The sequence below is a fragment of the Microcaecilia unicolor genome, chromosome 3 (genome assembly GCF_901765095.1).
Source record: "Microcaecilia unicolor chromosome 3, aMicUni1.1, whole genome shotgun sequence".
NCBI classification, from domain to species: Eukaryota; Metazoa; Chordata; class Amphibia; order Gymnophiona; family Siphonopidae; genus Microcaecilia; species Microcaecilia unicolor.
Window position 1 is genome coordinate 320722295 of NC_044033.1, and position 72089 is coordinate 320794383.

General features: G+C 44.4%; 1 protein-coding gene across 1 annotated transcript; it reads left to right on the forward strand.

Moving 5' to 3' along the window:
• The first annotated feature begins 5739 nt into the window (after positions 1–5739).
• LOC115464676 (vomeronasal type-2 receptor 26-like) lies at positions 5740–58296 on the forward strand. Its single transcript, XM_030195037.1, has 4 exons — positions 5740–6015; positions 44153–44380; positions 49448–49574; positions 57239–58296. The coding sequence occupies exons 1-4, from the start codon at positions 5740–5742 to the stop codon at positions 58132–58134; spliced, it is 1527 nt and encodes a 508-aa protein (XP_030050897.1). The 3' UTR covers positions 58135–58296.
• Positions 58297–72089: the final 13793 nt, after the last annotated feature.

Below are 72089 nucleotides of genomic sequence, written 5' to 3' on the forward strand. Positions count from 1 at the left end.
ATAGACGGACGCTGCGGGGGGGGGGGGGGTGGCTACTGGAAACATGGGACATCTGTGGAGCCAGAAGTCTTTGGTCAAGGTGCAAAACGGGCCTCTGCAAACCTAACTACTACTACCCTACCCCATTGCCTTCCCTCCAAAAATCTCAGGTGCATCTCGCTCAGGCCTCTCCCTAGGGGTGCAATTTCTGAATCCAGAGGATTTCGGCAGGGAATTTCTGCTTCTCCTCCCTCACGGCGACGAAAGCTGCTAAAAAGTGTGAGTATGTGAAAACCAAAATCCTCCTTTAAATATTGGTGGTTATTATTCACGTTGAAGTTCTGTCCCCAATTCTTAAGAGAAATATTTTTCAGACCCCCTGTCTCCCCTGCCCCATGATTTTGGGGAAGGCAGAGTGTGAATGTAACCAGGGTTAAGAAAAAATAAAAATAAATGTTTTTACCTGGGTCTCTGGGGGGCTCAGGGGAGCCGCAGGGTCCGGGTGCGATTTTGTGGGGCAGTCTTTGGGGGCCGCAGTGAGCTGGTCTGTGGTTCCCCGCATGTTGGGCCATTTTTTTTGGGTCCGGCGATTTTCGGGGCCGATTTCGGGCCCATTTTTGGTGGTAGGGAGCGCTGCAGGGGGAGAGTGGCGCTCCCGAGAGATTTTTGGGGCCATCCGGTGCCTCCTCGGGAGGGAGAAGCGGCGTCGCTGTTTTTGAGCTCCCGGGGATGAGTTGGCAGGCCCCCGGGAGCGAGGAGGAGAGGGAGACGCGAGGGGAGTGCAGGAGGAGCAGAGCAGCTGTTTTCGGGGCCCCGGGAATGGGGGAAGAAGTGCCGTGGCAGGGCTGGCGCTTGCAGGCTTGTTCCTGCAATTTTCGGGTGGACCGGAGGGTTTGAGAGGCAGTTGTGTAAGGAGAAGACGCCGGGAGGAGCACCGGAGCAGCGCCGTCATTTTTTTTTATGGGGTAGCGAGCGGGGCCTGCCTGGCCAGAGGGAGGAGCGCGACAGGCGTGACGGGGGTGCGCGCACGCGCACGAACTGTTTTTTCGGCGGGAGCTCCGGCGAGGCCTACAAGCCTGGGCCTCGATTTTTACGCCGGAGCTCCAGAAGAATCGCGGTTTTTGGGGGCAAATTTTTCAAAACGCTCCGTTTTTTGCCCCAGGACGTCGGAGACCGGAACGGATGGAAGGCTTAATGTGAGGGGAAATTCTACATTAAGGTAAGGGGTCGTTTGGCCCGGAATTTTAATTGGTTGATTTTTAATTTGCATAAATTGGGTTTTTTATTTTTAAAAAATCAGGGGGTTGTCAGATTGGAAATATTTTTGCATATTTGGGATCGGGGTATTTTTCTTTATTTTTGTGGGGGGTTACATTTTGAATTTAATATTTTTTGGGGGTGTTCTGGTGTAGTGTGGGTTTTAAGGGGTTAATTACATTGTAAAATTTTAAATTCGACGTAGCAGGTAGAGGGGAAGGGTATTGAATTTTAGAGTGGGTTTTAAATTATTTTGGGATTTTTGAGGGGGGTTTAGGAGAGATAATTGCGGGCGGACTGTAAAAAGTGGTATTTTTAAATTTTAAAAGCAGGATTTAATAGGGAATGGGAAGTTTAATTGGTGTAGAAATTTTGGGGTGATTTGGATATAGTTTTATAGGGTTTTATTTAATTTTATTACTTTTCCATTAGTTTCTATGGGGTTAAAATGGGGATTTTGCACTGCTGGCCAGAATTCCGCTGGTCAGCAGTGGAGATTGGAATGTTGGTACTAGGCAGGGATTGGCTGGAAGGGTCTTGGAACGCAAGCCAAGGCTGGTTTTGGAACGCAAGCCAAGGCTGGTTACCAAGGCAACCGGGGAGTTGCAGTTGGTCAGAGTGAGATTGTTGGTCAGAGAGAGTGGAGGTGTTGTGGAGGTGCTGGTAGTGAGAGGAGGGTTTTAAGGGTAAAAGTTAGGATTTTGGGGAAAGTTTCTGGTGATTGATGGTAATGAAAGTAAAGTGTGTAAGTATGGTGTGATTTATAGTATAAGTTTTAAAATTTTGGTAGGTTTGTATGAACTGGGGTATAAGGTAGGAGTTAAGGGGAATTTGATAAGAGAGGGTTATTAGTGTATTTGTAGTAATAGCATAAGGAGTATTTGGGAAAGGGTTTAGGAATAAATTTAAAATTTAATTCAATAGAAGTAGAGTTATAGCTTAAGGGGTAGTGAGTTGACTAAGAGTTTGAATAAGTGTAATAAAGAATTGTGTGGGAGTGATTGTGTGAAAGGGACAATCAATCTTTCTCACCACTAGTTCATGGAAAAAAAAACCTAAAGATTAGATCTGGAAGATAGGGAATGTTTGGTTATTTTATTTTAAAGAAAAGTTGGCCACAGTTTTTGAACAAATCCTTTAGAGTTCCCGTACGAAATCAGGAAGAGAGGGTTTTGCTTCCTGTTCATTTGCTTAAAGGAAGGTTTAGGAGGAAGACTTCAAGAAAAATAAAGCATCTGCTGTCAACGGGCCCCCACGCAAGAAAGACGGCGACAGGAACGGAGAGTTAACCAAAGACAGCTAAGTGACATTTTGGGACATATAAAAAGAATATAAGTAAAGAGTGAAAGACTGATAGGAAAAAAAATATATAAAAACATACTTACCTTATTACCTTGATGGGAGAGGTGAGCTGCTTACAGTGCCCTGAGAAGAGGAAAGAAACAACAAAGAATCAAATTCAGGGAAATACACACAGAGAGAGAAAATACATAAATAATTGAGGTTGTTAAGGTTCTTTTTATACTTATCTGATATTGAGTATATCCTGACGTGAGTAAGAGATACCTAGAAGGGAAAAGAGATACAAAAGAAAGTAAGATAACACAGAAAAAGGGTTTATCTGCTCATTGTCTTAGAATAGGTCTTACTTTAATTGTGATAATATTTGTTACAGAAATTTCTGAAATTAAAGTTTACTTATTGTTTAAAAATCTTAATATTGTGTTGGTTCTGGTTAATTTAGAAAAGTATCCAATTTAGTTTATTTTTCCTCCCACATCTTTTTGAAAGGGTGGGACGAGGTTAGTATTCCTGCACCATCCCCTGAGCTCCGTGAGGTACCCAACATTAGCCACGACTACCAACAACAGGTGTTGGGTAAACCACCACAGATACAACGGAGCGCAGGAGGGTGGTGACATGAACATACTGGGAGGTCATGCAGGCTGCCTTGTTTTTCCATTTTCTCGGGGGGGGGGGGGGGGGGATGAGAGACAGAGCCTGCCAGTAGCGGCGATCTGAATTAGAGGGACTGCAGGGAGGGAGTGAGAGGGATAGAGGCTGCATCGGGGGGGGGGGGGAATGAGGGAGAGGGATAGACGCTGCATCAGGTGGGGGGAACGAGGGAGAGGGATAGACACTGCAATCGGGAGGGAAAGAGGAAGAGGGATAGATACTGCAATGGGAGAAACAAGGGAGAATTGCTGGACATGGGTGGATGGAGGGGAGGGAGGAGAATTGCTGGAGATGGATGGAGGAGGAGCAGGGGAGAATGGAGAGTTGCTGGACATGGATGGAGGGCAGGGCAGGGAAGAGGAGAATTGCTGGACATGGATGGATAAATGTTTAGTTTGGGTGAGTGCCCTTTATTAGTTAGTATATAAGAAGGTAAGAGAGTTTTTCACCTCATTTGCTTTTTCTCACCAATTGTGAGTTTTTTTGCTTCTGGGTTTTTTTTTCTCTTTGTCCTTCTCAGGAAACCAGTGATATTAACCTACTCCTGATACAACAAGGATAGTATAAATACTTTTGTATTTTTCCTGTTTGGAGATTTGAGGTTTCAATTGTTTGTAATATATTTTAAGTGGAGGTTTTTCCACAATTAAAGGGACACTCACAAACTAATTGTATATAGCAAACTCCTTGTAGAGAGTTAGAGTATTTCAATAGAGTTTGTTTTTCTCCTATTTAGTATTAGAGTGTTTCTTTAGAAGATTGGGGAATATGGCACAAAGCTGGAGCAGCGGGAAAAGGTTTTCTGAGGATAAAAAAATTTCTATATTACAAGCTCCCACCCTTTCCCAGTTAGGGTCGGATATAGGGTTTGAAACAGAATGGTCTCAAGTTCTGACAGAATTTAAAGAGTCAATTAGATTAGAATTACACAGTGCCACTCTGGTGGATTATTGTAAGAAAGAATTATTCCACGGGGACTACGAATGACAAGAGCCCCTAAACTGTTTCCTGATGATCTTGATTTTGTTACACAATGGAATAGTATTCTTAATCATTGTTCATTAGATCTAATGTTGTTATTAATTCAAACTATACAACTTAAATTGTCTCAGAATAAACCTAAGCTGGAGGAAAAGATAGAACAACTAAAATCTCTGGCAGATTATGCTAGACTTAGAGAAGATTTGACAACAAACTGGAAAAATTTAAGAGAGAGATCAAGACAACTAAAATCAAAAAAATTCAAAGGGATCAAAAGATTACAGTGAGGGGTATGTCTATAGCTGGCAAAAACCAGCGAATTTGGTTAAAATTGTGGACAAGGGAAAGCAGGTGGGCTTTCAGTTGTCATCTAATTCATCTAGTGGAGAGGAAGATAAAGAAGGAGAGGAAAACGGATGGGAACAACATCAAGGCATGTCCACCAGACGAACGAATCAGCGGGGACGAGGTGGTTGGAGATCCCGGAATCGAGGCAAAAACCAGATACAGAGGGAGAGACGACTCGCTGTGATTAATCTTTCAAACTATCGGCTTACCCCCATTGAAGAGCGAGTACTTGCACATGGGTTGTCTTTTGTCCCTACCTCCAAACATCTTCCTTTTCAGTTTCGGATGGAATTTGAAAAGTTCTTACGAGTTCTTCAACTTAAACTCTTTGTTTACAACACAGAAAACACCAGGGGAGCCTATACCGATTGTGTTGCTAAAAGTACCTGGATTCCTCCTGGACCGCCCAATGCCACGCTTATGATTTTAAACAACTGGTTTTGCAAGAAGTTCAACAACTAGAAGGTACACAGCATGGGGCAGAGCCAATATGTCCCAAGAAGAATTCCAGGCCTTGCAAACATTGAAATCAGAAAACTCGATAGTGATTAGAAAAGCAGATAAAGGGGGTGCTATAGTGGTCCTTAATAAATCTGAATACATGGCAGAAATCCAACATCAATTGGCAGATGAGAATACCTATTGTAAATTGTTAGAGGACCCTACTCCTCGTTTGATTGAACGGGTCCAGGAGGTTACAAAGGAAGCTTTACATTTTGGTTCCTTAGTAAAAAGGAAAGTCAATTTTTGTGTCCGGTTCATCCAGTGGTACCTATATTTTACCTGGTTCCTAAGATTCACAAAAGGCTTCAAGCTCCTCCAGGTAGACCTATTGTGTCCTCGAGGAATTCGCTGTTGGAGCGTGCCTGTAAGTATGTGGATTATTTTTTAAGCCCTTTGGTGCAAGAAATTCCAGCGTATATTAAAGACACTTTAATATACGCTGGAATTTCTTGCACCAAAGGGCTTAAAAAATAATCCACATACTTACAGGCACGCTCCAACAGTGAATTCCTCGAGGACACAATAGGTCTACCTGGAGGAGCTTGAAGCCTTTTGTGAATCTTAGGAACCATGTAAAATATAGGTACCACTGGATGAACCGGAACACACTTCACATTTTTACAGATTTTGAATGGATTGATGGTGAATGAATCGTGCCTATTAGTCACCTTGGATGTGTGCGCGTTATATACTTCCATTCCACAAAAAGAAGCCATGGAAGCTGTGAAGAAGGCACTGGATGATCGTCCTCGGCCTCATGTGGTCCCTACAGATTTTCTTATGCATCTTACAGAATTGGCTTTGTTTAACAATCATTTTATCTTTGATGATGAATTCTATCTTCAAATTTCTGGTATACCCATGGAGGCTTCGTTCGCCCCCTCTGTAGCAAACATCTTTATGGGACAGTTTGAGGAGAAGTATGTTTATAACAACACGAGGTTTGCCCAGGTGCAGTACTGGGGCCGCTACATTGATGATGTTTTCCTGGTATGGCAGGGCTCTAAGGATCAACTAGGGGATTTTGTACAAGATCTTAATAGTAGTCATGCAACTATTAAGTTTGAATGTAACTTTCATTTTAACCAGGTTAGTTTTTTGGATGTGTTAGTGAAGAAGGAATGTGGGATATTAGGAACAGAAGTTTTTGTTAAGCCCACGGATAGAAATTCCTTACTTAAATACGACAGCATGCACCCTTTTCATCTTAAACGCAGTCTTCCCTATTCGCATTTCCTCCGGTATCGCAGGATTTGCGATACTACTCAGAGGTACCAAGAACTGGCTGGGGGACTGCAAGATAAATTTAGAGAGAGGGGCTATCCAGACAAGCTGGTTAAAAAATCTTATAAACGAGCTTTGTATCAACATAGGGATTTACTTATCCAAGATAATTATCATACTGGGACTAAAAGCATGGATAAAGTTATTTCATGTGTGTTGAAATTCACAGATAGATCATCCCAAATTTCTGCTATATTAAGGAAACATTGGAATGTGATGCTTACCCAGGAAGCATTCCAGGATCATCATCTTATGTTATCTTTTGCTCGGAATCAAAATTTACAGGCTCAACTCAGTGTAGCTGATGTATGGTCGCATATAGTACAGCTTGAAGGATACCATCAGAAGTGTAGTCACTGTTCGATTTGTGACATTACAATTGAGAGTTCTGAGTTTAAATCTACGGAAGGGAAGACTTACAAATTGAGACACAGAACTACATGTGAATCTAAAAATGTGATTTATATTTTTCGGTGTCCGTGCAATTTGTTGTATGTAGGGCACACTACTCGTCAATTTAAAACTCGGGTCATTGAACATCGGCACTGTATTACAAATTCTAAGTTGGAAGCACCTATGACTCGCCATTGTGTGCAGGCTCAACATCATTTCAATCAGTTACAATGTATGGTCATTGACCAAGTTCTAATGGGTAAGAGAGGGGGGGGACGTTAATCAATTTTATGGCGTAAGGAACAACATTGGATCTATCTATTAAAATCGGTTATACCACAGGACTAAATAGAAACATTGAATGGAATGCTTACTACTGATGGTTTGTAAAAGCAGTTTCCCTTGTTTCTTAAGTTCTGATTAGATATGTAATTATGTAATGATGCAGTGACATCATCCTAAGAGTATAAGTAGATCTATACCTAATTTCCTGCTTCTGCTCCATCCTTGTTATGTTTCAACGACACAGATTCAGCTTTCATTGTAGCGGTGTTGAACTTTAGATGGATCTTTTGAAGCGCCCTTCCTGAAACAGCCATAAATTTGGCGAAACAAGGCGCTCTTGTTGAAGGGCTGACGTCCTTTATGCTTGGTGGAAGAATCGAAGGGCTGACGTCTTTCTTTTTTGTTTGAAAACATACTTGCAGGGCTCCGGAGCCCCTAGGAGGAGTGTCGGCTTTCAGCATCTACAGCAGCTCACAGGAACTCACAGTGTGTTGCAGCCCACAGCTGTTCATAGCAATTTACAGCAGCATCAGATACCATCAAGATTTGTGGACTAGAGAAGGTCTGCTTAATTAAAGCTAAGTACCAACTTTAGAGGGGCTAGTTTGCTGATTGACAGTAAAAGCCAGCATGAGGAAGTTTAATTCAATGCCTGTTTAATGAACTGTTAAGATTGCCGTGTCCTCCGATTGGGGTAGTTTTTCCGTAGGTAGCCTTTATTGCAGGTTTTGGGCTGGGATTGGTCTGTTATTGTTTAGTTGGGTGAGTGCCCCTTTATTAGTTAGTATATAAGAAGGTAAGAGAGTTTTTCACCTCATTTGCTTTTTCTCACCAATTGTGAGTTTTTTTGCTTCTGGGTTTTTTTTCTCTTTGTCCTTCTCAGGAAACCAGTGATATTAACCTACTCCTGATACAACAAGGATAGTATAAATACTTTTGTATTTTTCCTGTTTGGAGGTTTGAGGTTTCAATTGTTTGTAATATATTTTAAGTGGAGGTTTTTCCACAATTAAAGGGACACTCACAAACTAATTGTATATAGCAAACTCCTTGTAGAGAGTTAGAGTATTTCAATAGAGTTTGTTTTTCTCCTATTTAGTATTAGAGTGGCAGGGGAGAAAGGAAATTTGTTGGATATGGATGGAATGGAGGGCAGGGAAAAAGGAGAAATGTTGGAGAAGGATGGAGGGAAGGAATGATAAAGGAAAAATGCACACGGATGGAGTGGAAGGGAGAGAGGAGAAATGCTGGACTTGGATGGAGGGGAGGGAAGACAGAGGAAGTACATGCACATGGATGGAAGGGAGTGGAGTGAGGACAAATGCTGGATATGGATGGAGGGAAATTGCTAAATTTAAGGGCTGATTGGAACACTTTGAGGGCAGATGTTGAAACTTGAGAAGGGTAGGGATAGGGCTACAGATGGTAGACAGGATGCATAAGGGGACAGAAGAATGGTGGACATGGTGAGAAAAAAAATATCAAATGGAAAGAAGTCACTGCATAAAACAGAAGACACTGGGACCAAAGCTAATAGAAAACTAAATGATCAGACAGCAAAGGTAGAAAACATTTTTTTAATTCAGATTTTATTAATTGGAATATGTCAGCTTTTGGAAATGTGCATCTGTGATATTTTGCGTGCAAGTTTCAATTTTTCTAGTATTGCTGCATGTTGAGTCTGACTTCTTGAGGTAACTTTCCAGCTCAGTATTTTGCCTTCATATCTGTTGTGTCATGTGTTTTTCATGTGTGATCAAGATGCAGTATTCTGCTAGCGTGTAGTATTTGCAGCCCTTTTTTTTCACTAGGTTGTGTACTGGTGTTTTAGAGCCCGGTGTAATTATAGTGCTGCCTTTCCACGCATAAGGTTGTAACTCGGCCTGTCCTTGGAATTAGTGCTGTTATGGTTTGGTAAGGTTATGAGTGTGTTTTTGCACAAGTTTGTGTATAGTGTTTTGCAGTGGAGAGATTGTGTATTGGCCTTACTGAGGTGGCACAAAACATCAGAAAGGGTTTTAGAGCCTAAATCATGACACACTACCTCTTGAAGGATTCTACATATAGTCGTTCATAAAAGGAGCTCATTGTGAATACTATCCACCCTAAAAGGGTGTTTAGTGGCTCTACATGAGAATTGTGATATTATGATCCCTTGTTTCATATTGTTGACAGTCTGCATTTCCATATGGATGGTATATTGGTATATTAGGTCTGTCCAATGCAATATTTATGGTACAGTAAGGTTATGAGTGTGTTTTTGCACAAAGTTGTGCACAGTGTTTGCGTTGAGCGATTGTGGTTAGTATATGCTTTGAGCAATCACTTTATTCTTTGACATATGATACATATCTAATATCTAAATTTAATAAAAGATATTAATTGTGATTATTTTATTTTTACTTATTTTTTTTCTGTGTTGTCATACAATTATGGATGTAAGCCCCGCCCTGGCCCCACCCCTAACCCCGCCCCCTTTAGCCTCCCCAAACAGTTGGACCACTATGGCTTGGGTTCTGTTATGGGAATTCACCTTTGTTTCCAGGAAGTTTAACTCAAGCTATTTTATACTTTGGATTGTGTCATTCAGGATAATTAATAAGTTGCAGTGAGAATTTGTAACCAAATACTGCTGTACACACCACAGCTACAGGAAGTTACATAGACTGTGAGCTAACTTCTATTTCTGGGACCATCAATGGCACACATAGGGCAATGTCCCTGTGCTTGACTTCTGTTTTCTGATGCTGGTGCTACAGTGCTGACCTCAGGAAGCAGTGGGCTGGTTGAACAATAATACCCAGATGATCAAAAGCAAACGCCGGCGCTAGAGGCTGTTAGCACCGTACTAGCGCCGGGCGTTTGCTACCGCCCCATGATTAGAGCCCTCGAGCACGTGAAACAATGTGCTCGAGGGCTCTCTGCGCAAGTTGCCTACAAATGCATGCTAAACAGGGCATTAGGTATTCCTCCCCAATGATCAGTGGCCAGCGCGCCAAAATTTGGGTCGCTGGCTGTGGCAAACCCTAACGCCAGCTCCAAGCTGGTGTTAGGGTTTGCAGATCATTGGGGAGGAATGGTGAGCCCTGTCCAGCATGCAGTTGCATGCTGGCAGGCCCCGTTCCCCCCCAAAGCAAACCTGCCAACAAGGGGCTGGAGGTCTGGCGAACCTCCGGTCCCCCCGATGATCCCACCCCCCCCCCCAGGTTCAGGGAGGGCTGGAGACCCACCGGGTCTCCAGCCCCCCTGAAAATGGTCCCTGGTGGTCTAGTGATTCCCTTATATGGTCTGTAGCCCCACCCAGCGCATCCCAGGATGCACTGGGCAGAGCTCGGCACCACCATTTTGCGGCGGCGTCAAGCCAAGGAAGAAGAGGGAGGCAGGCTACCTCCCTCCTCCACTAAGGTAGGGGGGCCGGGAGGGGCTTGTCTTTAACGGTGGACCACAGGGATCGTCAGACAATGCTAGGGGGGGGGGGGAGTTGGGGTGGGCTGGAGGTCCGGCAGACCTCCAGCCCCCCCTGTCACTTACTGGGTGGGAGGGGTTTTGGCAGGCGGCCACTAGACCACCAGGAACCATTTTCGGGGGGTTTGGGGGGGGGCTGGAGACCCATTGGATCTCCAGCCCTCCCTGAACCTTGGGGGGTGGGATCGTAGGGGGGACCGGAGGTCCGTCGGACCTCCAGCTCCCGTTGCTTGGGGCAGGGGTAGTCAGGGCCTGGTGGTCCCATGGACCTCCAGCCCGTGTTTGACAGGTTTGGGCTTTTGACAGCCCAGACCTGTCAAAGAAGTGCGGGAGGATCGTGCTGAGCGCATGCTCAGGCACAATTTGCCCGCACTTCTACCCCATGATCAGAGATAATTGCGCTGCTTAAATTTGCATGCATTATCTCTGATCATCCGTGCGGTAAAGTCCCGCACTGTTCCAGCGCTATTTTTAGAGCACTGTTTGGAACAGCGCGGGACTTTTGATCATCTGCCCATGAGTGAGTAAGTAGGATGGGGAGATAAAAGGGAGACTAACAGGGTGGTGATAGTTGGATAAGGGGGGTAGAGATGGAACAATAATAGATGGTTGGGGTGGGGAGCGAGACAGGAGGGTGATGCAGATCCAGCAAGGCAATTGGTCTCGCAAATAAATGAGCAATTGATTAAGTGGTTCATCCGCAAGGAGAGGAAATTCATAGCTGGGGCCTTTAATTTCATTCAAATTATTAATGCATGTTAAGTGGGCAGTAATCCTTAAAGAGACGCATATCAAATATGGTGGTTATGTCAGGATAGATTTTTATAATATCATTTGTTATACCTCCATGAGGCTGCCAACTTCCATTTTCAGTACCTAAAGTAAGGTGCCTAAAAGGCCTATGTTAAGTCATATAATTTTTGTTGAGAGGTTGTGACAAATAAAGCCCTAACTGATTGATAGATGAACCTCTGAGTGGATTTCTTCTTGTGTCTTTCTCTTTGACCATATCCATTCCCTCTTATCCCAAATTTTAAAGAGAAGTTATATATTTTGGACCAGATTATATGGCATCAAACAAATTGGCAGTTTATACAATATGGATAGTGGGCCATTTCATGACTAAAATTTAGATACAGCCATTTACGTGAACTTAAAGCTGGTGTATATTTAGGTGTAGATCGGGTATATTCAGTAACATTGCATATAATGTTTAGGAACACCCACAAAATACCCTTGCCCCTCCCATGGCCACATCCTCATTTGAGATCAGTATGGTCCAATTTACATAAGAATATCAGAATAGCCATACTGGGTCAGACCAATGGTCCATCTAGCCCATTATCCTGCTTCCAACAGTAGCCAATCCAGGCCACAAGTACCTGGCAGAAACCCAAATAGTAGCAACATTCCATGCTACCAATCCCAGTGCCTTCCCTCTTGTCCATCTCAATAGCAGACTATAGACTTTTCCTCTAGGAACTTGTCCAAACCTTTTTTAAACCCTGATATGATATTCACCATTACCACATCCTTCATCAATGAGTTCTAGAGCTTAGCTATTCTTGAATGAAAAAAATATTTCCTCCTATTTGTTTTAAAAGTATTTCCATGCAATTTCATTGAGTGTCCCCTGGTCTTTGAAAAATCGATTCACCTTCACCTCCTCAACACCATTCAGGATTTTAAGAGCATAAGCATTGCCTTACTGGGAAAGATCGAAAGTCCATGAAGCCCAGTATCTTGTTTCCATTCCACAGTGGTCAATCCAGTGCACAAGTACCTGGTAAGCTCCCAAAAGAGTAAAGCAGATTTTATATTGCTTATCCTAGAATTCTACTACTACTACTTATCATTTCTATAGCGCTACTAGATGTACGCAGCGCTGTACACTGGCCATAAAGAGAAAGTCCCTGCTCGACAGAGCTTACAATCTAATTAGGACAGAGAAACAGGACAAAGAATATGCAGTGGATTTTCCCCAAGTCCATCTTAATAATGGCTTATGGACTTTTCTTTTAGGACCTTATCCAAACCTTCTTAAAAGCTTGCTAAGCTAACTTCTTTTCTTACATTCTCTGGCAACGAATTCCAGAGTTTAGTTACTCGTTGAGTGAAGAAACATTTCCCCTGGTTCATTTTAAATTTGCTACTTAGTAGTTTCATTGTATGCCCCCCAGTCCTAATATTTTTGGAAAGTGTAAACAAGTGATTCACATCTATCTGTATACTTCTATCACGTCTCCCCTCAGCTGTCTCTTCTCCACGCTGAAGAGCCCTAGCCACTTTAGCCTTTCCTCATTAGGAAGTCGTCCCATCCCATTATATCATTTTTGTCACCCTTCTCTGTACATTTTCTAATTCCATTTATAGCACGCCCCTTGGCTGCGATGCTTGTAGAAGCTGGGACTGAGTTCTTTCTGCTGTTGGAATGTGAGGCTGCTATGAAGCAAGTCTCCCAAAAATACAAAACAAACAATTAAAAAAAAACTACTGCAATCCAAATTGTAATTCCAGTCCAGGATTTCAGTCTGGTTTCACCAAAACAAAGTAACAGTCAGTGCTCCTTAGCATAGATAGTTCTTTCTGATTGCACAGCCCTCTGTATTGTTAGTCCTCCTATGGTTTAAATCCAGAAAAGGATGGCACACTTCACTCTCCCTCTCCCTCTCCAGATAAGAAAAACTCCCAGACCAAACAGTTTAAGGGTTTGTATTTCTGCAGACTTGAAAACTATCAGAGAACTTAAATGTCTCCCACTTCTAAGCACAGTCTTATCTCAAAATAAACACAAAATGAAACTTAGAGCACTGCTACTCCTTATCAGTTAAAGTTCATTTTTCAGTTCAAAACAGTTCAGAAATAGTTACCATATTTTTCAGACTATAAGACGCACCTAGATTTTAGAAGAGGAAATAGGAAAAATAAATTGAAGCAGAAAAGTGTGGCGGAGATCTGCTGGAGGACCACAGGTTGTGCAACACTCTTGAATGGGGACAGCAGTTTTGCACAACCTGTGTGGCTCTGCAGTGGAATTTGTTCTCTCCTGCCATCCATGTCCAACGATTCTCCTCTCTCCCCTGCCCTCCCATCCCTTCCATGTCCAGCAATTCTCCTCCCCTCCCCATGTCCAGCCATTCATTCAAACCCCCGCTCACCTGCCCGCCCGCCTGCCTGTCCGTCCTCAGCTCTCCGACTTTCCGTTCGTGCAACCGTGCTCCCTGCAGTAAGTAAAGCAGCAGGCAGGCAGGCTCGCCTCCTCATCACTTCCCTTCCCTCTCAGCGCGTCCCGCCCTCACGGAAAGGAAGTTACATCAGAGGAAGGCGGGACGCGCTGAGAGGGAAGGGAAGCGATGAGAAGGTGAGCCTGCCTGCTTCTTTTACTGCTGGTTCACCACGACTTCGGGGTAAATTAAAGATTTCAAAACAGGGAGCACGGGTGCATGAACGGAAGGGAGCGAACAGGTGAGCCGGACCTCACAAAAAAAGCACTGGGCGGAGTTGAGGCACGCCGTGCAGGGCCCCTTTGAGCATGAGGCCCTATGCGGTCGCAATGCTCACTTTGGCCTAAGTCCGGCCCTACCCCCCCCCCCCCCCCCCCACAGCGAGCAGGTACGCTACATTCGGACTGTAAGATACACCCACATTTTCCTCCCAAATTTGGGGGAAAATGCGTCTTATAGTCCAAAAAATATGTAATTGCTTTTCAATACCTCTTGCAACAGCCCCAGCATAACTTACACTGGGGTTTGTCCCCACTTCCCACTTTACTGGTCCTGTCCTCCCACAGGGACAGTGCGAAAGAAATGTAGAGTGCATTGAATCATTGAAAATTCTAGCAGCCATCTTCCATCATTCTCTGTAACTACATCCATCCTTCCTCTGTTCAGGAAGTGTGATCTATGGCGCAGTTTGGGACACATCCTGATCAACCCACTCATTGCCTCACTTCCTACCTCCTCCTTCTTATTAGCCCCTGGAAACCCCTTCCCCTCCCAGCCACAGCCCGTGTCCATTTTAAACTGCTTGGTTAGCCAGGGAGCTTGGCTAAATAGGGATCCTGGTCTGTCTTTAAGGGCTGTCTCTGAGATGGCATGGAATCTGGCTGTTTGAGTACCTTCCCTTTGTCTTGCCAGGCCAGGTTTTCTACCTCTCTCAAAAACCTGGGCTGTGGTCCAGGGTAAAACAGGGGGGGAATTCTCCCTGCTCTGCCTGCCATCTTTAGGTAAAGCTACTGAGTCATCACACACTATATCTTTTTTGAGATGCGGTGACCAGAACTGCACACAGTATTCGAGGTTGTGATTGCACCATGGAGCCGATTCAAGAAATTACAAGATTGTCAGTTTTGTTCTCCATTCATTTCCTAATAATTCCTAATATTCTATTTGCTTTCTTAACAGCTGCTACACATTGAGCAGATGGTTTCAACATATCAACAATGATACCTAGATCCTTTTCCTGGGCGGTGACTCCTAATGGAGAAACTTGCATCCTGGAATTATAATTTGGGTTCCCCCTCCCTACATGCATCACTTTGCACTTGCTCATATTACAAGTCATCTGCCATTTGGATGGCCAGACTCCAGTCACGTAAGGTCCTCTTGCAATTTTTCACAATCCTCTTGCGATTTAATACTTTGAATAACTTTGTGTCATCAGCAAATTTAACTACCTCACTAGTTAGTCCAATCTCTAGAACATTTACAAATATGTTGAAATATGTACAAATATGTTGAAAAGCAGGGGTCCAAGCAGAGATCCCTGGGGAACCCCACTATCTACCCCTCTCCTTTGAGAATATTGACCATTTTACCCTACTCTCTATCTGTAAACCAGTTTTTAATCCACAATAGAACATTGCCTCCTATCCCATAACGTTCTTATTTCCTCAGGAGTCTTTCATGAGGTACTTTGTCAAATGCCTTTTGAAAATCCAGATTACACAATATTGGACCGGCTCACCTTTATTCACCCCTTCAAAGAAATGTAGTAGATTGATGAGGCAAGATTTCCCATGATTAAATCCTTGTTGGCTTTCAGGCTTATTTTCGAAAGAGAAGAACGCCCATGTTTTGACAGAAATCGGAAGATGGGCGTCCTTCTCACAGGGTCGCCCAAATCGGCATAATCGAAAGCCTATTTTGGGCGTCCCCAACTGCTTTCCGTTGCAGGGATGACAAAGTTCATGGGGGCATATCGGAGGTGTAGTGAAGGCGGGGACTTGGGTGTGCCTACACATGGGCGGTCTTCGACCCATAATGGAAAATAAAGGGCATCCCTGATGAGCATTTGGAACGACTTTACCTGGTCCTGTTTTCTAAAACCAAGGCACAAAAAGGTGCCCGAACTGACCAGATGACCGGGGTACAAGTATATCGTAGTGATAGGATGGACCGGACTGGTGGAGGGGTAGCATTATATATTAACGAGAGACTTGACTCAGATAGATTACAAATTCAGCAGGACAAAAATCACACCTTGAATTATTGTGAAGGAAATTCCCATGTATAAAGGGAAAAGGACGGTGATAGGAGTGTACTACTGTTATGACCTGGTGAATGTGAGCCCTTGTGCCCCGACTGAGCACGGTGGAAGATGAACTGGCACCGCACTCGATCAGGCAGCCAGACAACCCTAGCTTCACCTGGGGAACGACCACCGTTCCCTGGGAGTTGAGCCCCAGGTGCAGGCGGCCACCAGGACTTCTGGAACCGGCGGGTTGCACAACCGCTGACCAGGCTGGCAGGCAGGCAGACACAGTCCAGGAGCAAAGAGTCAGTGAAGCAGCAAACAGAGAACAATCTGAAAGTCTGGGCAGGCAGCAACACAACGTGTGGTCAGTAAACAATCCAAGGTCAGGAACACAGGAAAACACTGGAACAGATGAAGACCACAACCTCTAAGCGAAATAGAAGCCGAAGCATGGAAGGACTGGAAACAGGGCTTTAAATAGAGCAGGAATTAGACTCCTCAAGCCAGAAATTTTGCACTTGGGGGGTGTCTTCTTTTAAGGTACCCCTGCAAGTGCATAGTAAGGCTGGGGGGGGAAAAAGAAATATGTATTTACTGAACCTGACATCTGTCAGCATTAGTAGCCTCAGTTAAAATGGAGAATGCTTTAAAGAATAATGTATAATTTCTTAGCAGAGAATGATTTACCTGGCAACTTTTTCCTATATTATTCTCCCCTTAGATTACCTGATATCTTGGATCTCCCATTATGGACTTGAGTGTCGTATAAATTTGAAAGTGTTATAGATTTATATGCTTGTTTTTTGAGAATATTTTCCTTTTACAATAATTCCTACTTATCGATACTTTCCTAAGCAAGATGTTTCTTGTAAATATTGTTTAAATGAATAAAAAGATAAATAAAAAAAAAAAAAAAAAAAAATAGAGCAGGAATTAGGATCAACCATGAGCAGCTGTTACAAGATGGCTGCCCCATCAGCAGAGGTGCCTACATACAAATATGGGCTTCCTTCCTGACCTCGTTACTCCAAGATGGCTGCCCCCTCCTGAGCTAGCCAAGATGGCTGCTGTCCATGATCCAACCCGGATGACGGCTGCTAGGTTAGGAAACAGAAACCAACCCATCCTGGAGAAGTGTAGCAGAGCGTAACAACTACCATCCACCTCGCCAGGATGAGCAGGTAGATGCAGAAATGATAAAAGAAATCAGAGACGCAAACAAAATGGGCAATGTGATAATAATGGGTGAATTCAATTATCCAAATATAGTCTGGGTAAATGTAACATCGGGACATGCTAGAGAGGCACAATTCCTTGATGAAATCAAGGACAGCTTTATGGAGCAGCTGGTGCAGGAGCCGTCGAGAGAAGGAAAAATTCTAGACTTGGTCCTTAGTGGAGCGCATGATCTGGTGAGGGACGTTATGGTACTGGGGCCGCTTGATAACAGTGATCAAAATATGATCAGTTTTGAAATCAACCTTGAAGTAACTATACACAGGAAGTCAAATATGTTAGCGTTTAACTTTAAAAAAGGAGACTATGATAAAATGAGAAGAACGGTTAAAAAAAACTTAGGGGGGGGGGGGCAACTGAGAGGGTTCAAGATTGTACAACAGGCATGGACACTGTTCAAAAATATCATCCTGGAGGCCCAGGCCAAACATATTCCGCGAATTAGAAAAGAAAGACGGAAGTCCAAAAGACAGCCGGCGTGGTTGAAAAGTGAGGTGAAGGAAGCTATTAGGGCTAAAAGAAATGCCTTCAGAAAATGGAAAATGGAAAAAGGAACCGTCTGAAAATAACAAGCAGCAGCATAAGGAGTGTCAAAGCAAATACAAGGCGCAGATAAAGAAGGCCAAGAGGGATTACGAAAAAAAGATAGCATTAGATGCAAAAAAATTAGTAAAAAAACTTTTTGGTCGGTATATTAAAAGCAGGAAGCCAGCAAAAGAATCGGTTGGGCCGCTGGATAACCAAGGGGTAAAAGGGGCGATCAAGGAAGATAAAGACATAGCAGAGAGATTGAATGAATGAATTCTTTGCTTCAGTCATCACCGAGGAAGATTTGGGTGGGATACCGGTGTCGGAAATGGTATTTCAAGCGGACGAGTCGGAGAAACTTTCTGACTTCACGGTAAACCTGGAGGACGTAATGGGGCAGTTCAGCAAACTGAAGAGTAGCAAATCTCCTGGACTGGATGGTATTCATCCTAGAGTACTAATAGAACTGAAAAATGAGCTTGCGGAGCTACTGTTAGTGATATGCAATTCATCCTTAAAATCGAGCGTGGTGCCGGAAGATTAGAGGGTGGCCAATATAACGCTAATTTTTTAAAAAGGTTCCAAGAGAGATCCGGGAAATTATAGACCGGTGAATCTGACGTCGGTGCCGGGGAAAATAGTAGACTAGAGGCTATTATTAAAAACAAAATTACAGAGCACATCCAAGTACATGGATTACTGAGACCAAGTCAGCACTCCTTTTGTGTGGGAATATCTTGCCTGACCAATTTACTTCAATTCTTTCCAGGAGTAAACAAACATGTGGACAAAAGGGAGCCGGTTGATATTGTGTATCTGGATTTTCAAAAGGCGTTTGACAAGGTACCTCATGAAAGGCTACAGAGGAAATTGGAGGGTCATGGGATAGGAGGAAATGTCCTATTGTGGATTAAAAACTGATTGAAGGATAGGAAACAGAGAGTGGGGTTAAATGGGCAGTATTCACAATGGAGAAGGGTAGTTAGTGGGGTTGCTCAGGGGTCTGTGGTAGGACCGCTGCTTTTTAATATATTTATAAATGATTTAGAGATGGGAGTAACTAGCGAGATAATTACATTTGCTGATGACACAAAGTTATTCAAAGTCATTAACTCACGGCAGGATTGTGAAAAATTACAGAAGGACCTTACGAGACTGGGAGACTGGGCGGCTAAATGGCAGATGACGTTTAATGTGAGCAAGTAAAAGGTGATGCATGTGGGAAAAAAGAACCCGAATTATAGCTACGTCATGCAAGGTTCCACATTAGGAGTTACGGACCAAAAAAGGCATCTGGGTGTCGTCGTCGTCGATAATACACTGAAACCTTCTGCTCAGTGTGCTGCTGCAGCTAGGAAAGCGAATAGAATGTTGGGTATTATTAGGAAGGTATGGAAACAGGTGTGAGATGTTATAATGCCGTGGTATCGCTCCATGGTGCACCGCCCCTTGAGTATTGTGTTCAATTCTGGTCGCTGCATCTCAAGAAGATGTAGTAGAATTGGAAAAGGAGCAGCGCAGGGCGACTAAAACGATAGCGGGGATGGGACGACTTCCCTATGAAGAAAGACTAAGGAAGCTAGGCTTTTCAGCTTGGAGAGAGACGGCTGAGGGGAGACATGATAGAGGTATATAAATAATGAGTGGAGTGGAACAGGTGGATGTGAAGCATCTGTTCACGCTTCCAAAATACTAGGACTAGGGGTCATGCGATGAAACTACAGTGTAGTAAATTTAAAACAAACCGGAGAACGTTTTCTTCACCCATGCATAATTAAACTCTGGAATTCTTGCCGGAGAACGTGGTGAAGGCGGTTAGCTTGGCAGAGTTTAAAAGGGGTTAGATGGTTTCCTAAAGGACAAGGCCATAAACCACTACTAAATGGACTTGGGAAAAATCCACAATTCCAGGAATAACATGTATAGAATGTTTGTACGTTTGGGAAGTTTGCCAGGGCCTTGGCCTGGATTGGCCGCTGTAGTGGACAGGATGCTGGGCTTGATGGACCCTTGGTCTTTTCCCAGTGTGGCATTACTTATGTACTTATGACCACCGGAGAGAATCGGGGATCACCTCCCTTACCCCCCAGTGGTCACTAACCCCCTCCCACCCTCAACAAACAACTTTAAAATGTTGTGCCAGCCTCAAATGTCATACTCAGGTCCATCACAGCAATATGCAGGTCCCTGGAGCAGTTTTAGTGGGTGCAGTGCACTTCAGCAGGAAGACTCAGGCCCATCCACCCCCCCACCCCCCCCCCCCCCCCCGCCTGTTACACTTGAGGTGATAAATGTGAGCCCTCCAAAACTTACCACAAACCCACTGTACCCACATCTAGGTGCTCCATTCACTGGTAAGAGCTATGGTAGTGGTGTACAGTTGGTGGGTTTGGAGGGGGGTTGGGGGGCTCAGCCCACAAGGTAAGGGAGCTATGTACCTGGGAGCAATTTATGAAGTCCATTGCGGTGCCCCCTAGGGTGCCCGGTTGGTGTCCTGGCATGTCAGGGGGACCAATGCACTACGAATGTTGGCTCCTCCCACGACCAAAGGGCTTGCATTTAATCATTTTGAGATGGGCATCCTTAGTTTCCATTATTGCCGAAATCAGAAACGACCCAAGTCTAGGGACGACCATCTATAAGGACGACCTAAATGTCTAGATTTGGGCGTCCCCGACCGTATTATGAAACGAAAGATGAACGCCCATCTGTTTCGATAGTACAGGATTCCTTGCCCCTTCACCGGGATGTTTTGCAAGGACGTCCTCAGCAAAATTTGGGTGTCCCTTTTGATTATGCCGCTCTTTGTCTCATTATCCATGCCTTATGTATATGCTCTGTAATTTTGTTCTTTATAATAGTCTCCTATGATTTTGCCTGGCACTGACGTCAGGCTCACCGGTCTATAATTTCCTGGATCACCTCTGGAACTCATTTTAAAATCGCTGTTTACATTGGCCACCCTCCAATCTTCCAGTACCATGCTTGATTTTAAAATAAATTACATATTACTAAACAATAGCTCTGCAAGTTTATTTCTAAACAAATTGGGTATCGGCACACACTCAGCTTCAGCCTTATAATTCTGCCAAAACACTGGAGTCAGTTTTGATAGAAATTGGAATTTATTAATACCGCAACCAGGAACATAAACACAACATTTATTTAACAATCTAAAAATTCCATAACTTGCAACATTCCTGCTATCAAACACCTGCCTAGGGTGCACACCCTTCTTTATCTGCAATCTCCTATTGCACCCTGTCTCTGTTTTTGTGGCCATACCTTCCTTTCATCAGTTTCAACTTAACCAACATAGTTGAACACTTCACTTTCAACTATTAACTGTCAAGGTGCTGCATATGCAGCCATGACTGACATCAGATACCGCCAGGCTTTTGGCAGTGACTCCTCGCTTGCCGGGCTCCCTCCCCCAATCCTAGCTGTGGCCTCTTCCTAAATGTATTGCTTTGATGTATTCTTGGAAATCCAAGTTCAGAATCTGCCTTATAATCGAAAGTGATGGCGCCCATATTTCGACCCAAATCGGGAGATGGACGCCCATCTCGCAAAGGTGCCCAAATCGGTATATCGAAAGCCGATTTGGGCGCCTTCAACTGCACTCCGTTGCGTAAACAGTCAAAGTGACGGGGGCGTGTTGGAAAATACTGTTTTGAAGGTGTTGTGCTTTGGACATTTTTTTTCCAAAAAAATGGACCAAAAACAAAAGTCCCAAGTGCAAAATGCACAAATCGAGCCATTGTGATTGTAGGAGAAGCCAGCATTTTAGTAGACTGCTTCCCCAGACATCCCTGGAAAGCAGTAGGGCATCCTAGGGGAACACTGCAGTGGATGTCAATGTTCCCAGGTATACATGTCACTGTTGCTACCTTATCTTGTCTGCTGAGCCCCCCCCCCCCCCCCAAAAAAAAAAAAAAAAAACCCCACCACCCTCAACTGTACACCACTACAATAGCCCTTATTGGTGAAGGTGGCACCTATATGTGAGTACAGTGGGTTTCTGGTGAGCTTTGGAGTCCATGCCTTTTCTTTGCCTCTGACACCCCCTTTATTTATTTATTTGGATTTTGGATCACAAGTAGCAGCAGTGGGGTTTGAACCAGCCACCTCTGGATTACCAGACAGTGCTCTAGTCACTAGACTACTCCACCACTCCACTACCTTGAAATTTGGCCATCCCTGTGGGGGGTGGGCAGTATGTAGGTCCCTGAGGGGGAGGTATGTGTGTGTCAGCAGAGGCATAACGAAGGCATGGACATCCTTCTTTCAAACATTTTGGACATCCTCAACTGCCCACTACAGGGATGGCCAAATTTCAAGGGAGTGCAGTAGAGTGTAAGAGTGGCCTAGTGGCTAGAGCACTGGTCTTGTATTCCAGAAGTAGCCAGTAAAAATCCCACTGCTGCTACTTGTGATCCAAAATCTAAATAAAGAGGATATCAAAGGCATGGATGTCCTTCTCAAAGAAGCATCCACATTTTGGACATCCTCAACTGCTGTTGCTTCCCTTTCTTAGGAAGGAAATCGTGTGCAAATGAGCTAACAGCGAGTAGCTCATTTGAATGCAATTTCCTTCATGCATGCCCGTTCCTTTCCAGATCGGTAAGGGAAGGGCTTTTTCCATTCAGTTAGTGGGACCAGTGCACTATGAATGCTGGCTCCTCCCACAACCAAATGGCTTGGATTTGGCCGGGTTTGAGATGGCTGGCATTAGTTTCCATTATCGGCGAAAACCAATGCCGGCAATCTCTAAGGGATTTGGCCGGCCCCGACTGTATTATCGAAACAAAAGATGGACGCCCATCTTGTTTCGATAATACGGGTTTCTCCGCCCCTTTGTGGCGCCGCCCTTAGAGATGGTCGTCCCCGTTCGATTATGCCCCTCCACGTCATCCAATACGTTTTCTCCTTCACTCTGTACAGTATAATTATGTTCTAAATATTTGATATGATGAATTCAATCTTTTATTTTCAACAGATCAGTTACATCTCAGGGAATCTTGTCATGAGCGACACCGTTAAGTTCCTTAGTTTTACCGGACTGTCCCCAGTGAGCTGCACCTCTGTGCTGGGATAGTCAAACTGTTGAAGCATTTTGGCTGGACTTGGGTCGGTATCGTTGCAACCAGTGATGACAAAGCATGAGGGCTCTGCAGATCCTGAGAGAAGGGATTGAGCAGAATGGAGGTTGCATTGAATTCATAGAAACCTTCCATCATTCCAATTCACTTATTCTTCAAAATATAGATAATATTCAAAACACCATCATTACATCTTCAGCTAAGTGATTATTTTGTATTGTAATAGAGAGTTCACAGAGCATGTAAGATATACATCCATTTGGGAAACACCTGGAAAGGTCTGGATCAGCAGAGCTGAATGGTTATTTTCCTTCCCTCATACAATGTTGATAGGAAAAAACAACTTTGCTTTCACCGTGGGAAAGAAGAATATTCCAAGCTTTCACAAATTTGTCCGTGAGGTGAATCCTGCTGTATTTCCAAGTGATTATTGATAACAGGCATGGTGGAAGGATCTGTGTAACAACCAGTGCCCCAAGAGTATCCAAAGATCCTGCAGCAGTAATGAAACATCTGACTACCTTTTAACACTGTGACATCGCAATCCTTGGGAGCAGTTACAATGTATACATGCTGTGTACGGCCTGGCACATGCACTGCATGACATGATCTCTTCTAGATCTGGAAATACCAACCTTTGGATGGAGAACTTGAGAGCATTTTGGATTTTTTACCATGGAAGGTAATATCCTTTGATAGAGGAATGCTATTTTCAGAAAAGAAGTGATGATCAACATTGCAGGATGTAGTGAAGTCTATATACCTCAGATGCTCCCTGCCCACCGTCAGAGATGTGCACCATAGTATTAATTGCACAAGTCTCAGAGGTTTTTTTTTAATTACTTCAACAGCGGATGCATCTTTTTTCATTTGTTAAAACATCTGCATTATATAACAGAATTCTTGTAGATGACACTTTACACAACAGAATGAAATTTGCCAACTGTATTAACAACAATCAAAAATTTCCACTTTATATCCCTTTTTCTCTTTTCCTTCCCCATCTTATCACTCCCACCATCAAATTCCATTCTCCACCATGGAAGGCCCCTTTGTTCTTCTCTGCTTTAAGTTTACTCTACAGCAGAGCTAGATGATTAATATTCAAACCTCCACTTCAATCAAATCCACCAAATAGTAATTCTTCTATCTGACAGCATCTGAGTTTCAATAATCACATTAAACTATTTTCTTTATAACCAGGGCTTTTTTTGAGGGGGTACTTGAGGGTACTGAGTACCGGGCATCTTTTCCATTGTCTGCTAAAATTGACCCATGGACCCCAAGTTTTAATGAAAGAGCTCAGGCTCTACACACCAATTCCTGTTTCTCATAGATTCTGTGTATGGTTGCAGGGGGCCTGGCTATTGTGGGCTGGGTCCCGCATTGATCACCCCATTCCTGAAGGGTGGCCTAGCATTTGAGTAGTGGCACCTTTTTTGCCAGAGGACACAGTGAGCAGACAAAGCAGAATGGTTTTTTTGTAAGGTAATTAAGTTTCCAGTGCCATTTATTTTCATTTACTAGAAAGACTGGTGGTTCCAGTGTGCCCCACTTCCCTCCCATCCCTCCCCCCCGCCTCACATTATATACCACTTAGTAAGGATACACATGCAGGTAACAGCCAATTAATGGCATCATTACATGTGTAAGTAAGTGCACAGTGCAGCTATAATGCTATTGCTATTCTGTATTTATGGGTGTATGATTGGCTCCTTATTTTAAGGCATGGATTATGATTGTCATTATGCTTTTTCTGAATGAGTGACTGCTCCTGCTGTGTGCATGCTGGAATACATGAGTATTTGATGATGGTATATAAGGGTAAAGCTTATTTGTGGAAACTCCGAGAGGCTTCTTGATGTTACATTTTTCTTAGCAGACAGAGGTCTAGCATTTAGAGGAGATAGTAATGGAGATCCGAATATGGAAATTTCTTGGAATTCAGATTAAGTTGCTATGATTGGTGGTGATATGAATAAACATTGAAAGCTTGATGGATTCGTTCGTGTATGCGGGACACATTACGCTAGGGTATTGAATGGAAAAAAAAGTAAAACGATGCACAGCTTTCAATCTACTGCCTTCTATTTCTCTCCCAGTTTTGCCAAAAGGTAATATCATCAACATGAGTTATCATCATAAATCAGGATCTGAAAAACGTCGAGAGAAGAAAAAAACGTGATGAAGAAGCTAAAAAGGGCCAGCAGTCGCTTCAGAGCTTAGGATTTTCATTTTCAATACAGAAGGTTCAAGACGATTCTCACATGCCAAGAACATCAACAACAGCACTGTAAGAGAAGAAACAGAGGCTCAAGTGTTATTTTGAAAGTGAGTTACAAGTCTGGCTGATGAAGGACAAGCTCAATCTACTAGTTCGCTGAATATAAGCATTGATACCAACATGTTTGATGTAGGAACTCTTACAAAGAAAGTTCTCACAAACAGGAAATAGAAGAATCATTAGAGAGAGGTCTCAGCCTCACCCCATTTTTGTGATTCCCTAGAGGATTCGGAAAATCGGGCAATTCCCAACTCAATCCTCGAAATTAAGCTACAAAATGGGAAAATTGTACTGAGGGACTGGTTAGTGTGGAGTACAGCAAAACAGGCATTGTACTGTTTTCCTTGTCACTTTTCTCAACTCTCGGTCAAAATGTTCATCGCATATTGTCATCAGTTTTCTGGCTTCCAAAAAACCTCAAATGGAAAAAAGCTATACGAGAAAGTTCCAGAACATCAGAAAAGTTCAGAACACAAAACATGCTATGTCATGTGGCGCACGCTTGAATCTGGTCTGAAACTAGTCGAAACATTGAGCATCATTTGCAGAAAGGTATAGAAAGTAAAGAGCATTTGTTGAAACAGATACTCCGGAGACTTCTTGATGTTACATTTTCTTATCAGAGAGAGATCTAGCATTTAGAGGAGACAGTAATGTAATTGGAGATCCAAATAATGGAAATTTTCTTGGCATTCTAGAGGTTGTTAAGTCGCTATGATTCTCTTTTAGAGCATCATCTCAAAAAAGTGAGAGAATCACAAGAAGAAGCTCTTTCTCGGTTCTAAGTTTACTATCAAATGACATTCAGGAATGAGTTATCGATGCTGTGCTGATCAAGTTAGAAAACAATTTTAATGGAAAGATATTCGACAAAATATTATTCTATCATTGTTGATGCCACTCCCAATTCTGTTCACATAGAACAAACTAGTTTCATCTTAAGATATGTTTTTTTGAAGAAGGAAACTGGATTTTATGAGATTGAAGAGAGATTTCTTGAGTTTGTAAACTGCAATAAAAAGACAGGTGAAGACATTGCCAATCTAATCATTGAAGTTCTCAGCAAACACAAGATTCCAATTTCCGAGTGTCAGGGTCAGGGGTACGACAACGGTAGCAGCATGAGTGGAGCTTACAATAATGCTAAAGCTCACATCAAACATATAAATGGCAAGTGACCGACTCACCTGCAAATGCGCAGTAGAGACTTCCTCTCTGTCCCGCTCTCGCGTCAAGATGTGATGACATCAGAGGGCGAAACAGAGAGGGAAATGGAGTCGGACTGTCGGACGCTGCCACTGCCGCTGGAGCCTGGAAACTAACATTGCGCGCACCAACCTCCATCCTCCCCCCCCCCGACGCTCCCGCCCCCTCCGTATTGGGCCCCCTGCACTGACTTGACAGCGCCTCTCACCTCCGTGTGGAAGCGCTGCAGGCAGCAGCAGAGTGATCTGCTGCTGCCTGCAGCGCTTTCACATGGATGTGAGAGGTGCTGTCAGGTAAGTGCAGGGAGCCTGGAACGGAGGGGGGAGGGAGCGGCGGCGAGGAGGGTAGCTGGAAATCTCACCCGTTTTAATGGGCTTAACGGCTAGTGTTAAGAATAAATCAGTTACCTGAGTTTTCACCTTGTGCTTGCCACAATTTAAATTTGTGTGGCGTCCATGCAGTAGTATTCAGGCTGTAACATTTTTTCGAGTTGTTGAAAAGTTATATTCCCTATTTGCCTCAAGTCCTCAAAGATGGGAAATACTAATGAAAAATATAGCTTGGTTTCATTGCACAGAATGTTGGACACCGTTGGTCGGCAAGGGTTGAAAGCATACGTCCTATAGCTGCACATCTGCCAGGTATTTTGAATGCACTTGAAGAAATGGAAAATCTAATCCTTAGACCTGAGACCGTATTTGAAATTGACGGACTGCAGGCATAACTGAAATCATTCATCAGGTGTCCTTATGTGCTCTCTCTGGTTTAAGATTTTGACGGAAATAGATTACCACCAACGAAGTGTTGCAGCAAAGAAATGTTCATTAGAAATTGAAATAAAAAACATTTGGAACTTAGTATCAAACTTGAAAGTTATTAGAGAAATTGGAGTGCCATTTTGAAAGAAACCAAACTGGTTGCTGGAAATGTAGGTTTCAAACACGGAATTTCCACAAATTAGAATTAGGAAAACAAAAAGAATGGTAGATGAAACCACATCAATCAAATATATCAGAGGTAAATGAAAGTGATCGGGAAGAATGGTTCAAAAATGTAGTTTATGTTTTGATTGATTGTGTTATTGCAATGTAACGGTGTGATATGAAGACGTGTGAAACTTCTGTAACGTTCAGCTTCCTTTGGATGTATCTCCTTTTATCTGATGAAGAAATAGAAGCAAAGGTTATAACCTTTTGCACCAAATATAGCATTGGTGTTTCTTCTTCAGCATTGTCTGAAGAAATAAAACACTTAAAAGCAACGCGGGTACTCGGCACATGCTCAGTCATACTTCTTGTATCAACTATTAATACACTGTAGTCTACCTTGGATATATTTGGAGTTATTAGGCCGCCGCCAGGTACATTAGTTACATTTCTAATCTTGACACACAGATATTCCAATACTCAACATCATAGCTATTAACATTCCGTATGTATGCATGGGTGCACAGCTTCTTTATCCCACAGGGCATGCCGTTGCCGCCTTTCTCCCCGCTGTGCGGCCCTTTGCAGCACCCGTTGTCTCTCCGGTGCATCCCATTCAAGGATACCTACGATTATCTCTCTCGGTGTTCTCATTCAAGGATACCTACGATTATCTCTCTCCGGTGTATCCCGTTGAAGGTGGCACCCGGCTCTTTCCTGATCAGATGATCGGGGCTCCAGGCCGTCAAGCCAGGAGACAAGCTGTGACTCAGCTACCATGCAGGCATATGACTCTGTTTACATTCAACTTTACAATCAGCTGTTTCACCTTAACGCTTTTCCACATTTCTTATCGGTTTCTCGTTCGTCTGCTGTGTACCCGTCGCTGTTACCGTATAACGCTATAACCTGACGCCTAGCTGTGACAGCTGCTTGGTACCTGGGGGGGGTGGGGGGGGGGGGGGGTCAGCGCTGCTTCCCGTGCTGGCTAGCTGAAAGGATCTCTGAATCCCTCACCTGTACCTTTTATTGTCCGTCTTGCTTCTCCTCCCTTTCCTTGTCCTATTCCCTTTAACTCTTTCCTTTCCTTCTCTCCGCCACTATTGTCCTGTCCCCTGATCTTTCTAGCCCCTTGTCCCTCCCTTCCTTCCCTTTGTTCTAGCTGACCTTCGCCCTTTGTGGGCGCATTCCCCTAGTGGGGTCTGCCTTTTTCTATTCATGCAGACAATATTGAAAATGACCCAGTGGAGGCAATTTGAACTATTGACAAATTAAAGTATTTGAATCTGTCCTAACTGTATTGCTTTACGCATATTTTGTACTTTAACCAGTATCTGTTGCTCAAGCTGAATGATCATTCAGCACCTTGAAAAGAGTGAAAAGTGGTGCTTCGATCAACAATGGGGCAGCAGAGACTCAGTAGTTTAGGATTGCTTGCCATGAGGCTGAATTAGGAAGATGATCACTTTGACACTGTCATAGAAACATTTTGCCAAAAAAAAAGCTCACAAAGCATTCCTCCACTAAAATACACAGTCTGTTTAAGTTTTCTTATATAATTACTGCAATATATCAAATTATATAAATATTATCAAAATTTTGACTTTTTGACTTATGTGTGGTGAACCTGGGTGGGGGGGCCCTTAAGATGGTTTGCCCCGTGCCAGCTTTGTTTCTCGGCGGCCCTGCCCATGCTAACCAGTGGTAACTGAGCAGTGTGTGACGATGCTTGATTACTGCTGGATTACCCCTATGCAAGCCATTTCTGGAGGTTTTATTTTTCCCCGCAAGCAGCTGGATTGGGCTGGCGTAATCCCGGAAGAGTGAGAGGTAAGCCTGCGTCTGGCTTACCAGCGCTCTGTAAAAGGGCTCTCATGTTATTCATTTTGCCTTTGAGTAATCGAGGGGGGATTCCTTTTGTCTGCCATTTTTCAAAATGCACTTCCTGCCAAAGAAAAACAACTTCTAAGGAGTATTTTTCTCCCCCTTATTATTTATTTGTTACATTTGTATCCCACATTTCCCACCTAATTGCAGGCTCAATGTGGCTTACATAGTACCGTAGAGGCGTTTGCCATCTCCGGTAGAGAGACAGATACAAAGAGTTGTTGTGGGTCGTAGAGAGGAAGAGTTATGCAGAGTCTGTAACAACCTTTGGTTTCGTTGTGTTGCAGGATTTAGGTACTTAGGTTGGGTCGTTAGGGTAAGCCTTTTTGAAACAGGTTGGTTTTTAATGATTTCTGGAAGTTTGTTTATTTATTTATTTATTACATTTGTATCCCGCACTTCCCACTAAAAGCAGGCTCAATGCGCTTACATAGTAATAGGTAACACAGAATTTTGTTTAGGTGGTGTGCTTATGTAGGAGAAGCTGGATGCAGAAGTTGATTTGTATTTGAGTCCTTTGCAGCTTGGGTAGTGGAGATTTAGGTATGTTCGTGTTGGTTCCGATTGTGTTTCTTGTTGGTAGGTCTATGAGGTCTGTCATGTAGCCTGGGGCTTCGCTGTAGATAATTTTATGGACCAGGGTGCAGATTTTGAAAGCAATACATTCTTTGATTGGTAGCCAGTGAAGTTTTTCTCAGAGGGGTTTGGCGCTTTCGAATCGCATTTTTCCAAATATAAGCCTGGCTGCTGTGTTTTGAGCGGTCTGAAGTTTCTTTATGAGTTTTCTTTACATCCCGTATAATTCCATTGTAGTAGTCTGCATGGCTCAGTACCATTGATTGTATCAGGCTGCGAAATGTTTCCCTTGGGAAGAATGGTTTCACACGTTTGAGTTTTCACATTGAGTGGAACATTTTCTTAGTTGTGGAGTTAACTTGGCTCTCAAATGTAAGGTTGCGGTCGATAGTGACGCCGATGATTTTCAGGCTGTCTGTAATCCGTTGGGTTGGTCGTGAGCCCTTGAGCCCCGACTGAGGCCCGCAGATCGCACACCAAAGTCAAGGGGAGGCCAACCCACCACTGCATGCCCCAGCTACCCAATACCCCTAGCCTATCCCCTGCAGCCCCGCAGGAAGAAAGGGAAATAGGCATACAAGTGGGCCTCACGGCCGAATCAGAACCCAGACACACACAGGGAGAGGAGAAAGGAAAACAAGAGTCCCCCCTGGGACCCCAAGATGCCAGCCACGCGCTGAACACTGGGCCACAGGGGCAAAGGGAAATAACGAAAGAACCAGAGCAGGGCCACACCCTCCCAGGGGACCAGCGCAGGACAGGGGAACTAACACAGGAAGCCCCTGTAACCACAGGCAGATGGGGAGACAACAGCCAAAGACCCCCCTGTCACGGGAAACCAAGCAGCCAGGGACCCCCTCCCCCAGGGCAGCAGGGAGAATGAACACACCAACCCCAAGAGCCAGAGACAGGAGAAGCAAACAAAAGGGAAGCTAGGCCCCAACCAAATGCCAGGGGAAAGACACACAGAAGGGAAAGGAAGCCTCTGACAGAACACCCAGAAGACAGAGGCAGAGCCACAGCGCACAAGGGGTTAAACTTACTAAGAGGCAGATGCAGCAACCAAACGTAAAAAATCTAAATCGTTAAGTCCCTAACGATTTTAAAAATAACGAGAAATGCACCAAAAAAAAAAGTCACACATGCTGGAATCGTATTGAACGTACAATGTATCAAAGAATCACAATACACATCGTTATCGCCCCCAAATCATGCGCAGAGCAGCCAAGCGTTATGTTAGCTGCTCTGCGCATGCCACAAACAGTCAAATCACAAGCACATGGCAATTGAATTGACACATAAAAAAATAAAACTAAAAAAGGATCGGGAGGGGGCAAGGGCGCGTCATCAGGAGCGTCCTGTACGGACGGCCTTGCCCCCCCCCCGCCGCTGCTCCCCACTTTCCGCCGCTCCCCCCACCCCGAAAAAGCAAAATTGTAGCAGCCCCTGCCCCCCTCCCTTCCTCACTACTCTCAGCTCCGCCTCCCGACATCCTCCGTCTGTGCCCCGCCCCCTTTGGGGGTCGTCGCCGCCATTCCCCTTCTCCATCGGGCCCCCCTCCCTCTTACCGGGCCCGTGCAGCGCCTCTCTCCTCTGTCCGAAGGCGCTGCACGGGCAAGAAGAACGCTGAATCAGCTGATGCCTGCCTTCGCGATGGCGCGTCTTTCTCCTGCTGCGCCCGCCCCTGTCTGACGTCAGTAACCTACGTAGGTTACTGACGTCAGACAGGGCGGGCCCAGGAGGAGAAAGACGCTCTATCGCGAAGGCAGGCATCAGCTGATTCAGCGTTCTTCTTGCCCGTAGCAGCGCCTTCGGACAGAGGAGAGAGGCGCTGCACGGGCCCGGTAAGAGGGAGGGGGGCCCGATGGAGAAGGGGAATGGCGGCGACGACCCCCAAAGGGGGCGGGGCACAGACGGAGGATGTCGGGAGGCGGAGCTGAGAGTAGTGAAGGAAGGAGGGGGGCAGGGGCTGCTACAATTTTGCTTTTCGGGGTGGTGGGAGCGGCGGAAAGTGGGGAGCAGCGGCGGGGGGGGGGTGCAAGGCCGTCCGTACAGGACGCTCCTGATGAGCGCCCTTGCCCCCTCCCGATCCTTTTTTTAGTTTTATTTTTTTATGTGTTTTCTGAGGTCCTTTGGACCAATCACAGCGCTTTTAGCTCTGCTAATGCGCTGGGATTGGCTCAAAGTTTGTTTATTTTTCACATTAACACTTTTTCCTGCCACGGAGCTGTCCTAACGAGAGGTCCAGACCTCTCGTTAGTTTTCCTGCCTTTTTCCCTGCGTAAAGGCAATCGGAAAAAGGTTAGGGCATGTCGTTTCAATGGGTTTTCACACTATTGCTCATTTCCATTCCGTTTTCGTTAGCTGCTACTACCGTCGAAAAATAGGCTTTAGTGCATGGAAAGGATCGGAAATTCTTCCCCGAGGGCTCATTAACGATGAAAAACGTTTAGTGCATCGGCCTCTAAGTCAGAGGCAGGAACACAAAGGAGAGAGATCCTTGAGCAAACAAACAATCAGAGAGAAAGCTCACTGACCAGCAGCCTGCTGAGTCTGCGGCCAAACGGGAGCACAGCCCCCACTGAACAAACAAGCAGCTTGCTCCCACAGAGAACTGCAAGCAGCGAGGGAGAGCCCAGCTGGAGGGCAAGTGAACTGATTACATACACAAACACACACACACTGTAACCAGCTATCGCAAACAAAAGGAAAGGAAAATAATCCCTAAAACAGGAGACACAGATCAAGCCAGAGCACAGAGCAACATTCTGACAGAGACTGCACAGGCCTTAGCCACAAAGAATGTAACGGCCAAAGCAGGGGAAGCAGGAACATCAGGCTAAAGTACTACCCACTGACGTCAGTTCCAACCCTGACAGCCAATCAGGAATGAAGTACAACCCCCTTCCCCTGCCAGACTGGGCAGAATCATAACACTATCTGAGATAGGGAGGGTATAGTCTGGGGTGTTTTATACTTGTGGGTTTGTTACGTATTGTGTTGGGATGAGAGGATGAGACAGTGTGTTTTGTCTGTGTTGAGTTTAATTGAAATGCGTTTGGCCATGAGTTATGATGTTTAGGCTGAGCTTGATCTCGTTGGGTGATTTCTGTCAGATCGTGTTGTAAGGTAATGCATATTGTGACGTCGTCTGCATAGATGAATGGGTTGAGGCCTTGTTGGATAAGGACTTGGCTAGTGGAGTCATCATTAGGTTGAATGGGATTAGTGACAGTAGTGATCCTTGAGGTACTCCGCAGTCAGCTTTCCACGGTGAGGATATGTTAGAATTTGATTTCAACTTGGTATGTTCTAATGGTTAGGAAACCCTTGATCAAACTAAGTATGTTTCCACCATACCGAAGTAATCTAGGGAGTCGTGGAGGGGCATAATCGAACACGAACGCCCATCTCCATGGCGCCCATCTCCGGAAACGGGTCTGTGAAGGGGTGGGCCGAACCGTAATTTTCAAAAAAGATGGGCTTCCATCTGTAGTTTCGATAATACGGTTTGTGCCAGGCAAATGCATTGGATTTGGGCGTTTTTGAGCTGGGGCGTTTCGTTTTCAGCGTAATGGAAACCGAAGTGGCCCAGCTCAAAAACGAACAAATCCAAGGCTTTGGGTTGTGGGGAGGGGCCAGGATTCGTAGTGCACTGGTCCCCCTCACATGCCAGGACAACCAACCGGGCACCCTAGGGGGCACTTAAAAAAAATTAAAAAACCCATTAATTACCTCCCAGGTGCATAGCTCCCTTACCTTGGGTGCTGAACCCCCCAAATCCCCCAAAACTCACTCCCCACAACTCTACAACCATACCATAGCACTTATGGGTGAAGGGGGGCACCTACATATGGGTAAAGTGGGTTTGGGGGGGGGGGTTGAAGGGCTCCCATTTACCACCACAAATGTAACAGTTAGGGGGGGATAGGCCTGGGTCACCTGCCTGAAGTGCACCGCACCCACTAACAACTGCTCCAGGGACCTGCATACTGCTGGGATAGAGCTGGGATGACATTTGAGGCTGGCATACAGGCTGGAAAAAAAAAGTTTTTAACGTTCTTTTTTTGTGTGGGAGGGGGTTAGGGACCACTGGGTGGAGTAAGGGGAGGTCATCCCCGATTCCCTCCGGTGGTCATCTGGTCATTTAGGGCACTTTTTTGGGACCTGTTCGTGAAAAAAGGGTCCACAAAAAGTGCCCTAAATTCTCGCTAAAAATGCCTTTCTTTTTCCATTATCGCCCGAGCGTGCCCATCCTCCTTGGCCGATAACCACGCCCCCATCCCACCTTCACCACACCTCCGACATGCCCCCATAACGTTATTCGTTCCTACGATGGGATGCAGTTGGAAACACCCAAAATCGGCTTTCAATTATATCGATTTGGGCGCCCGCAAGAGAAAGACGTCCATCTCCGATTAGGTCAGAATATGGGTGCCTTTCTCTTTCGAAAATGAGCTGGTTAGTAGTATATTATGATTTACCTTGTCGAATGCACTTAGACATGTCGAATTGAAGGAGAAGTATGCTTTTACCTTTTGCTATTTCTTGCTTGAATTTCGCCAGGAGAGTTATGAGTACTGTTTCAGTGCTACAGAGGGGGCGAGATCCTGATTGTGATTCTTGTAAGATTGAGAATTTGTTTATGTATACACAGAGTTGTTTGTTACATGCTTCCCATCAGTTTGACTGCTAGTGGGATAGATGCTACTGGGCGGTAGATTGGTGAGGTGTGTTTGCCTTTTCTTGGGGTCTTTGGGGATTGGTGGTAGTAGGAATGTTGCCATTTTCTTTAGGGAAGAGACCTTGTTGGAGCAAGTAGTTTGGTGGAATGTGATGTCTGCTAGGAAGTGGACGGGGACGGATTTTATAAGGTACTAGGGCACGTATCCAGTTGGCAGTGAGTGTACGGAGAACTTTTAATTGCGTGGGTAACGTGTTTCGGTGTTGAGTGGGGCGAAGTTTGTCCAGATGCCGGTCCGCTGGTGTATTCTCCAGGGGTTGGGTCCAGACCATTGATGAAGTTTTCAATATCAGTGTTGTCAAGAGGAAGTGTATAGCAGTTTGTCTGCAGATGGATGTAGAGGTTTGTTTGTGGGTGACCAGGGTGGTGGTCTAGTAGTTTGTTTACAAGTTGGGTATAATTTTTCATGTCGTGTAGTCTGGTCCTATTTTGGTTCTGTAGTATGACCTTTTGGCCTGTTTATTGAGTAGTTGTATTTTCTTTCTATTTGTTTCCAGCATTGAGCGTGTGTTCATCTTTTATTTTTTCCATGCTCTTTCAAGTTTTCTGGATTGTGTTTTCAATTTTTTCAGTTCGTCCTGAACCAAGGTATCAAGATGTGTCTTCGTGATGCTCTTGTTTGTAGGGGTGCTATTTCATCTAGTATGCTTCTACATCTTTTGTCCCAGTTAGAGAGGTAGTGTATAGAGTCCGTTTGTGTTTTCCAGTCGCTATTGTATAGTTCTTGCATAATGTTTCGAGTCCATTATACAAACTGGGCACCACTGCCAAACTGTGAAATATTTGTACTAATGGGCCTTTTGATATTTTGACAACCTGTCAAGTGACCCAAGTAATGGGCCAGCAGCCTACAATTCACGAGCCGTCTTCATAGGACCAGAACAAATGTACCAGGGAGACATGGAGGGCATAATCGAAAGGGACGCCCAAGTTTTGCTGAGGATGTCCTCGGCAAAACGTCCTGATGGAGGGGTGGGGAAACCCGTATTATCAAAAGCAAGATGGATGTCCATATTTCGTTTTGATAATACGGTCGGGGATGCCCAAATCTTGAAATTTAGGAGTCCTTAGAGATGGTCATCCCTAGACTTGGTCATTTCTGATTTTCCGGCGATAATGGAAACCAAGGACGCCCATCTTAGAAACGACCAAAATCCAAGCACTTGGTCATGGGAGGAGCCAGCATTTGTAGTGCTGTCCCCCTGACATGCCAGGACACCAACCAGGGCACCCTAGGGGAGCACTGCAGTGGGCTTCAATAAATTGCTCCCAGGTACTAGCTCCCTTACCGTGTGTGCTGAGGCCCCCCAACCTCCCAAAACCCACTACCTACAACTGTAACACTACTACCCATAGCCCTTACGGGTGAAGGGGGTCACCTAGATGGTGAGTACAGTGGGTTTGTAGTGGGTTTTGGAGGGCTCATATTTACCACCTCAAGTGTAACAGGTAGGGAAGGGGATGGGCCTGGGTCCGCAAGTGCACTGCACCCACTAAAAGTGCTCCAGGGACCTGCATACTGATGTGATGGACCTGAGTATGACATTTGAGGCTGGCACAAAATATTTTAAAAGATTTTTTTGAGGGTGGGAGGGGGGTAGTGACCACAGGGGGAGTAAGGGGAAGTCATCCCCGATTCTTTCCGGTGGTCATCTGGTCAGTTCAGGCACCTTTTTCTGGCTTGGTCATAAGAAAAACAGACCAGGTAAAGTCGTCCAAGTGCTCGTCAGGGACGCCCTATTTTTTTCCATTATGGGTCGAGGACGTCCATGTGTTAGGCACGCCTAAGTCCCGCCTTCGCTACGCCTCCGACATGGCCCCACGAACTTTTGGTTGGGGGGCCGTGTCGGAGGCGTAGCAAAGGCGGGACTTAGGCGTGCCTAACACATGGACGTCCTCGACCCATTCTCTTTCGAAAATGAGCCTGATGGTCTTTTCAGCATATCAAACATTGCCCAAGATTAGCAATGCTAGCTTAATAGCTTGCTTGGGGAGATACAGAGACAGAGTAGGAACTGTTGTTTCTCTACAGACATTAAAATAAGTCACTTTTTAAATATTTTTCATTAGCAGCCACGGAAAGCTCTTGTCCCCAGCAAAATTGCGTGTCCGTTGTGATGCCACATGCTCATCGTCCTTCGGTGGTTCAAAACTCCAATTGTAAAGCAAGGAGATGTTCACCTTAGAGTCTCATGCTAACAGAAAGTTTCAGACACTTCCTTCCATGCATCTTCTTGTATTTTGGCAGGCAACGAGGGGATATAGTACCTCAATTGATAGTAAACCAACAGTTCACACGTTGACCCCTTCCTCCCCTGTATAAAATCTCCCCAGAGGTTACACTTCCCCTCCTTAGTAACAATACATGTTATTATTAACATCCTTCCAATTTCTAGATCTGTATATTTCATTGTATCATCTGGGCTCAAAACCAAGAATTCCCATCAAAGGAAGCAACGACATGATCTGGAGACCAATCTCCTGTGTCTATATACCTGACAGGTCAAACGTTTCAATTGTAGTATCATATGCTGGTTATGATATGTCCTAATTTCCATCCTGGAGCATGTACCAGATACAATAAATGAACCTCCTGGTTTTCTAAACCATGGTGGTATAAAGTGATGTGCCCTTAATCCAGCCCTTAATATTCCTCATGTTGCACACTATATTATATTTCTTAATGTCCAGCAGGGCCAAGCTAGCTCTTCCTACTATGTTAACTTCTGAACAGCTATTCAGAATTCAGAATTTTCTGCTTTCCACAGAAATAATGCACAAAATGACATTATGCTTCTTCAATTCTCTATTCATTAAGGACTAACTTCTATAAATTGTGCCTTATAAATCAGCGCTAGAAAAAAGCACGCTTAGCACGATTCTTTATAACTTGCCTAAAGTTTGGCACGGGTTACAAAATACAAGTAGTGGGTTTCCTGCTACTGAAAGTTAGGTGCAACCATTTAGACCAACTAAACATGGTCTAAATGCTTGCGCTTAACTTAGGCGCAGATCGTGTGTATTCTCTAACAGTGCACATACTTTTTCGAAATGCCCATGACCCATCCATTCCATACCTATGGTCATGCCCCCTTTTCAGTTCCCCACATCAGTATTTATGTACAGCACTTTACAGAATATGCTTAGAGACTTGTGTGAGTAAATTCTAAGTATTGCCAATTAGTGCCTCTAATTGCTTCTTAAGAGACAATTGTCAGCACTGATTGGCTTGTTATTCAGTTAAGTTATGTGCATAATTTTGGCCATGCGGCCAAAATTGCGTGCACAACTGAAGAAGCTATTTATAGAATTTGGGTATATATACACTGGCAGAGTTTGCAGCATTTATAACAACTGGGGGAAAAGTATCATCTTATAAAGATCAGTCTTTCAGATAAATTTTGCACTAAGATATCTATATCACTATGGTAGATCTTCAATTATTTAGACAAATAGTACATAAGTAATGCCACACTGGGAAAAGACCAAGGGTCCATCGAGCCCAGCATCCTGTCCACGACAGCGGCCAATCCAGGCCAAGGGCACCTGGCAAGCTTCCCAAACGTACAAACATTCTATACATATTATTCCTGGAATTGTGGATTTTTCCCAAGTCCATTTAGTAGTGCTTTATGGACTTGTTCTTTAGGAAACCGTCTAACCCCTTTTTAAACTCTGCCAAGCTAACCACCTTCACCACATTCTCCAGCAACGAATTCCAGAGTTTAATTATGCATTGGGTGAAGAAAACGTTTCTCCGGTTTGTTTTAAATTTACTACACTGTAGTTTCATCGCATGTCCCCTAGTCCTAGTATTTTTGAAAAGCGTGAACAGACGCTTCACATCCACCTGTTCCACTCCACTCATTATTTTATATACCTCTACCATGTCTCCCCTCAGCCTCCTCTTCTCCAAGCTGAAAAGCCCTAGCCTCCTTAGTCTTTCTTCATAGGGAAGTCGTCCCATCCCCGCTATCATTTTAGTCGCCCTTTGCTGCTCCTTTTCCAATTCTACTACATCTTTCTTGAGATGCAGCGACCAGGATTGAACACAATACTCAAGGTGCGGTCGCACCATGGAGCGATACAACGGCATTATAACATCCTCACACCTGTTTTACATACCTTTCCTAATAATACCCAACATTCTATTCACTTTCCTAGCAGCAGCAGCACACTGAGCAGAAGGTTTCAGTGTATTATCGACGACGACGACACCCAGATGCCTTTCTTGATCCGTAACTCCTAACGTGGAACCTTGCATGACGTAGCTATAATTCGGGTTCTTTTTTCCCACATGCATCACCTTTTACTTGCTCACATTAAACGTCATCTGCCATTTAGCCGCCCAGTCTCCCAGTCTCGTAAGGTCCTTCTGTAATTTTTCACAATCCTGCCGCGAGTTAACGACTTTGAATAACTTTGTTTCATCAGCAAATTTAATTACCTCGCTAGTTACTCTCATCTCTAAATCATTTATAAATATATTAAAAAGCAGCGGTCCTAGCACAGACCCCTGAGGAACCCCACTAACTACCCTTCTCCATTGTGAATATTGCCCATTTAACCCCACTCTCTGTTTCCTATCCTTCAATCAGTTTTTAATCCACAATAAGACATTTCCTCTTATCCCATGACCCTCCAATTTCCTCTGTAGCCTTTCATGAGGTACCTTGTCAAACACCTTTTGAAAATCCAGATACACAATATCAACTGGCTCCCTTTTGTCCACATGTTTGTTTACTCCTTCAAATAATTGAAGTAAATTGGTCAGGCAAGATATCCCCACACAAAAGCCGTGATGACTTGGTCTCAGTAATCCATGTCCTTGGATGTGCTCTGTAATTTTGTTTTTAATAATAGCCTCTACCATTTTCCCCGGCACCGACGTCAGACTCACCGGTCTATAATTTCACGGATCTCTCCTGGAACCTTTTAAAAAATTGGCGTTACATTGGCCACCCTCCAATCTTCCGGTACCATGCTCGATTTTAAGGATGAATTGCATATCACTAACAGTAGCTCTGCAAGCTCATTTTTCAGTTCTATCAGTACTCTAGGATGAATACCATCCGGTCCAGGAGATTTGCTACTCTTCAGTTTGCTGAACTGCCCCATTACGTCCTCCAGGTTTACCGTGAAGTCAGTAAGTTTCTCTGACTCGTCCGCTTGAAATACCATTTCTGACACCAGTATCCCACCCAAATCTTCCTCGTGAAGACTGAAGCAAAGAATTCATTCAATCTCTCCGCTACGTCTTTGTCTTCCTTGATCGCACCTTTTACCCCTTGGTCATCCAGCGGCCTAACCGATTCTTTTGCCGGCTTCTTGCTTTTAATATACCGAAAAAATGTTTTACCATGTTTTTTTGCCTCTAATGTTATCTTTTTTTTTCGTAATCCCTCTTGGCCTTCTTTATCTGCGCCTTGCATTTGCTTTGACACTCCTTATGCTGCTTCTTGTTATTTTCAGGTGGTTCCTTCTTCCATTTTCTGAAGGTGTTTCTTTGAGCCCTAATAGCTTCCTTCACCTCACTTTTTAACCACGTCGGCTGTCTTTTGGACTTCCACCTTTCTTTTGTAATTCGCGGAATATGTTTGTCCTGGGCCTCCAGGAGGGTATTTTTGAACAGCGTCCATGCCTGTTGTACAGTTTTTACCCTCTCAGTTGGCCCCCTAAGTTTTGTTTTTAACCATTCTTCTCATTTTAGCATAGTCTCCTTTTTTAAAGTTAAACGCTAACGTACGGGAAATGAGATTTTCAAATATCTCATTTTCCACACGTAGATCAAAGGAAACCATCCACCCCACTTTCTTTCTTCTTGCTCTCCCAATGCCAGTGCTTCAAATGTAGCCAGATTGAACTTCAAGCAGGCCACCTGTCCAAAAAACTCAACAGCTTGCAACACCAATGGTAAAGATTGCATTGGTAGCCACAAAGCCAATACATGTCATCAGCAAAATTGCACAACTTAATTTCTGATCCAACATTTACTCCCAAATCTGGTTACTGTTGTGCTTAGTGAGTCCCTGTGCCAAGCCGGAAGATGGCGTGCCCTAAGGTAGAAGAGGGGCAGCGATCTGGGTTCAGAGGTGGGGCAACCCTGAAGCTTCAACTGAGATGAACACCGTTCCCAGGGTTTGAACCCCTAGGTGCGGGTGGCCAACAGGACTTAAAGGAATTCAGGGGATAAAGATTGGAATGCCAAAATAGGAGATCAGCTGGGAAGGCTGGGGACCCAGGCGAAGGTCAGTCAGGCAGGCAGCAGGCAGAAGAGGAGTCCAGGTCCAGGCAATGGTCAGTCAGGCAGGCAGTAGAGGAGTAAGCCAGCAATGCAGAATCAGTGCTAAGAAGCAACTCAGGTAGAAGTGAAAGCAGGGAAGATGGAAAACAAGCTGGTAGAAATAGGGCCAGCAGACCAGGAACCAATCACAGGACTGCAGGAGAGGGAGGAAGTAGAGAGAAAGGGAAGAGTACCAACCTGGATGAGCCAACCCTCAGCGCAGATGTGGGAATCTTGCTGAGGGGAATCGAGGAAGATGCTGCCCAAAGCAGCAAGGACACCATCCAAGACGAACCCCCGTATTGGCTAGGGAAAGAGGATCCTGTCCCCAGCGCGCCAGCACGAATGCAACACCGCCCATGCCCATCCAACCTGAGAATGCCACCACACCCGGGCGGATCGCACTAGGGTCCAATCACTGATGGCGCTGATGGGCTCCTCGAGGTAGGGATCTTGACAGTTGCTTTGCCCAGTAATTCAAAACAAAGACTCTAAGTATAGCAGAAATAAAAGAGATGAAAGAAGGCAACCTTGTCAAATTCCTCTAGCCAACAGAAAAGGATAATCATTAATCATTACAGATGCCATTGTTTCCTGATATAAGATTTGAATCATGTCAAGAGTAGGTCATTCAATCCGTAGGTAACAGCAATCTATCTGCAAGAATTTTGGCCCAAATCTTTACTTCAAAGTTCAACAAAGATATAGAGGTATAAGATCCCAATCTTATATGGTCTTTACCTATTTTTGGTATTACCAAAAGTAAGACTTTTGCCATACTTAGAAAACTGCCAATCTTCAAAACCTTGAGTGAAATATGCTGCCAGGAACAAACTAATATGATCTTTCAATAATTTATAAAATTGTGCCAGAGAACCATCCAGTGCTGGTGTTTTTGCTTCCTTAATAGTCTTAAGAATGTCCTCAGCTGAAATCCCCACATGAGGCCTTGCCATGTCTGCTATCAATAATTTTGGAAAGCACTCTTTAGCAAGTGTGATAAACACAGGGACTGTCCTACCCTAAAGAGGCCACCAGAGGCTGCTCCTGTAGTGAAAACCCTATAAAATGCCAGGAACTGGCCACTAAAGGGTGCTCCAAGGGAGACACTGGGGAAATACAGGGAAGGAATCACTAGAGGAAGCTCCAGCAAAGGCCAGGCATATAGAGGTTGGGGAGGACCCATAACAGGGGATTTCCCCTTTAAGAGAAAAGGCACCCGGAAGAAGGTTCCGGACCCTTTCTAGAGCCAGGAGAAGGGCCTAAAGAGGTGGGGAGGATTATTAGCCACCCTATAAAGAGCATCCTCCAAGGGGGGGGGGGGGCTAAAAGGATGGAGTGTGAAGCCAGAAGGAGAAGGGAGAGACCTGCTGGAGGAGACCCCCTGGAAGCTGAGAAAAGGATCCCTCTAAAAACCAAGAAGGTACTTACCTTGCTATGGATATGGTAGTAATGGAGTCAATAACTGTTGTAGAAGCCCATGTGGAAGGAACATTTGGTGAGAGGGAACTGAATACTAACTGAACTGGACTAACAGCCGTGGGGTGGAGGACAGGACTGTAAAGTTACAGTGTGAATGGAAAGTCCTGTCCAGGGGAGGAGGCTTTGTTTAAACTGAGACCCAGGTCTCCCAAATAAGTGGGCTCAGTTGAGGTAAGCCAGAGGAACTGTTGGTGGAAAGAAGTTGTTCCCCACAAGACGATCAGGGATTCTAATAAAGTGGATTTGCATCTGGTGTAGCTAATTTGCATATTTGTTAAAATTAGGAACCATGTGTTATATTCCCCAGAAAGGTGACAGGGGGTGCCTCAGGGGTACCAGAGATGTGACCTGTTTCCCAATGATGTTTCACAGAAGGATTCTAAGAAATGATGAAATGAGGAATGATCACCCTGAGGTGAAGGAGGAGCCCAACTGAAGAGACTGAGGTTACAGGCTACCATAGGGGAAAACTGTTTTTGAGCTTTTCTTAGAGGCAAAGCTCTAGTGAATCCTAACTGCAGGCGTGTATTGCTAGACAGTAGCCACCAGGGGTCCTTCAACACATGAGTGCCCATGGGGGATTACACAAGATATGATTTGATCTCAAAAACTGTCAGCCTTTTGCGATATAAATTTCTACAAGGATTGTACAAACACCTTGAGTAATTGATCACACTGTATTCTCATCTCTCCCTGATAATATTTATATACTGTTTTGACCAATGTGGGTAGCAGTAAAAACATATACAATTTAAAACCTACAAAAGCATGTCAAGTATCATTTAAACAATATGTTTAAACACGATTAAAGAGTTCACCCCTCCAGAAAGACTTCACAAAACAGTGGGCTTTCAAGTATCTTTTAAATTTGTAGAACAGGAAAATTTTACTAGTTTTGGCTTGAACTAGGGAATTCAATGCTACCCATATGTAGGAGCAAAACCAGCGCTATGAAGCATTATCCCCGAGAATCATACATACGGCACTCTAAAATCTGCATGGAAACTGAATAGTTTTTTTTTTTTTACAATATTGCACATAACTTAATTGGTTAACTAGCTAATCAGGGCTGTTAATTTGATGTTAATTATCAGCACTAATTGGCATTAATTGAGATTTACATGTACAACTCACTTAAAGTGTATTTTATAACATGATGTACCTAAATTCTAAGTCACATAGTTGAAAAGAGAGCATGGCAATGGAGGGGTATCAGGATTTACACCAAGGTAAACGTGACCTAAATAAACAGGACCAAATTTGGTTGTGAGGAGAGCCACTCGGCGTATTTTACATACTGTGTGGAAATTTAAAGTCTATTCTTTAAAATTTAGGCATACTTTAGAGAATACCCCAGGCGTGATTTTTTTTCATGTGGATTTTTCAGGCTCCATATACAGAATCTAGCCCTATAGCCCTATGTGTTCCTGTATAACAAAGATATATGGGATTATATAATATATGGCATTATCCACAATTAATAACCTGACTTTAATATACAGACACAGACTTCATCTCTAAAGCCTATTATTTAGGTTGTTATCAGAATCAACGTCATGGCCAGAACAGCCAATGAATCTTGGAATTACTCTTGCAGCTGGAGAGACGTGGCTAGCAAAACTGCATATTGTTTATGAGACCCAGGCCATTTGTCAAGGTGTCCCCTTAATATGGTGCTAGTAAGACAAAACAACGGCCCCTGAAGTCACAACTATATTATGTGTGCATCACCCACAAGACTAGAATGTGCCTTAGTACAGCTGCAGCCCATGATTTCTGTATAAAAAGGAGATATTTTCAGAGACAAGGGCTTGTTGACATTCTGTCCGAGGAGCAGAACTGCATTGGACCTGACTGACCATCTGAGATACACACTGCCATCTAGAGGTCTGCATCAGGTTATATCTGCTTGACATTAGGAGTGTATCCCTGCAGTTAATTCACTAATACAAATGTTTCGCTTTCCATTAGCTTCATCATTATCTGAAGAACCTTCATTTTAAGAATGCTCTGGGCGAGGAAATATTTTTTGATGAGAATGGTGATCTTGCCATTGGATATGATATTATAAGCACTGTCATTCTACCCAATGGGATACGGAGTAATGAAATTGTTGGAAGTTATAACCCTTATGCTCCACTAGGGGACGACTTTACCATCTATGAGAAGGCAATCATGTGGGAGGACTTGTTCAACCAGGTCAGATATAAGATGGAAACTACTGAACCATGCACTTATCATGCATGCTCTTATAAAACATATAAGAATAACAATACTGATCACTGTAGCACATGTCAAGGGGAAACCTGAAAACATTATCAAAAATATAACAGGAACATTTTGATTTATTTCAAATCTGCAGCTAACAATCCCATCACATTGCAGACCCATATCCCACTCCTATACACAAACAAATAACCTTATAAGGGAACATTATCACTCAAAAAATTCTACAAATGAAGAGGGTCAAAATAGATATATTGTTTCCCTTGCCAGGAGATTAAACATTTACAAAGGATGCTAGGCTGCATAGAGAGGGGTATAACCAGCAGAAGAAAGGAGGTGTTGGTTAGGCCCCACTTGAAGTATTGTGTTCAGTTTTGGAGACTGTATCTTGCTAAAGATGTAAAAACACTGGACTTGGTCTAAAGAAAAGCTACAAAAATGGTATGGGACCTGAACATTGTATACCTTGGAGGAAAGGAGAAACAGGGGTGACATGATACAGACGTTCAAATATTTGAAAGGTATTAATCCACAAACAAACCTTTTCTGGAGACGGGAAGGCTGTAGAGATAGAGGACATGAATTGAGGTTGAAGGGGGGCAGACTCAGGAGTAATAACAGGAAGTATTTTTTCACGGAGAGGGTGGTAGATACGTAGAATGCCCTCCCGCAGGAGGTGGTGGAAATGAAAACGGTAATGGAATTCAAACCTGTGTAGGATAAACACAAAGGAATCCTTTTTAGAAAGAATGGATCCAAGGAATCTTAGTGGAGATTAGGTGACGCTGCCGGTAATTGGAATGCAAAACCAGTGCTGGGCACACTTCTATGGTTTATGCCCTGATCATGACTGAATAGATATGGATGGGCTTGAGTGTAAATTTTAAGGGGCTTCAACATTAGCTGCAGAACTTTTAGTACAAGAAGACTGCTGGGCAGACTTCTACAGTCTGTGCCTTGAGAATGGCAAGGATAAATCAAACTTGGGTATACATATAAAGTATCATATTCCATGTAAAATGAGTTTATCTTGTTGGGCAGACTGGATGGACTGTACAGGTCTTTTGTCTGCCATCATTTACTAGGTACTATGTAAAGGAACCTAAAAACAACAACAACAGCCAGGGCCGTGCCAACACGGTAAGCGGGGTAAGCACAGCAGGGGGGCGCCTGCCTTCAAGGGCGCCACTTCCACTCACTTGCAAAATCTTTTACCTGAAGTTGTGATTCTCCATTCTCCTGTCTCCCCTGCCCTCCCCTTTTCACCGGAAGTGAAAGCAGCACAGCAGTATTCACTGAGGCAGGCAGGCTCTGCAAGTTGCTTGAAATAATACAACCAAGTGCTATATATGCCTTTGCTGTAGGAAGAACTTATCAGTCAGGGTGAGCTTGAACAACATTCAAATTAAAGAGGTTTGGAGGGAGGTGTGCAAGTGAGACTGGGGAGAAATAAAAAATAAATAGTGTAATTGATAAAATCTGTAAGTTGTTCAAAGTTTTTTTTTTCTGAGCATCATGTACACTGAGAGGAGGGCATGACTGCAATGTTGTGTGCATAATTATCAGGTATTCTGGGATAGCTACAGCTAAAAGCCATTTCATTGGCTGATGGTTTCAACAGTAGTTTCAAAGAGGAAGAGCTGGTAAGTGAAAATCTGATTGCTTTTTTTAAGTTTTAAAAGTATTTGCATTAAATCTAATTGCAGAATTAAGGTGCTGGGAGTCTGTACTTGGTTGTCATATGCTCAGATTTGTTTAAATCGTATGCAATTAGTCTGTTTTGGGGAGGTTCTCATTTGCATATTTATGGGTAAAAATTGATGGAAATGTTACAGCCTTAATGTTAGGGCATGGCTCTGATCAAAACTCTTAAGTTTGATCCAAAAACGAAGGGTTTAGTGTTTTTGACTAAAAATTCCCATTAGAGTGTCTGTATGTTAATCTGCATTCAAATAGAGCTCTCTGATTGGATGATCAGCTCCTGTTAGAAATCTGCCCGGGAACAGAGTGAAAGCAACTGGGTTTGGCCAAGAGAGACATGCAGCTGTGAGCGCCGTGTGTGTAAGAATTGAATGAGAGAATTGCTGTTTGATCTAAGTTGACTGAAATTATAAAAGAGTGCCTGATTATGTGTGTGTGTGGGGGGGGGGGGGGGGCGCCAACTGATAGTCTGCAGGGGGGCACCAGAGACCCTAGGCATGGCCCTGACAACAGCAACAAAATATCCCACCCTCTTGTGAAATGTTTGATTTCAGCTGAAGAAATAAAACTGTATCGTTTTTTACAAAAAATTAACCAAGAGAGTGGCTCTAGTAGTAATATTATCAGAAGATGTTTCTAGGAAATTAGTCAAATTAAAGTCACTACTCTCCAAAGATTCAAAAGCTCCTTACTCAGAATTAAGCACACATTTCTTTTACTAGAAAGATGCAGTTTCATATGTCTGTCAGGCTTATTTTCGAAAGAGAAGGGCGCCCATCTTTTGACACAAATCACAAGATGGGCGTCCTTCTCACAGGGTCACCCAAATAGTCATAATTGAAAGCTGATTTTGGGCGTCCCCAATTGCTTTCCATTGCGGGGACGACCAAAGTTCACAGGGACATGTCGGAGGCGTAGTGAAGGCGGGACTGGGGCATGCCTAACACATGGGCATCCTCGACCCATAATGGAAAAAAGATGGGCATCCCTGACGAACACTTGGATGACTTTACCTGGTCCTTTTTTTTCTTATGACCAAGCCACAAAAATGTACCCTAAATGACCAGCTGACCACCGGAGGAAATCGGGGATGACCTCCTGTTACTCCCCCTGTGGTCACTAACCCTCTCCCACCCTCAAAACAATTTAAAAAATATATTTTTACAGCCTCAAATATCATACCCAGCTTCATGACAGCAGTATGCAGGTTCCTGGAGCAATTTTAGTGGGTGCAGTGCCCTTCAGGCAGGCGGACCCAGGCCCATCCCCCCCTACCTGTTACACTTGTGGTGGTAAATGTGAGCCCTTGAAAACCCACCACAAACCCACTGTACCCACATGTAGGTGCCCCCCTTCACCCTTTGGGCTATGGTAGTGGTGTACAGTTGTGGGGAGTGGGTTTTGGGGGGGGTTGGGGGGGCTCAGCACACAAGGTAAGGGAGCTATGCACCTGGGAGCAATTTCTCAAGTCCATTGCAGTGCCCCCTAGGGTGCCCAGTTGGTGTCTTGGCATGTCAGGGAGACCAGTGCACTACGAATGCTGGCTCCTTCCACTACCAAATGGCTTGGATTTGGTCATTTCTGAGATGGGCGTCCTCAGTTTCCATTATTGCCGAAAATCGGGGACAACTATCTCTAAGGATGATCATCTCTAAGGTCGACCTAAATTTCGCGATTTGGGTGCCCCCGACCGTATTATCGAAATGAAAGATGGACGCCCATCTTGTTTCGATAATATGGGTTTCCCCGCCCCTTCACCGGGATGTCCTGCAAGGACGTGCTCAGGAAAACTTGGGTGCCCCTTTCGATTATGCCCCTCTATGTGTCTTAAATCAGCCCCATTCACTGTCCTGTTGTAACCATGTGAAAACCACTTTATCAAATGAATGAATACATAAATAAAATTGTCATTTTTCAAATGAGTTAATTTAGGATCATGACTCCAAAAATATGGCTCCTAATTCCTCCGAAGCTTAGCCTTTCAGTTTCTACAAATGGGAGCTGTTACTCGGTAGTCCAATGAGTATTGTGTGCAATTCTGGTCACCTGCATCTCACAAAAGATATAATAGGAGAGATTCAGAGAAAGGGAACTAAAATGATTAATGGGACTGAAAGAAGTTGGAGCTCTTCAGCTTGGAAATAAACAGCTGAGGAATGGTATGATAAAGGTTTCTAAAATCCAGAGTGGAGTTGAACAGTAAATCCAAATCAATTGCTTACTTTTTCAGTAAGTACAAAGACTAGAGGGCATACAATTAAATTACTAAGCAGTATAATTAAAACAAATTGAAGTCAATATTTTTTTCAGTTAGGGGCCCTTTTATTAAAGGGTGGTAGGGATAACTCATGGGGAGCGTGAGGGAAAAAAGTACTACTTCCAGGCGCCGAGATGCCCAGCGGTATTTCTGTTTTTGGTGGAGGTAATCAGGCAGTGCTTGGCCATAGCCACACACTGCCCGATTACCGTGCGAGTAGTGCATGAGCCCTCACTGCCTGTTAAATAGGTGGTGGTAAGGGCTCAGGTAGTAAATGACTGAACGACAATTGTAAAATTAGGGTACGACCAATGAAGTCCTCCTTTTTAAAAAAGGATTTTCATGGCCACAGTATAAAGTGGGCTCAGTGTGTAGCAATTCCATGTGCCCACATTACCGATATTGGACTTGGGCAATTTTTATGTTCTTAATGATTGCAGAACTGGTCATTTATCTGAAAATCTTCATGCTGTATTCAGTGGTAATATCCATATAGGTAAGTCTGCTGAATATGTTGACCTTGGTACAGATAAGTTATCCATATAAAGTTAAACCTGTTCTTGATCGGCATACTTTGCTACGTATGGATAAGTTACATGGGTAGTAGATCTATCTATAGCATTATATGCCTGCCCCTGGATCAACCTGGCTCCCTTTTTCAGATGTGTAGATCAAATCTGACTACATGTTGACTTAAATGGTCAAAACACATCCATTTGGTGAGGCAACACATTTAAACAAGGAACTTATCTGAGTCTTATGAGCAGATGGAAATTTCAAAGTTATTTGAGGAAACAGAGGTGAGGTATTTCATCATTCTATTTAATCAAGATATTAATTCTTCAACACATTCCCCAATGCACCTGAATGACTGATTCCAGGTCAACCATGTTTCAAACTTTATATAGATTTCCAGTAAAAATAGTACTCATTCCTCACCCCTGTATTCTACTGAATAGCTTGGTAATGAGACAAAAAAATGATAGAACCAGCTCAAGTTTACAAAGAAAATTAAAACTGCATCTGAAAAGTCATAAACCAGTGTTGTCTCAACTTTCTCAGATTATTTTCTCAATCCTTAGGCACCTCCACAGTCTAGATGCAGCCTGAGTTGTCTTCCTGGGTTCAGGACATTAAACAGGGAAGGAAAGCCCATCTGCTGTTATGACTGTATTCCCTGTTCAGAAGGCGAGGTCTCCAACCAAACTGGTAAGAGAGAAGATTATAACGAGGCTGCTCTTGGGCACTGGTTATTCATTATTGAACCTGTATTCTGCCTTAGCAGGTAGCATTGTTTAAAAATACTGGCAGCCATGGTTATAAAAAACATCAATATATTGATCACCAGTATCCAGACAAATTTAGTACTCACATAGATATTGTAATGACCAGGGGTGTAGCCAGAGTTCGGCGGGAGGGGGCACATTTTTGCCCCCCCCCCCCCGGCGCCGCCCACGACACCCCCCCTGCCCGCCATTGCCACCGCCGCTGCCACAACCAACTTCACCACCACCAACTTTGCCCCCCGATGACCCTTTCGACCCCCCTCCCGCCGCCAACCTGCCGTCGCCTACCTTTGCTGGCGGAGGACCCCAACCCCCGCCAGATGAGGTCCTCTGCTCTGCTTCCTGCAAAAGGCTTCCTTCCTTCTGTTTCTGACGTCCTGCAGAACGAAGCCTTGCAGATCAGCTGATCTGCATGGCTTCATTCTGTGAGTCTGCAGGACGTCAGAAACAGAAGAAAGGAAGCCTTTTGCAGGAAGCAGAGCAGAGGACCTCGTCTGGCGGGGGTTGGGGTCCCCCGCCAGCAAAGGTGGGCGACGGCGGGTTGACGGCGGGAGGGGGGGTCGAGAGGGTCGTCAGGGAGGGGGGGTCCAGGCCCAAATCTATGGGAGCCCAGCCCCCCCAGGCCCCACATAGCTACGCCATTGGTAATGACTCATGGGTTCTGCCTAAAGCTGGCAGGCAGAGCAGGGAAAGTGTCCACTTGTATTATACCCAGCCACAGCATAAGTTTTGGAGGGAGAGGGAAAACCTGGCCTGGCAAGAGAAGGAGAAGCATCCCGGACAGACAGGTTCCATGCAATATCAGGGAAAATCCTGAAAGACAGACCAGGATTCTGATTTAGCCCAGGCACCCTGGCTGACTAAACAGTATAATATAGATATAGGCTGCAGCTGTGAGGAGGCGGGCTCCTCATGGGCTAATATGAAGGAGGAAGTAAGAAGTGAGGAAACAGAGATGGAGTGGGTGGGCTGATCAGGCAGTGTCTCAAACTACTCCAGAGATCACAATCCCTGAAGAGGAGGAGCAAATGGAGGTAGCACTAGAGGAGTGAAGGAAACCAGCTGCAGGGAGCTTCAGTGACTGGATAAACTTTGCATTTTTTTTCTTTCTTCACATAGTCCCCATGGGAGGACCAGAGCCAGTTTAACTGGTAAAGTGGGAGGTGGCTGCAGTTGTCAGCAAAGCAGTGTGAAAAGCTATTAGCTATTGCAGGACTGTTTGAACTGTGAGCTGACCTGTTGGAACTGAGAAATGAATTTCATTTGATAAGCCATAGTAAGGCTATGGTTACCATTTGGTGTTTGTCCTGGAGATAGGACTGCTCTGAGCTCTGAGGGGGTGGAGGAGGATTTGTAAAGTTATTGAGGAGTTTCAAGTTATACTGAAGAAAAGGGCTAAACAAGCTGACTGCCAAAAGACTTTTCTGAAAGGATGGAAGGCTGAAGTATGCCTTTCCTTCTTGGGTTACATATTAGAAATACAAACCACACAGTGCTTTACCTTGTGGCAGACTGAAATCCCGGAGGGGCTTTAAGGATTGGGATTGCAGTAGTTTTTTTTTGTTTTGTTTTGTATTTTGGAGGCTCGCTTTGCAGCAGCCTCACATTCCAAGCCGGGAAAAAACTCCATACAGGCTTCTATCAATATTACAGCCAAGGGACATACTACAATATCAGGCTCATTTTCGAAAGACATGGACATCCAAAAAGTGACATAAATTGGCACTTGGACGTCCTTCTCACAGAGACGTCCAAATCGGTATAATCGAAACCCAATTTTGGACGTCTTTGTCAGAAGTCCGTTGCAAGGATGTCCAAATCTCAAGGGGCGTGTTTGAGGCAGGACTTGGGCATTCGTAAACTTGGACATCTTTGAGCCATAATGGAAAAAAGCAAAGACATCCATGACTAAAACTTGGACGTTTTCACCCGGACCTGTTTTTATTACGAACAGTGCTTTTTTTGTAGAAAAAAAGGTGCCGGTACACATTATGGGCGGGGTCACCACATATGGCCCCACCCCTATTATAGCCACACCCATATTAGCTACACCCCTTATACCAGCCATGGCGCATATAAACAGACATCACTGAAAATATTATACTAGTATAGGAGAAAAAAATAATGTGATTTTTATTCATTATAAATAATTTCTGTAAGCTGTTACAGGTCCAGTATCCCCAGTTGTATACTGGACCTGTAACAGCAGATGTAAATTCTCAAATTGGACATATTCCAGATACTAAAATGAAAATAAAATTATTTTTTTCTACCTTTTTTGTCTGGTGACTGTTTTTCTGATCATGCTGGCCCAGTATCTGATTCTGCTGCTATCTGTCCTCTTAACTCCATTTCCAGGGCTTCCTTTCCATTTATTTCTTTACTTTCTGCCTTTCTTCTTCATTTCTTGCCCTACAACCGTAAGTAAAAGCTGGGTCCTACTCCGTAGACTTGACTGTCCAGTGGATCCAGCTTCTGCCTATTTTCTTCATCTATGTGCAGTTTTTCTCCTCTCTTCCTTTTCCCTCATCTCATCTCCTTCCTCACTCTTCCCTCCCCTCCATCCAAATCCAGCATTTCTTCTCTCTTCCTGCCCTCTCCTCCATCCACCGATGTCCAGCCACCCATGCCCAGTGATTCTCCTCTCTCCCCTGCCCATGTCCAGCATGTCTCCTCTCCCCCTGCCCTCCCCTCCATGTCCAGCGATTCTCCTCTCTCCCTTGCCTTCCCCTCCATCCATGTCCAGCAATTCTCTCTCCCCTGCCCTCCCCTCCATTCATCCATCCATCCATGTCCAGCAATTCTGCTCTCTCCCCTGCTCTCTTCTCCATCCATGTCCATAAATTCTCCTCCCTCCCCTGCCCTCCCCTCCATTCATTTATCCATGTCCAGCAATTCTCTCTCCCCTGCTTTCCTCTCACTCCATGTCCAGATGAAGATGTGATTCCACGTGCCACAATAAATGGAGAGTTTAATTTTACTTCCAATATTTATAATGCCAGGCTTCCCAAGGCATATTACAACAACAGTTAAGATGAACCCATCAAGAACAGGTTAATCTCACTAAAATTTTGCCATCTGTATAGTATAGGATAGTGTAGAAAAATGAGCACAAAATACAGAGTTTATAACTGCTGTTTCTTTGGGAAGCTTTCAAATAAATTAAAAAGCTGTCCAATAAGTTTAAAAAAATCTTATCTGCTCCACCTTTGAAGGCACAGCCTATCCAACTGGAACAGCTTTAAAGTTTTTACAGATTGACCAGGCATAGGCAGCCCTTATTTCTAATATATCTTTTTTGAAAGAGCCAGTGTGATGGGCTCAGGCTCACCCCGTCGGCCATCTTCCACTTTTTTTAACCTCCACTGTGAGTCCAGAGTCCAGCATGTTTCTGTCCTGCGCTCCCACCCCGTGCCCAGGTCAGGTGAAAATTTCCTCCCTCCCTATATCTTTCTCTTGCACCCCACCCCTCCCTTGCCAGAATTGCTATACTTAACTTTTCCCCTGCGTCGGCTCTGCAGTCCTTCTTTCTCTCTGCCATGTCCTGTCCCTTTTGCTATAACTTCCTGTTTCCGCAGGGGCGCGGAGGAGAGAAAGAAGGACTCGTGAGCCGACGCAGGGCAGGCAGCTGAATGTGGAACGCTGCCTCTTGTTAGTCTTCCGAAGAGAAAAAAAAAACGGAACACGTAGGTATGTAGGCAGGCGGGCGGCGGGAGGGAAAAAAGCTCAGGACAGACAGCAATCATTGTTGGCAGAAGCAGCGGCGAGAGAGAGCGCGAGTGCAGCTGATAGAACAGGTGAAAAAAGGTGCCGGTACGCCATACCGGCGCGTACAGGCACAAAAAAAGCCCTGATTACGAATAAGGCACAAAAAGGTGCCCGAAATTACCAGATGGCCACTGGAGGGAATTGGGGATGACCTCCCCTTACTCCCCCAGTGGTCACTAACCTCCTCCCACCCTCAAAAAACATGATTAGAAATATTACTTGCCAGCCTCAGATGTCATACTCACAGTGCTTTTTTTTGTAAGAAAAAAGGTATCGGCACTCATTATGGGTGGGGTCACCATCTATGACTCCGCCCCCTATGATAGCCACACCCATAGTAGCCACACCCCTTATATCAGCCGTGGCACATATAAGCAGTATCATTAAAAATACTATACCAGTATAGGAGCAAAAAATAACTTGTGATTTTTTTTCATTATAAATAATTTCTATAAGCTGTTACAGCTCTAGTACACCCAGTGCAAAATAAGACAGCAGATGTAAATTCTTAAATTGGACATCTTCCAAACACTAAAATGAAAATAAAATGATTTTTTCTACCTTTGTTGTCTGGTGACTGTTTTTCTGAACATGTTGGTCCTAGTCTCTGATTCTGAGGCTCTTTATGAGAAAATCATGAATCAGCCTTTGCATGATAGAAGTGGGAAAAAGGTCTCAGTTTCTTGAACAGAAAATTATGGTTTGGGTTCAAATGTATTCTTTATTTCGCAGTCTGTCTTATAATAAATCGCCTTGACTGGCAAGATGTAAGCCACATTGGGCCTGCAAATAGGTGGGAAAATGTGGGCTACAAATGCGACAAATAAATCTGATCCCTTAACTCCATTTGCAGGGCTTCCTTTCCATTTATTTCTTTACTTTCCTCCTTCATTTCTTGCCCTACATCCAGAGGTAAAAGCTGGGTCCTCTGCGGACTTGACTGGAGGAGGTATAGAGTGAATTCAACTTTTGCCTATCATCCATGTGCAGATTTTCTCCTCTTTTCCCTTTCCCTCACCTTGTCAGTATGCATCTCCTTCCTCTCTCCATCACGTCCAAAATTTTTCCTCTCTCCCTCCATCCATGTCCAGCATTTCTCCTCCCCTCCATCCATGTTCATCTCACTTCTTCTCTCTTCCCTACCCTCCATCCATGTCCAGCATTTCAACTTTCTCTCCTCCCCTACATCCATCCATGTCCAAAATTTCTCCTCTCCCCCTCCACTCCATCCATGTGTATCTTCATCTTCTGTCTTCCCTCCCCTATATCCATGTCCAGTATTTCTAATCTCTCCCTTCCCCTCCAACCATGTGCATCTCTTTCCTTCCCTCCAACATTTCTCCTCTCTTCCCTGCCCTCCACTCCATCCATGTCCAGCATTTCTCCTGCCCTTCCTTCCATCCATCCATGTCCAGAAACTCTGCTCTCTCCCCTGCCCTCTCTTCCCATCCATGTCCAGATTCTCCTCTACCCTCCTATCTGTGTCCAGTGACACTCAGCCCTCCCTTCTCATCTATGTCCAGCAATTTCTCCTCTATCCCCTCGAGGGCGGGACACTGAGAATGAATGAATAAGGAAGCTTCTGCTAGAGACATCAGGACTCAGGAGGGGAGCATTTCCAGTGACGCTGCTGCCCATGCAGTCGGACTCGGATGGAGGTTAGGTAAATTTAAAATAAAATAAAAAGGATCCTTGGGGGGAGAAGAGGGCGCCAGGGTGGGCAGATAAGTGGCGGTAAGCATGGTGCGGCAGCGCCCTCCAGAGGTTGGCGCCCCCCTGCCATGCTTACCTTGCTTACAGTGTCGGATCAGTCCTGTGGCTCCAACACACCACGCCCCTGGGGGACTGAGAGGAAGTGCAGGGCAAATAAAAGGTGCCAGTATGCCGTACCTTTGCGTACCGGCACAAAAAAAAAAAGCACTGAGCGTACTACAAATGCTGGCTCCTCCCACGTCCAAATGGCTTGAATTTGAACATTTTAGACTTGGACATTTTTGGTTTCGAAAATGGCCGAAAATCAAAAACGTGCAAATCCAAGGACGTCCATGGTATTTTTGAATACAAAGATGGACATCCTTCCATCTTTTTTCAAAAATGACCTTTTCCCCGCTTCCGAATTTGAACGTTTTACAAAGACGTCCAAATTCTAACTTAGATGTTTCTTTTGAAAATGCCCCTCTATGTATTATATAAACTATCGGTCCAATACTCAGCACTAATTAACTTGGTAGAAGGGATTCTTAGAAGATTAGCACTGAATGAATTTTACCAGTGTTTTCAGTAGCCTATAACTGGATATTTCATCTCAAAATCCAGGAAGAGCATTGTGGTGCTATCCTGTTACTGCTGGAGTGGTCCAGTGGTGTAGTCATGGTACAGTCTGGACTTACCTGGACTTTGCAATATTCAGAAGTACTGTGCAGATAACTTTCCTATTAACTAAGGACAGGGAAATAGATGTCCTGGGTAGCTATCCACAGGTTAAAAACCACTACTGTGGTGCATGCTCAGGCGTCTCACAGCAATTTTCGGATTGGCACGCGCTTCCCATGAGCTAAAAAATAAATTTTAATTTTTAGCACTGGGGGCATGTTTGGCACAGAAAACCCCTACTCTCTGCCCCCAATCAGTTAGTGCTGCTCCATTTCCACTTGCCAACCGATTAGTGGATTATTAGCAGGAAGCCCTTACCGCCTAAAAACTAGGTGTTAGTAAGGGCTCCTGCACTATGGCCATACACTAATAGAGACATTTTTAGTGTAAATTGCTTTATGGAAACATTTAGATTTGAAAACATGGGGCACATGAGTAGCAGACAGTAGACAAAATGATGTAAAATGTATATCATTCTTCCCAGTTTTAAGTGGTATTGTTACAACTCACTCCTATTGGTACCAGTCATAACTTTAGAACATCAAACGTTCTGTTGTGTGTGTAATCAAGGATTTTTGTCCAAATTTGCAAACATAAGGACATAAGAGTTGCCATATTGAGTTAGACCAAAGGTCCATCTAACCTGGTATCCTCTTCCCAACGGTTGTCAATCCAAGTCACAAGACAGACAGAAACAAAAAAAGGCAAATATCTGCCACAGAAATAGCAAATCTGCTTTTTTTCTTTTGATTTGCTAATCCAAGTCACAAGTACATAGCAGAATCTCAAAAAGTAGATAGACTCCAAGTCCCTTATTTCCAGGGCTAAAAATTAGCTTTCCCCAGGCCTATCTTAATAAAGGTTTATGGACTTTTCCTCCAGGAATTTGTCTAAACGTTTTAAAAACCCAGCTAGCTACTTTGTGACATCCTCCAGCAACAAGTTTCAGAACCTAAACATGCACTGCATGAAAAAAAATATTTTTTCCTATTTGACTTAAATGTACTATTTACCAATTTTATGGCATGTAGTCTTTGTACTTTTTCAAAGAGTAAACAACCATTTTAGGGTTATCTGTTCCTCTCCCCTTATGATTTTACAGACAGCTGCAATATTTCTTATCTGCACTTATTTCTCCAAGCTGAAGAGCCCTAACCTTGTTTACATTTCCTCAAATGAGATTCAATCTATCCTCTTAATCATTCAGTCACCCCTGTCTGTAACTTTTCTAATAATTCAATGCAGCCACAGGAATACTACACAATACTTGATGTGCAGCTGAAAAGGATTTGGCCAATAGGGAGTAATTTTATAAAAGGGCACCAATAATTAGGCACCTAGAAGATACCTGGGAGGAGCCTATTCTATAAAAGAACATAGAAATTCATGTATGTCTTGTAACAGATGCTATTTGTGAGATAATAAGACAATGTTTTTCATTCTCAGATATGGATACCTGTATAACATGCCCAGAGGACCAATGGCCCAATCAGAAGAGAGATGCCTGCATCCAAAAAGTAATAAACTTCCTGTCCTATGAAGAGCCTTTGGGGATAACTTTGACTTTCATCATAATTTCCTTCTTTCTCATCACTGCTGTTATTCTGGGAATCTTCATTTACTACCAAGACACTCCCATAGTGAAAGCCAACAACCGAGACCTCAGTTACATTCTCCTCATCTCACTCATGCTCTGTTTCCTCTGTTCTTTGATATTCATTGGCCGTCCTGAAAAGGTGACTTGTATTCTCCGACAGATTGTTTTTGGGATCACTTTTTCCATTTCACTCTCCTCTGTATTGGCAAAAACCATCACTGTTGTCATAGCCTTTCAAGCCATCAAACCTGGCAACAAGCTCCGGAAATGGATGGGTTCCAGGTTCTCAAATTCCATAGTTCTTTCCTGTTCCCTACTTCAGGCTCTTATCTGTCTCATCTGGTTGTGCACTGCTCCCCCCTTCCCATATCTTAACAGAAGATCAGAAACTGGAATAATACTAATTGAATGTAATGAAGGGTCAATAGTTGCATTTTATTGTGTACTAGGATATCTAGGATTTTTGGCTGGTACCAGCTTTATTGTAGCTTTGCTAGCAAGAAATCTACCTGACAGCTTCAATGAAGCCAAATACATCACCTTCAGTATGCTGGTGTTCTCCAGTGTCTGGATCTCCTTCATCCCAACATACCTGAGCACCAAGGGCAAGTACATGGTGGCAGTGGAGATATTTGCTATCCTGGCCTCCAGTGCTGGACTTTTGGGCTGTATCTTTTTCCCTAAGTGCTACATTATTCTGCTGAGGCCTGAAAGGAACAGCAGAAAATACATAACTAAAAACTAGAATGATTAAAATTTTTGTAAATGACGGATTAATGTATTATTGTTATCATTTGCTGGGTGAGTCCAAAGTAAATGATCTGTGTTTTTACCAGAAACTGCATCATTGGTCGAGGCCATCCTAAATTTCACATTTTCTATATTATAGCTAAAATAAGATGTTAATACACAATTTGAATATAAAATGTAAGTAAATATAATGGTCAATAACAATTTTGTCTGTGATATCTTATTATTGGATTAACCTTGTACATGTGAGTAGCTTTTCAACGTGTTCTTCCATTCATGTTTATTCAGGTTACAAAGTACAGGTCCTAAAAAGACCCCAAACTGCTAAAAATACAGTAACTCAATTTATTTATTTTGGGATATGTGTAAAATTTAGGCATGGATCATGCACCTAAATTTATGTGCATACTGTTCTGTCCTCTGACAGCCTTGCACTAATTTATAATGTGATCCTAAAATGTGTTTAATGCCTTTACTGTTATTCTCATTTCTAAGGATTTTCACTGCTACAGTTTCTCACTGCAAAGATATGTGAGCAATGCATTGTGGGTAATGTAGTTCACAGGCAGCGCAGCCACACTTGCTTATCTGTGTAAGAACGGTTACCACTGGTGGTGAGGCTGCCCAGACCTCAGCCAAGCCTGGCTCCTGTGTCTACTTGCTATCATTTCCTGTTCAGTCTTACTATCTCTGTCCTGAGAGGTCAGCCAGGTATGACCTTTCCCTCCAATCAAGAGCCATCCTCTAGGACCACCCCTTAGTACCTGATGGCAGGCTCTGTCCCCATTGGTCTCTATCTGTTTCTCCCTGAGCCTGTGTGAAGCCTCAACATCTCTTTGTCCCTTCAGCCATGAGGTATTCCACCATCTTGCTAGAGATATGGAGCATGCACCATCTTATTATTCCAGACAGCTCTGTCCTTCTGAAACTCCCTGTAGTGAACCTGGTTTTTTACCTTGAAAATATCTCCTCCCTAATGAGATATCGCATATTCCAGTCACCCAGCTTTGGACCATTTCTACCTGTTCAACTATCTTTCTCCCTTGCAATAAAGCTACCTCTCCTCAGATCTCCACCTTCAACAGCTCTCAGATTAAGGAGTCTCTGTGCCCTGGAGCAGCACGTCTGAACATCTGTCTGTGAGTAAATTATCTGTGATTTATTCAAATAATAGAGACTTCATAAAATAATAGAGACTCCAGGTGTGACTGTGTGCCAAGGTTATACTCCAAGATATCAGAGACTTTACGGTAACAAGTCTATGAGGGTCTTGACACATACATGTTAATTGATTTCAATTAGTGCCAATAATAGCTTGTTAAAGGGTAAACTATTGGTGCTAATTGTCTCATTATTCAATTAAATTGGACGTGCAATTTTGGTACATGACTAAATTTGCACTTGTAATTTTTAGCGCAGTGGTGAGATGGTATTTTTTTTTTAATTAAGATTTATTTACCGTCTTTTTGAAGGAATTCACTCAAGGCGGTGTACAGTATACTATTTACAACAACAACATAATATGTAATAGAACATTATAATTGATAGTGAAGGGTAAAGCAACATATAGATAGGTAAGAAAGTAGGAAGAGTTAGAAAGTAAAGTGATTGATTTAAAGAAAGTTGCACATGAGGTCAGAGAAATGGTTAAATATTATCTCAGCTAGGGTAGGATTGAATAAACATGTCCTGCTGCAGTATATGCAGCCTGAGTCACTCCTTGTGTGTGTGAGTGAGACTAATGAGTTAGTTACTTCTTCCATTAAAGGCCTGGTTGAAGAGCCAAGCTTTCACCTGCTTCCTGAAGTAGAGATAGTCTTGTGTTAAGTGCAGCCTTTCAGGCAGTGCATTCCAGAGTGTGGGGGCTACTCCAGAGAAGGCTCGCTTGCGGGTATCATATTGTGTAATGTCTTATGAAGAGGATGTGGTTAGTGAAAGTCCTTGGGAGGACCTTAGTGTCCTTGGCGGTGTGTGGATGATCATCCTATTTTTCAAGTCCATTTCCTTTCAGGGCCTTGAAGATCAGACATAGAGTTTTAAATTTAGCCCTGTATTATACTGGTAGCCAATGAAGGTTTTGCAAAAATGATGTGACATGGTCTTATCACTTGCTACATTCTGAATCAACTGGAGCTGGTGCAGGCCCTTTGTAGTCAGACCATTGTATAGTACATTGCAGTAATCCAGTCTTGATGTTATCATGGCATGTACAACTGGGATAAGATTTACCTTCTTGATGTAAGGAGAGAGGCAGAATAGCTGTTGCAAATAGTAGAAGCAGATCTTGAAGGTTACTTGGATTTGGGGAATCAGAGTAAGTGTTGAATATAACTGTATTCCAAGGTTCCTGACTTGTGATTTGAGGGGGAGTTCATATTTCCCAAAAGGGATTTTGATGTCAGGTAAGTATCCACTTGTGATAGGGATCCAGAGAAGCTCAGTTTTACTTGGGTTCAGGCAAAGTTTGTTGTGTTTAGCCCATTCTTGAATTGATGTTAGACAGGTAATCAGTTTATTCAAGACTGTAGGTAAGTCAGGTTCAATGGGTTTGAGTAGCTGCACATCATCTGCATAGATGTAGAACTGAGTGTCCATTGACCGAGTCAGCTCAGCTAGTGGCTTGAGATAAATATTGAACAGAATAGGTGAAAGTATCGATCCTTGTGGTACCCCTCGTGTCAGTGTCCATGGTGGTGATGAATTGCTGCCAAACATTATGGATTGTTGTCTATATGATAGGTAGGATCTGAACCAAGCAAGTACTGTTCCATTGATACCTGTTTCTGTCAGTCGTGCTAGCATGATATCATGATCCACAGTATCAAAAGCTGCTGAGAAGCAGTACTAACAATGAGGTGAATCCCTTGTCTCGGTTTCTGTGAAGATCATCTAGTAGGGATACAAGGACTGTTTCTGTACCATAACCAGGTCTGAATCCAGATTGACATGGATCTAGCCAGTTTCTCTTTTCTAACCAGTCATTAAGTTGAAAACAGACTGTTCTATGAGTTTCCCTAGAAACGGGATGTTGAATACTGGCCTGTAACTTTCAAGTTTGTCATGGTCTAGGTTGCTTTTCTTCAGCAGAGGGCGGATCGCTGCCCTTTTTAATGCAGTTGGTAGCTGCCCATTAGAAAGAGAGGTGTTCACAATTTTTGTGGTGCCTTCTATGAGGTCTATACTTGCCTGCTGCACTATCTTTGATGGGCAGGGATCAAGGGAGCAGGTAGTTTGTTGAAGGCCTCTTAGGATTTTGACAAGGCTCTCCTCTGTCATTGGGTTAAAAGTGTCCCATCTGTCTCTGACAGGAGGGGGCGAGTTTGTGCACCCCTGGTTGACTGGTTGGGTACTGGGTGGGATTGCCTGTGAATCATGGTGGAGACTTTTAATTTTGTTGGCAAAGTATGCAGCAAAATCATTGCAGTTTAGTTTAGACTGGGCAGGCTGGTTCTATTGTGGGGACTGCAGCAGGCTGTTTACTATACTGAACAGCTGTTTGGTTGAATTGGCAGCCTGTGCAATGCATTGTGAGAAATACTATTTTTTTGTTGCTGTTAAGGCTTGGCGGTACTTTGCCATGTGCTTCCTACAGTTTAGTCTATCTTCATCCAGGTGAGATTTGTGCCATCTCCTTTCCAGTTTTCGTCCTTCGCGTTTAAGGATCTGAAGTTTTGGAGAAAACCAAGGTGAGCGTTTGTGAGTCTGGCATAAGACCTTTTTTAGTGGTGCTGTTTTCTCTGAGGTCTTGGCTAAGTGTGTATTCCAGATGTCAACTTGTTCTGACACTGTTGTCTTTTCTTCCACATGTGGATAGTCCAAGGCCTCTAGGAATTTCTCAGCAGACAGCTTTTTTTTTGTCTCTGATCTCCTTCCAAACTCTGGGAGGTGCCATTTGTTTTAGGTGGTCACTTAAGGAGAATTTAATTAGAAAATGGTCTTCCATGATAGGGGTGTTATTTCAATACTATTATCCCCCGTATTCAAGGAAGTTTGAAAAATTAGTTTGTGGGTGTCTCCCCTTGATGCAAAAAAAGAGATTCCTAAAAAGAAATCTGTTATATCAAATTAAGCAACATGGAACCTCAAAGCTCCAGATAGGGAAAATACATAAAGTATTACAGAATCCACTATGAAATTAGGAGTAAGGTAATATCATTGGTCCCAGTGAGGAGAAAAAGAGAAAAAAGAATCATATGCAAATAGTCATATATTCATGAGAAAATCGGATGATTTAAAAAAACTCTTTTCCTCCTGTATTTTAACACAGTGAGAGACACCTTACAACAAACCAATTGTATGGGATAACCCCGATAAAGACTGTGCATGACTCAACATAAATCATTCAATAAACAGGAACATCCCCCCGTGTACACACTCATAAACAAGCCTAAACACTCTGTTATATCCCAGAACCGCTTACTGACAGCCAAGCAACCCACCTACACTTTGGGATTATATGTTCATTCAGATAATAGTTCAGCTGTACATCCTGTGAATCTACAGTTCCAGCAATACTTAGCTACAGGCTGAAGTGGTCCCCGGGAAATTAGGCTGTTCACAGCTTGACCAGAGAGGTGTTCCGACAATCCAACGTAAACTCATGTCACCCTTCAACAAGTGCGCCTTGTTTCGCCAAACTACTGGCTGCCACCCAGGTTGTTCAGTGGATTCTTCGGGGCAGGCAGGAAAAAATCCCCAGTCTTTCCTGCCTGCTGCCAGTGCTGACCCTCCCCCGCTGCCGGATTACTCTTTAAAAATGGCCGCCGAGACTGCTGAAATCTCGGCGGCCATTTTGAAGAGCGATGCAGTAGCGCTGTGGGAGAGTCAGCGGCAGCAGCGGGCAGGAAAGACTCGGGATCTTTCCTGCCTGCCCCAAAGAATCCACTGAACAACCTGAGTGGCTGGAGAGGGGGGGCAGGGGAGCGAGGAGAATCGCTGGGTATGGGTGGCTGGAGGGGGGGCAGGGGAGAGAAGACAATCACTGGGTATGGGTGGCTGGAAGGAGGGGCAGGGGAGCGAGGAGAATTGCTGGGTATGGGTGGCTGGAGGGGGGCAGGGGAGTGAGAATTGCTGGGTATGGGTGGCTGGGGGGGCAGGGGAATGAGAATCGCTGGGTATGGTTGGCTGGAGGGGGGCAGGGGAGAGAAGAGAATCACTGGGTATGGGTGGCTGGAGGGGGGCAGGGGAGCAAGGAGAATCGCTGGGCATGGGTGGCTGGAGGGGGGGCTGGGGAGCAAGGAGAATCGCTGGGCATGGGTGGCTGGAGGGGGGGCTGGGGAGAGAAGACAATCGCTGGGTATGGGTGGCTGGAGGGGGGGCCATCAAAATTTGCCCTTTTCTCTCTGAGCACACCACCCAAACTCTCATCCACTCTCTCATTACCTCTCGCCTTAACTATTGCAACCTACTCCTTACTGGCCTCCCACTTAACCATCTATCCCCCCTTCAATCCGTTCAGAACTCGGCTGCACGTCTTATCTTCCGCCAAGACCGATATGCTCACATCACCCCTCTCCTCAAGTCTCTTCACTGGCTTCCGATCAGGTACCGCATACAATTCAAGCTTCTCCTACTAACTTACAAATGCACTCAATCTGCGGCCCCCTCACTACCTCTCTACCCTCATCTCCCCTTACACCCCTACCCGTAACCTCTGATCACAGGACAAATCCCTCCTCTTAGTACCCTTCTCCAACACCGCCAACTCCAGACTCCGCCCTTTCTGCCTCGCCTCACCCTATGCCTGGAATAAACTCCCTGAGCCCATACACCAAGCCCCCTCCCTATCCATCTTCAAATCCTTACTCAAAGCCCACCTCTTCAATGTCGCTTTCGGCACCTAACCATTGTATCTCTACCCAAGAAATCTAGACTGTCCCAATTTTTGATTGACTGCACTTTTTGTCCTTCTTGTCCTTTAGATTGTAAGCTCCTTTGAGCAGGGACTGTCCTTCTTTGTTTTTTGTACAGCGCTGTGTAACCCTGGTAGCGCTCTAGAAATGTTAAATAGTAATAGTAGTAGTAGTAGTAGAAGACAATCGCTGGGTATGGGTGGCTGGAAGGGGAGAGAAGAGAATCGCTGGGTATGGGTGGATGGAGGGGAGGGCAGGGGGGAGAGGAGGGTTGCTGGACATGGGTGGATGGAGGGGAGGGGAGAGGAGGGTTGATGGACATGGGTGGAGGAGAGGGAAGGGAGAGAGAAGAAATGCTGGACATGGATGGAGGGGAGGGAAGAGTGAGGAATGAGATGAGATGAGGGAAAAGGAAGAGAGGAGAAAAACTGCACATGGATGAAGAAAATAGGCAGAAGCTGGATCCACTGGACAGTCAAATCTGCGGAGGACCCAGCTTTTACTTATGGAGCATGACTACTCCGTAGCTAGAACCTCTTCCCTGAGGAAGATATCGAAACTTGGCCATGTTGGCGGATGTAAAAGATAAATGCTGCTATAATTTTTTCAATTAAGAAAAGTGTTAAAAATTTCAAAAACCTAAGCAGTAAAAATATTTTAAAAAGTCAATGTGGGTTGATCTATGACGATTTGCGCCTCAACCATTTCCCTCGGTGGATAATAAATATTGAACATTATGTTCAAATGGTGAGAGCAGCAGGACTATCTGATGATCCACGAAGCATGAAAATATTGTATAAATGTGGCTGTTACAGTGATTGAGAATTTTTCACTACAGAGAGGTATGCGATTGAAGTGAATCAAACAGATAAAGGAAAATATACTTGTGAGAAGATTGGATGTTTGGGACAAGGTATAAATGATATTGTTCGAAAAGTCCCCACACATGAAATAGTGGTCTGCTAAATTGAATATTTCTAGGATAAGCAGTATAAAATGTATTGTACTGTTTTGGGATCTTGCCAGGTACTTGTGACCTGGATTGCCCACTGTTGGAAACAGGATACTGGGCTTGATGGACCTTCGGTCTGTCCCAGTATGGCAATACTTATGCACTTATGTCCTGTACATGTGGACTCATTTTATAAAACAGTCTTTTACATGCAAAAATCCTCTGTTTAAAATTCTCTTTAGAAGCTGACTGTCACTATTGGAGAGGGTGGTTGATGCCTTGAACGCCTTCCCGAGGGAGGTGGTGGAGAAAAAAAAACAGTGACAGAATTCAAAAAGGCATGGGATGAACACAGATCTCTTATTAGAAAATGAATGGTAGAAAAAAAAATGTAAATGGTTGCATGTGTGTTTGAATGTCGAGTGGTGCTTAGGTGGTGACAGCAGCTGAGAAGAACCATGGCCGGTGCTGGGCAAACTTATATGGTGTGGGTCCCGTATATGGCAATCGAGTTTAGGATGGGCTAGAGAGGGCTTTGATGGAAACTCCAGTAATTTGGAATGTGAAGACAGTGCCAGGCAGACAGATTTGGATAGGCTAGAGTGGGCTTTGATGACAACTTCAGTAATTGGAACCTAAGGACCATGTTGGGCAGACATCTACAGTCTATGTCCCAGAAATGTCAAAGAGAGTCAATGATCAAGTATTTTAAATCACATTCATTGTTGGTTTAATGATGACTTGATAATGAGTGTGACTGTTGGGTAGACTGGTTGGACCATTCAGGTCTTTATCTGCCATCATCTACCATGTTACTATGTATGTATAGCCACCAGTGGTAAATGCATTTCACACATATTCATATTTGTATAGCAGCACTAAATATATCCAGACGATATTCAGCACAATTTAACTGGCCAGGAACGGCTCCTGGCCAGTTAAATAGCACTTAACCAGTTATGCGCTAATTTTCAGTGCAAGATAGTCAGTTTATCTCCACTGAATATTAGTGCTTAATGCATAGGACTAGATTCTATATATGGCGCATGAAAAATCAGCACCAAAAAAAATATGTCTAGGCATCTTCTATAAAGTGCACCTAAATTTAAGCATTCATTTTTGAAAAAGCCTAAATTTCCACATGGATTATAGAATATGCTGAGCACCTGTCTGTGCAATTACATTTAGTCACAGGCAGTTATGCTAAGCAAAACTTGGTTTAACTCTTGACACCTAAATTAGGCACATATCGTGTATATTCTATAACAATGCGCATAGATTTTAGACATGTGCATGACACTCCTATTCCACACCCATGACCATGCTCCCTTTTCAACTATATGCCTTAGAATTTACAAGCATCACATTACAGAATACACTAAGAGGCCCTTTTACTAAGCCACATAGAGGGGAATAATTGAACGGCGCCGGCCAAATGGATGGCCGGCTATCGCTATGGCCGGCGCCACGAATGGAGGAGCAAACCGTATTTTCAAAATGAGATGGCCGGCCATCTTTCGTTTCGATAATACACCGGGACCCGGCCAAATCTGGGGTGGCCAAAGTATAGGAAAAAGGCCGGCCTCAGATATTCCATTATCGTACTTGAACATGGCTAAATCAAATGTGCCTAAAGTATAGGAAAAATATGGTACTTTATTACTTCTCAATCTTCCTTATAGTTTCCCCCTACTTGGATGTCCACAACTACATACGCTGTACTTGCGGAACATGCAGGTATGGGAAATATAACGCACATACTCATTTTATTGTGTATATATGAAGTTCGCACACTTGCTAATGATCCATATAAGGAAAACTCCACACGTAGGCCCCACACACATGACGGCCATGCATCACAGCCGGCCATAGCCCACCTATCCATATATGGGATGCAGAACTTTATATGGAGCTGTGCACGTAAGGCCGCCCATCATGCATGGCTGGCCATATAAGGCGACGCGATGCATGCTTTCCAATGGTTCTTCACGGAGAAACATGAGCCTCAGACGAGAACCAAATTTCTCTGTGGGAGAAAATCTCCTTTTAGTGACCCTGTGCCTAAGGCACAGGCGTGTTCTGTTCCCCCGGCACCACCACCTGCCCCCCAGGAATCGGTGCATCCACACCTGAGGTGAAATCCGAGACCGATTAGAGAGGTAGGTGCCCCCCCTTCCTGCAGCTACACATCTAAGAGTTCCCTCAGCAGTGTAAGCACAAACTGTAGTCTGCATTCAAGGGTAATCAGTGATATGTGTACATGGCCATTCATTAATAGAATCTAGGTAGTAGAAAGCAAAACCATTCCCACAACCCTACAATACTGCACACAAATATTTCTCTGTCCTCACATCCACCTCTATGACATCATCTGTACCAATGTTATGTCCCCCCCCCCCCCCCAAGCACTGTTCAGAATGTCTTCTATTTGATGTACAAATGATTATTTGTGTGCTGAAGGCAAGAAGGCCCATCCCCTGACGCCTGGTGTACAAACATATCTTGCAGAAGATTTGGCATCAGGAGGGACTTAGAGTCCCTCCGCCGCAGGTACCGCCGCATCTGGCTGCACAGCCCTGACATGATCCGGGCCACCAGACGGCGCATCAGAGATCAACGTAAGTATTATAACGTAAGTATTATAAACAGGGCACCTGTACTCATTTGTAAATGTCCTGTACAATATCAGGTTCCAAGTGGCTAATAGGCAACTAGTAAGTCAAAACACCTCTGTCCCAGATCAAGGCCTGAGGTTGCCGTTACCCTCCCGTGAGTGTGGCTGCAACTTACAACTCACCTCTTCTGAGATGAATGAGATGACAGGCCTCACTTTTGTATCCCCATTTCTGGGGTGGATATTCGTTCATGGTACTGCTGCCTCAGGTCCTACTCTTACTGGATGTCATTGTCTCATATTAAAGTGATGCGCTTCCCCCCCCCCCCCCCCCCCCCCCAAAAAAAAAAAAAAAGAAAACCCCAAAATGTCCAGCCAAGCAGAGTCGCAAATCATTATGGAAACATGCTGCTGAGCAATGACTGTGGTCTGCCTGTGTACTCTGAGTCAGACAAGCATCCAGGGTTCCCTGTCATCTCATCTCATGCATCTCACAGCCCATCCCCTGCCTCAGGCCAGCCAGCTCCTGCGCTTATGTTATGTAAGCTATGTTGGATGTGCTGATCTCAAAGACAATCCTGTTACATACACAGGGCGCCAGCGGCGGCAGGAAGAGGGGGCTCAGAGGAAGAGGTGCAGGAGGTGCCAGAGGAAGAGGGCCCAGAGGAAGAGGAGGAGGCCCAGGAAGAGGAGGCCTTCCCAGAAATGCCTCCCCTTGAGGGCGAAGATGAGGGGCTCACACCCCCTGCCATTTCCACCCCATCCCCACCCCCATCCGCAGCCCCCTCCCCATCCCCTGCTCAATCCCCATCCCCAGCTGCAGCCCCCTCCCCATCCCCTGCTCCATCCCCACCCCCAGCTGCAGCCCCATCCCTACCCCCATCCGCAGCACCCTCCCCATCCCCTGCTCCATCCCCTGCCCCAGCACTGCACCTCCTGCAGCAACTGGTGGATGGGCAACACCAGTTGGTAAATACCCAAACCCAGTTGCTGCAGGAGGTGTCAGCAATGAGGCAGGAGATGGGGGCAATGTGGCAGGCTAATGAGCAGCACCATAGGGCAGTGAAGGTGCTCCTGGTGCTGCTCATTAGCCTGGTGCGCACAGCCCTTCAGGGAGGACAACGTCGTCATCATTAAAGGACATTTGGGGGGGGGAGGGGGGGAAATGCAAACTGTTATTGTTGGGGTGATTTGAATACAGATGACATATATTTCATATAACAGTGTGTGTCTCTTTCCTGCTTATTTTCGAAAGAGAAAAAAGTCTATATTTCGACCCAAATCGGGAGATGGGCGTTTGTCTCGCAAAGGCGCCCAAATCGTTATAATCGAAAGCCGATTTTGGGTGTCTTCAACTGCACTCCGTCGCGGGAACGAATAAAGTTGACGGGGGCGTGTCGGAGGCGTGGTGAAGGTGGGACTGGGGCGTGGTTATCGCCCTAACAGAGATGGGCGTCTTTAGCTGATGATAAAAAAAAAAAGGCATTTGTACCGCGATTTTGGTCACTTTTGTTGGACCCTTTTTTTTCACGAACAAGTCCCAAAAAAGTGCCCCAACTGGCCAGATGACCACTGGAGGGAATCGGGGATGACCTCCCCGGTCTCCCCCAGTGGTCACTAACCCCCTCCCACCAAAACAACCGCCACTGTAAAAACTTTTTTTTCCAGCCTCTATGCCAGCCTCAAATGCCGTACCCACCTCCATGACAGCAGAATGTGTTCTATCCTCTGACAGCCTTTCCCTGGTTCTGATGTGGTTCTCTGATGTGGCTTTTCTGTTATGCGCACTGCAGAATCACATCAGCAATGCATTGTAGTGGGTGTAGGGTATTGGGCTCCGTGATTCCACTAGCTTGTGGTAAATGCTCACGATGTTGGTAGTTGGTAGGCTGTACTCCTATGGTGCTTTCCCCCTGCTAACTGGGTCAGAGTGTGTCCAGTTTTGTTTCCGGTAGTCCATGAGGTAGTGGCCATTTTTGTAAGCCAGTTTTAGATCCCTTTCATGTGTTAGCTACGTTAGAGAACTTAGTTATTACCTTGAATGTGGCTGAAAGAGGGCATTGTACAGCATTCTGCCAGCTCGAACCTACTCCTAATCTCAGTACCAGGGAGACTCGTTGCCAGTGGGCCACAACCTCTGATCTGCAGTTAACTGTGAGTAAACGTGCTTATTCTAATAAAGGATGTTTTCGGAGAGATTAGTCTTCAGGTGTCAACTGGTGTGCCAATGTTATACAGCAGCAACAAGTCCTAGAGGGCTGCGTGTATGCAGGTCCCTGGAGCACTTTTAGTGGGTACTGCAGTGCACTTCAGGCTGGTGGACCCAGGCCCATCCCCCCCTACCAGTAACACTTGTGCTGGTAAATGGGAGGCCTCCAAAACCCACTGTACCCACATGTAGGTGCCCCCCTTCAGCTTTAAGTGCTATGGTAATGGTGTACAGTTGTAGGCAGTGGGTTTTGGGGGGGGGGATTTGGGGGGCTCAGCACCCAAGGAAAGGGAGCTATGCACCTGAGAGGTAATTTAATGTTTATTTCTATTTTTTACAATTGCCCCCTAGGGTGCCCAGTTGGTGTCCTGGCATGTGAGGGGGACCAGTGCACTATGAATCCTGGCCCCTCCCATGACCCAAAGCTTTGGATTTGTTCGTTTTTGAGCTGGGGCGCTTCGGTTTCGATTATCGCTGAAAAACGAAAACGTCCAGCTCAAAAAACGCCCACATCCAATGCATTTGCCTGGCACAAACTGTATTTTCGAACCTAAAGATAGACGTCCATCTTTTTCGAAAATACGGTTCGGTCTGCCCCTTCACGGACCCGTTCTCGGAGATAAACGCCCATGGAGATAGGCGTTTGCGTTCGATTATGCCCCTCTTTGTGCACTACATATTATCAAATGCTGGGGTTGATGTGAGAGGAGGCAGCAATATGGATTGCATGACAGGTGAACTGTGACAGAGAAACTTTGGTACATATGTGTGATAAGTGTGGCCATACAGAAGGCCACCTGTTCCTTCCAAACTCCTTGGCTGTATGGTAAGGGGGAGGAGGCTGGATGGGCATTGCTGTTGAGGGACAGAAATGCCCATCCAGCCTCTCCCCCCTTTTCATACAGCCCCACAGCACAGAGTTGTGTAAATAATAGGTATGTTGTCTAGTACTAGTGAGCTGCCAAGTAGAAACTTGTGGACAACCATAGGTAGCGCATAGATAATGTTTGCTCTCTGATCACTAGACACCCTTACCCACAACCAAACCACACTGGTGAAGTCAAGGAAGGAGCTACAAATAGCTGGGTCATATTTTCACATGGAAGGTAGCAGCAATGGTAGATAGAGCTCAGGAGAAAAAGGAAAAACAAGGGTAAAAGCATTAGATGGATGTCTACTTCATCACAATTGCAATATAATACAACAGGTACAGAAGGGCACAGGCTAGGGGACATAAATATATATGTTTGTATTTATTTGGATTGTGCTCACAGCTTTTTCAGTAGTAGTTCAAGGTGAGTTACATTCAGGTACTCTGGAGAGCTCTAAGTTTGCACCTGAGGCAATAGAGGGTTAAGTGACTTGACCAAGGTCACAAGAAGCAGCACTGGAATTTGAACTGGCAACCTCTGGATTCCAAAACTGGTGCTCTAACCACTAGGCCACTGCAGCCACCAGGCTGTAGCCTCCTGCAGGTAATTTGGATTAGGAACTATAACCAGAAACCCTCTCCCTCACCATGACTTAAGGGCTCAGTACCTGTGGCCACCTTGAAAATAGTTTGCAGGCTAGAATGTAGAAATGTTGTTGTTCCATACTTATGGAGGATTGTAGGACGGTGTTGAATAATGTGGAAAAGACATTCAGGGCATATGGATTGCTGTCCAGTGGAGAAGTGGCTTAGTGGTTCGTGTGGTGGACTTTGGTCCAGGGGAACTGGCTTCAATTCCCACTGCACAAACAGGGCAAGTCACTTAACTCTTGATTGTCCCAGGTACAAATAAGTACCTATATGTAAGCCACATTCAACCTGCTATGAGTGGGAAAGCCCGGGGTACAAAGGTACCAAAAATAAACTTATTTATTTATTTGTAGCATTTATATCCCACATTTTCCCACTGGATGCAAGTTCAATGTGACTTACATGAGCTAAATCAAGAATACTGTATTACTGACATAATAAAACAATGCAAGCAGTGGAATAGTAAAGAACATATACTGATTTGTTATATATTGAAATGGATTGCTGGCGATCTATTTTGGCGGCGGCGCAACAGCTGGCCGCAATAGTATTCTCGAAAAAGATGGCTGGACATCTTTTTTTTTTTCGATAATACGGTTGGTACCGGCCAAATGCCTTGGATTTAGCCGGGTTTAGAGATGGCCGCTTTTGGTTTTCAGCGATAATGGAAACTAAAAGCGGCCATTTGAACCTCGGCTATATCCAAGGCATTTGGCCGTGGGAGGAGCCAGCATTTGTAGTGCACTGGTTCCCCTGACATGCCTGGGCAGCAACCTGGCACCTTAGGGGGCACTTCTACAA

Excerpts from the sequence above, each read along its gene's own strand:
- LOC115464676 (XM_030195037.1), top strand. The coding sequence starts at position 5,740 with ATGGAAGCTGTGAAGAAGGCACTGGATGATCGTCCTCGGCCTCATGTG. Across the intron at positions 6,016-44,152 it reads ACATTGATGATGTTTTCCTG|CTTCATCATTATCTGAAGAA; the intron begins GTATGGCAGGGC and ends GCTTTCCATTAG. Across the intron at positions 44,381-49,447 it reads GGGAGGACTTGTTCAACCAG|GCACCTCCACAGTCTAGATG; the intron begins GTCAGATATAAG and ends CTCAATCCTTAG.